The following is a 72,089-nucleotide window of genomic DNA, read 5'->3' as shown; positions in this document are numbered from 1 at the left end:
TTTTTTTTACGTAAGAAAGAAGGAACCAAAGGCCAGGGGCCACCAAACCGTTCCTTCCAAGAAAAAAACAAGAAAGCAATACAAAGAGAGGCATGAATTCAAGATTCGATTCATTTCGAGATGCCTGGACACACTGCGTTTGAAAGACTGGAGATCATAGGAAGTAGGAAATACAGACAAAGGGAGACAGTTCCAGAGCTGACCTGTTTGCATAAATGAAGGACTGGGAGTAATGCAGCAGTTTGCTCTTGTATTAGAGAGGTGGACAGAAAAGGGATGAGAGTTTGTTGCTAGACGGGTGCTACGCGCCCGTCGTGAGAGGTATGGAGGGATGCAGAGCAAACAGTTCAGAGGAGTAGTGACCATTGAATTAGCGATAGAAAAGGGATAAGGATGCAACAGTGCGTAAGCGATGAGAGAAAGAGGTTGAAGGAACCAGTAAGAGAAGAAGCATTGATGAGACGAAGAAGGCCTTTGACTCCACCCTACTGTGAAGAGCTGGCAATCCAAGCTTGGGAGACCTCCCTGCACATGAGAGTTGTACTCTAAACAGGGACGAATAAAACCTGTGTGCATAAAGTAAACAGCTGTGCAGGGATAAAGAAAGGTACAGGAGTTGGCTTAGCACACCTAATCTCTTGGATCACATTTTACAAGAGATGTAATATGAATCTTTCAAGATAAGTCCATAGTGAATGAAACCCCAAGCATGTTGAGAGGATGATGCCAGATTGAGCGAGATATTATTAAACATTAGTGGCTACTCTTAGTGGAAGACTGTGTCAGGTTGATGGAGGTTGTAAAGCTGAGTTTTTGATGCATTTAAAACAAGATTAATTTTTTACCCCAGTCGAGAGATACAGAGCAAAGTCAGACATTAGGTTTGCCATAGCCTCATCCCTTGATCTGATGAATTGCAACTGCTTGAGATGGACGTTGAGGGAACAGATGGAAAGGGTGAGAGTGTGGAATCCATCAAGCATACGAGTGGATAGGGTTAGATGTACAGCTTAGAAGGTCATTGATGAATAGAAGGAAGAGAGTCGGTGAGAGGACAGAGCCCTGAGGAACATCACTGTTGATAGATCTAGGAGAAGAACGATGTATCCGTCTACAACAGCGGCTATAGAACTGACCAGAAAGGAAGCTAGAGATGAAGGCACAGACAGATGGATAAGAAACCCAGAGAGGAGCAGTTTGGAAATGTAAGATTTATACCAGACTCGATCAGAAAGCCTTTGAGATGTCAAGATGCAATAGCAAAGCTTTCGCGAAAGTCCCGAAAGAGGAGGATATTGACTAGGAGTCCCGAAAGATAGGTGAGATGATCGACAGTGGAGCATCCCTGACGGAACCCATACTGACGATCAGAAAGAAGGCTGTGATAGGAAAAGATGCTTTAAAATTTTTCTGTTAAGAATTGACTCAAAAAACTTTTTGAGACACAGGATGTTAAAACAATTGGACAACAAGTTAGAGCGTTGGGAATGGTCAACCTTCTTTGGGACTGGCTGAATGAGAGCAAACTTCCAGCAAGACGGAAACATACAAGGTTGAAAGAAAAAGACGAAAGAGTTTACCTAGAGCAGGGTGTAAGCACTGGGCTTTGCAGTTCTTGAGGACAACAGGAGGAACTCCATCAGGCCCATATGCCGTTGTTAGTATTAAGGCCAAGCGAAAGCTTAGAAAATACACATCAGCTGAAGAAATTTTAATGTCAGTCATGAGGAAGTCAGAGGTGGGGAACTGATGAAGAGGGAACAGCTTTCTGGAATCGTCAAAGGTGGAATTAGAGGAGAAATTTTGACCAAAGAGATCTGCTTTATCAGTAGAGGGAAATAACTACAGAGCCGTCAGGAATTGAAAAGAGGAGGGAAGGATGATGAGGTAAAGGTGTTAGAAAGGTTTTTGGCAAGGTGCCAGAAGGAGAGAAGAAGAATTCGACTTGGAGAGTTGAGAGCATTTAGTACAGATGGAAATTATTTTTAGCAGAGCAAAGGCAGACTTAGCACGATTCCGGGCAGAAACATAAGCAAGATGTGGTGATTCAGGGGTGGGTTGGTTCTACTACCTTTTATAGGCCCTCTCCTTGTTGCGGACAGCATTAAGAACCAAAGCATGATTAAACCAAGGCTTTATTGCATTGGTCAAAAGATATGAGAAGGGAATGTATGCTTAGCCATTCCTGACAGAATAACCTCTGTAATGCACACTGCACACTCAGATGGCTCCCGGCCATGGAGAGCAATAATCATTCCAGGGAAAGAATCAAAGAAGTACCGCCTGAGGGGTCTCCAAATCCTTGCGGCTCCAAAGTGCCACAGTCGACGTTTCTTTGGAGGGTCTACAGGCCGTACCACAATGATAGGGACAGGTTAGAGGTACATTGGATTTGTGATCGGAGGAGCCCAGTGGGGAAGGAGAAGAATAAGTGTAAGCAGGAAGGATTAGTTGTAAGAAAGATGTAAAGTGTGTTGGGAGCTCTCTCCCACGACAGATCCAGATACAGATAGGGTGCTGTACAAGCTGCTTTAGGTCAATAAAGGATAGAAAAGATGTGAGGCTTGTTCACCAGGTGGATCAGTGAAAGGAGAGCAGAGCCAAAGGTGGTGGCGAACATTGAAATCTCCTAGAATGGAGATTTCAGAGAATGGAAGAAAATGGATAGAATGTGTTCCATCGTAGAAGTAAGGGAGTAGAAGAATTTTTCAAGTAGTCAGTAGAATTAGGAGATAAGTAAATAGTGCAGATATATTTTAGTCCAGAGAATGACAAGAAAGCCGAAGCCAGAGATTAGAGAATTCGGAAGAATCAAGTTCATGGTGCAGGAACACGATAGCAAAATAAGTCGTTGCAGTATATATTACGCAGCAGCCACCTTGGCTTTGAACAGATGAGAATAGAGAAAGGGTAGGAGAAGGAAACAGAAAAGGGTTTTCTGTCAGTTGCCTCAGACAGCTGAGTCTCAAACAGGAAGAGAAGGTGAGGTTTAGAGAGAGAAGAGAAAGTGATGTTCGACAGAGCAGAAAGTTAAGAGGAAAGGCCGTGAATGTTGCCAGAAATGAAGAAGAAGTGAGTCAGATAGTGTTCCAGGCATCTTTCTGAGTCGATCATCCTGGATGAAAGGGGCGGGTGGTGGGGGAATTTATGTCCCCCTCCCTGGGGACTCCGAGGCCAGATTTAATTGTGCCATTTTTCTTTATTTAATACTGAAAAGGAAGTGTAGTGTGTACTGTTGCATGTAGTTTGGTGTTGACAGTTAGAGACTAACCTGTATTGGAGAGCATGCTGGCCTACATCTCGAGATTTGTTATTGGGACGCTGAAAAAAGTTCAACAAAGCTAGGAATGTCCAAAACTAGTCCCGAGGGCTGATGAAACGGGAGCTCCAGCTCTCCACATGTCATCAGCTTTCCATCCACCTTGGGAGTACTGCTCTGCTCGACTGGTGCTACAGTCGTATGCACGTCTCTGACCCCGAATGTACTCTTTCACTCTCTACGGAGTATTTTGCATTCTTTACTGCTTTTCTCTCCACATCTTAGAAATCTTTATTCAGTTTTGGAGACATTCTCTAACTTTGGAAGAGGTTTGACTTACCTTTCTATAATTCCTTCAGTATGAGATGGCTTTGTTTATTGCACAAAAGAAAAAGTGAGAATAAAAATATAGTACGTCATCAAGCTGAAGAATTTAAAGCAAAATATCAATTTCTTTGCTTTTTGCTAATTACTTCGACAAGATCTCATTGGAATAATTGACCAAATATGTAAATTCCAGTCAATAATTCCCGCACTCTTAATAAATGGTTTCCTCGGCTTCTAGAGGTAATTTATCTCGTCACTGAGCGCATAGTCACCTGAAGGTAGCAATACATCACTGGATGGTGGACGACCACGCCTATTACTACTACTATTACTACTACTACTACTACTATTTTGGGTGTTGTTTTATCATTATTATTATTATTATTATTATTATTATTATTATTATTATTGTTATTATTATTATTATTATTATTATTATTATTATTATTCAAAACAGTGTGCCCTGCGAGACATGTGTTCCTCTGTATATAATAGTTTAGTGGATGCTGACTCTTATACTGAAAATTCCAATATACCTATGACAAAAAACACAGCGTGCCCTGCGAGAGGCGAGTTCCTTTGTACATAATACTTGATCTCATAGTCCTGTTACTAGGTATGTCGCCCCTTTGCGTAATAAATTGATTAAAACAAAATTCTTCTTCTTCTTCTTCTTATATTTACTTATTTATTTTCAGTAGAATCTTTGACTCCAGTATATTTCTGTAAGTCTACCAGCTGCACTGGAGTGCCTGCAATGCTTACAACTTCATGCGTGCACGGCGGTCGGATACAGTCTCCAGAAAAAAACAAGCCCATCTTATATAATGATCATAATAAAATCCCTTCGAATTACGCTTATAAGTCCAAACAGCCAAGCGCCGCCCACATCTTGAAAAATACGGGTGAAATACGATAGTGTCGGCCGTGACTATGTCAGAAGGGCGACTGTATTTATGCATATGAGAGGCGTTCAGTTGCCGGACTATGCAGATGAGGCGGGGTTAGCGAGAGTCTGAGTGGGCAGGCTACTGCCAGTGAGCTCCTCTTAATATATTCAATGACTCTTCTCTGATACCTTCAACTGATTTATTTTAATGGCCCTTCATATTATCTGCCTGACTCTTACATAGCCTGAGCAAATACCCCTTGGTGCTGTGGTGGGACGCCTTCACGTGGTGGCACCGAAACAGCCAGGCGGACCTACTGCCTGATTAGACAAAGGTTCCTCAGCTTTTCTATTCCGCTAAAGGGGGATGTTGAACTTCAGAAGAAGGGCAACTTAAGCCTGCAGTCCACCAGGTTCACATTTCACATGAGCCTGGGGCCACAGCAACAATGACGACGACAACAACGACGACGACGACAACAACGACGACGACGACAACAACGACGACGACGACAACAACAACGACAACAACAACAACGACAACAACAACAACAACAACAACAACAACGACAAATACAACAATAACAGCAACAAATAATCTAGACTTACATACTCACAATGAGATTTCAGTAGCACTTCATATCTGCTTGATTCTTTCATCTTCATCATCAGCAGCAGCATCTAGACCTCTTTCCCAATCTAAGGATTGTGTGAGGTGGAAGAAAAGCAAGGAAAAAACTGACAGAGGGAGAAACTAATCAAAAGTATGTCCGACTGAATGGGCCACACACTCATTCACTCGCCAGTCAAGCTTCCGGAATCCTGACTCCACCTTACACAACCTCAGAAATGATGGTAACTCTTAACGTGTGCAATGGCCTTTTTCTACTCCATCCACTTGTTCTTCCTTTTCCTCTTATCTCCTTTCGTTTCTCTCCTACTATTTTCTCTTCTTCGTTGTACTATCCCTCTTCTCTCTTATCAATCCTCAACCCCCTGCTTTTTCTGCTCGTCATGTGCCCTTCTTCCTCATATATTTATTACTCACCCCTTTTACGTCTCGTCTCTTACCTCCATCCTGCTTTAGTCTTGTCTGTGTTCTCTTCTTCTTATTTATCTTTCTTCCTTGATCCCTTTCCTCTGTCTGTTCCTACTCCTCCCGTTCCTCATAATTTTCTCTCTTCTCCTCTCTCTCTTCCTTCTTTTATTCATCTGTCTTTGTTTTCCTCCCACTTTTCTCTCTTCTCTGCTCCCTGCCCTGTGTCCGTTTCTCCTATTCTTCCTCTTTTTCCCGTCTACCTATCGTTTTCTTTATTCCCTACGTTTGCCCACTCTTTTTTCTTTCTGTCTGGTGTTCGTGAGGAGCTAAAAATTCTCAATGCAGACTAAAAATCCTTTAAACTCTTCGCGGTGCTCGAGTGGTACGCCTTCGTGTGGTGGCACCGTTATTACCGGGCAGTGAAGCACCCCGATTACACTCACGTCCCACAATCGTCTCCCTATCCACCAAAAGGAGGATGGTGGACTGTGGAGTAAGTTGCCACTTCAGCTGCACTCCACCGGGCTCACATGAGCCTGGGGTTGCAAGAGTTACCAATAACCTCGCTACCTAGGTGACCCCTTTCAGTCATTTTTACCACTTTCAGACGATCTTATTCTGCTTAGGAGTGAATTTTACCTCCGCCAGCGAAGTTGAAGGAGGTTATGTATTTACCTATGTTTGTATGTTTGTTTGTCCACATGATATCTCCAAAAGTTCTCAATGAATTTCAATGAAATTTTGTGGAAGGGTGGGCCATGGGTCCAGGAACAACTGATTAAATTTTGGGGTGGATACGGATCCTATGTATTCCACACAATATCACCACGGATCCGGATCCGGATCCTTTTTAATAGCAAATGCATTGGCGGATGTGGTAGGTGGGGACGCTCACCATCCACTCACACGATGTAGTGCTGCTCTCAGGTGGCTGCCCTTCCCTCTCTTTCTTCCTTCCTCCTATGTCCTTCTTTAGTTCTTTCTTTCTTCTTCTTCTTTCCAACTTTCCTTCCTTCTTTCTTTCCTCTTCCTTCTGTCTTCGGGTGACTACACTGAGTGACAAACCAAATGGATTCCTGTACACCAGGAAACCATTTACTACGCTAGTGGTAACCATACAACCAAATTATGGCGCCTGGTGGTTTAGTTGGTAATTAAGGCGTGCAATTGGACTGAGCCGGTGCAGGTTTATAGCGAAGGAGTGGTTGGGATTTACTGCTCACGTAATGCCTCTCAGATATGAGTGAGGCTGGTCACTCTCATCTTAAATGTCAGGACCAACTTGCCTAGCCTCAGGCTCCTACGCTTCTCATGAGGCAACATAGGATTGGGTGATGTATGACGATGATGCATTGGTGGAAGTAGGCGCTCTCTGAATGTTTTCTAGTTCGAACTGGGATGGTCAGACAGTACAAAGCGGGTTTTCTTGAATTAAAAACAAATCATCTAGAGGTAGTAAGAATTAGTCCGATCGGACCGAAAAATCCACGTTCTGTTATAATTTTTCATCTTCTGTTGCTATTGTCATCTCCTCCTCTTCCTCTTTTTTGATGCGGGAGTGTCTCTAGAGGCGGCCCAGTCGGTCATGTACGCCTAAGGATTTTCACACGTAAGGTGCTTCACTCAAACGAAACCATATGCTTCGTTTCAACTTCCATAGGATTTTCATACGCACGGTACTTCACTCAAGCGAAGCCCCTTAAGTGCCTCCCTTTAGCGAAGCCACACATAGTCCCGCATACGTCAAGAACTTCTGTACAGTACTTAAATCTACTTTACTCTCTCCTCTGCTTTCCAAGTCTGCTAATTCCTCCTCCTCCTCGTCCGACTTATTTCTACTACATGTTCGGCAGGAGCTAAATATCTTTAATGTTAACTGAAAAGGCGTTCTAAAAATTATTCTTTCTCATCTTCTTGCTCTTGACTGCTCTCCCCCCCCCCTCCTTTTTTCTCTCTCTCTTGTTTAAGCTACTTATTTCCGCTCTGCATTTAGTTTTCTCAGTCCTTAAGTCTATTTTTCATCTTAGCACTACTCTTGTCTCTTTTCCTTCCTGGTATTTGTCTTTCCTCTCCATCTGTCTTATTAATCTCCACTCCTCCTCACCCTATTCTTATTAATTCTGTGTTTCCTCTCCTCACTCAACCTAACCCCACTTATCTCTCTTCTTCCTGCTTTGACTGCTTCCTTCTCTCCCTCTTCCTCCTACTTCTTATCTCCCTCCCCTCCTTGTTTTTCTCTGCTCCTACTCCTTCTCCCTCATCTCCCTCCTGCTTTACTTGCTCCACCTCTCCCTATCCCTCCTTCTACTTATCTTCTTCTTCTTCGCTGCTCCTACTCATCTCACTCGTCTTCCTCATGCTTTATCTGTTCGTTCACTCTCCCTCTCCTCCTCCTGCTTGTCTCCCTCCTCCCTTCCCTCTTTTTCTCTTCTACTTCTTCTCCTTTTGTCTCTTTCCTCTCTTCCTGCTTCTCTCCTCCTACTTCTCCTATTTCCTCTCCCCCCTGTTTTTCTCTGCTCCTACTCCTCCTTCCTCCTGCCTGGCGTTCGGAAAGAGCCAAATATTTCCGCTGCTGACTGAAAGACGCTTTTAAATTCCGCCTCCATATTTTCCTCTCGATAACGCGTGAAATACAGGACGTTCCTTGGGTTTACTGGGAGTCTGACAGCGCCTCCTAGGGTTCGATGCGTTCCCCTGGGGTTCGTATGTGTTTCATAGGGTTCACTAGGAGTTTGATGACTTTTCCTGGGATTCGACATATCCCTCAGGGATTCACTTGGTTTCAGGAGTATTTCACGGGCTTTCCTGGGCCCGATGTGTTCCTCTGTGGTTTACCTGACCATCAAAAGGGTTCACTGGGAGTCAGACGGACTCTCCTGGGGTTCGATGTGTTCCTCTGGACTTCACCTGGACTTCAAAGAGTTCACTGTGAGTATAGCGGGCTGTCATGAGTTTGATGCGTTCCTCTGGGGCTTTCTTGAGTTTCAAAGGCTACACTATGACACTGAGTTCTCGTGGGATTCGACGTGCTCCTCCGGTGTTCACCTGCGTTTCAAAGGGCTTTACTGGGATGCGGCCGGTCCGACTGGAGCCCAGAGGTTCAGTGGCTTCATGCAAGGATCAATGAGTTTTCTGGGTTTGATGGACGCATGTGAGATGCTCTTAGGTTTTAAAGGAAAGAAATAAGATTATCCAAAGGTTCGAATGGTTTTGATGAAGTCTCCTAAGGACTCAAAGGGTTCCGATCGGGTTCTCCAGGGTTTCGACAGGTTCTGATTGGGTTCTCCAAGATTCGATAAGGTTCAAAGGTGTATAAAGGAAAGGTAACAGCAACAGACCTATTGGTTCTTACAGTGAAGACTATCACTGTGATGTCCATTTCTATTAGGTGAAGATAAGGATAGCAAAGGAAGACGGCTTTGTGTGTAGGGTCCATACATTCAGAGCAAGGATATCCTTATGTATTGAGGACACTGAAGGACTATTTTATTCATCTTAGGGAGTCCTTTCGTGCTAGAGTTTGAGGTTTAATCCCTTCAGTCCAATGACATTAGTATTATATTTTTGGTATCTCCAGGGACCTTTGTTCAGATCAAGAGAGATTCTTCCATCTTGAGAAGTTACATTTTGCCTTTATCATACCCCTAATTTTACGAGGTCTCGCTTAAAGCTGAACAGTTGGATGCAACAAGAAGAATTTTTAAAATACGCCACTTAACTGATGGAGTTAAGCTAATGTTTTTTATAATGAGCAAGGAGATGATTAAATAAGGTTGCTCTGAAGTGACAACTGAAATGATCCATTATATGTGATTAGAAATTCAAGGATAATTGATTAGAGACGTGTGGATATTGCTATTATGTTTGGCGGTCTCTTTAACAATATTAACTACTCTGTCATTTGCCTTGAGCTAATTTAAAAGGTCGATTTAGCAAAGGAAAGGAGTGTTACTTAATGTTGAATTTCAGTATAAAATGGGTCAGAGCACACACACACACACACACACACACACACACACACACACACACACACACACACAATAGCAAGATCACTGCTGAACAAAAGCCTCCCTCAACGTTCTCTACTAATTCCGTAACTAAGCCAATCTCTGTCAGGTTTCGCTTGCAAACTTCTCTGGCTCATCTCCTTAATTCCTGTCTGGCCTTTTTCTGCTATGCTTGCAATATCAAGGAGGGTCAGTTTCCCTTTCGCTCTATCGGTTATCCCTTACACTGGTTACATGACTTGCCCACCTTCAGTTTTGTTCTTTTATTATTTCAGTGTCATTGCCTTTGGTCTCCTCTCTCACGCAACTTAATCTCTTCCTGTCTGTCAAAGATATTCCCAACATCGCCCTTTCCATTGCTCTTTGAGAACGGATCACTTTGTTTTTCATTGTTCTTGTTATTTTCCAGGTCTCACAACCGTACGTCGTAGCTGGGATTATACATTAGTTATATGCTTTTCATTTCATACATATCATACTGTCAAGATACTTTTCATTATGTCTGTAGTTACAAAGAACTTTCCATCCAATTGTAATACGGCTTTTTATTTCGTTTTCTTGGTCATTCATTAGTTTTAGTATTTGCCCCAAGTAATTGTACAATACTCCAACTTCATGAAGAGTTTATTTATTTTAGACGGTTTTTGGTGTATTTGGATTAAACATTAGTTTTACTCCAATTCATCTTTAACCCTGTTTTGCGACTTTCTCTGCTTAAGTCATTTAACATTTCTTGTAATGTCTCTTCTGTTCTGAGATTAGGATATTGTCATCTGCAAGTCTTAAATGGTTGAAGTTTTCTCCATGTATGTATACCCTTTTCTTCTTCCATTCTAGCTTTCTGAACATTCTTTTCTAGACATGAATTTCGGTGATACTGTATCTCCCTGATGCACGCCTTTCCCATTCTTAAATTTGTCTCAGTCAATTTGTAAGTTAACTGCTCCATTTCACCCTTTGTATATGTTTTTCGAGTAGTTTTACAAAGTTCTCGTTTACTGTTCATCGCCTCAATGAATTTGCAATTGCTATTGGTTCACTGAGTCGAAAGCCTTATCATAATCAACAAAACCTAAGCACAGTCGTTTATAATTATTTGTAATTTTCCCCAGTCAGCTGATTCACTGTGTATAGATGATCAGTAGACGGATACCTGCTTCGGAATCCTACCTGCTCATGAGGTTGGTTTTCATGCAAATTTGTCTTTATTTCATTTTCATAAGGACTTTAGTGAAGTTTGTAAAAAAAAAAAAAAAAAAAAAAAAAACAGGAATAAGCTAATAAACCAATAATTACTAAAATTTTTGAGTCACCTTTGCAAAGCAAAAAACTATTGCATTAAACCATGTTTTATGAATTTTCTTCTTGTTTATACATTGAGTAAATAAGTGGGCGATTCAATTTTGAGCTTCTTCTCTTGCATCCGACAGCAGATCAGCTACTGTTCCATCCTCTCCTGAGGTTTTTACTATTTCCATACTTTTAAGAGAAAAGTTTACTTCATTTTGTGTCACCCCTGATGCTTCAGTTGTGTCTACTGAGAAGTTAGCTGTTGGAACTATTGACTGATGCAGGCAGTTCATTGTAAAATTCCTCAACTCTCATCATCATCTGTCATTTGTACTTGATGACTTCACCATTTCTGTTATTCAGCAATATAACTTGTTGCCTTCCAAGTGCCAGTTTGCTTCAGACCTGTTTCAGACTTCTTCCTTTTTTGGTGGGTTCTTTAATATGATTAAAGTTTCTCTTTCATTTTCTCGTCTCTGTCTCTTGTTGGCAGGCATATTTAAATCTCCTTTTTTCTGTTTCATTTCTTTGCATTGACTTTCATCTCCTTCCTTCTTTTCATGTGCTCGAGGGTAAGTTTTGAATACTTGTTGGCTTTGATTGTATTTGCCTTCCCTACTATTTCTGCTGATTCCCTTAACCCATTTGCGCCCAGAGTCCTCAGTATTGGACGGAACTGCGCATTTCCAAAATTTAATAAAGAAGGAAACCCCGAGGTAGGGACCTATGAGCTTCGAGACCATGAGCCAATAAGTGGAGGACGGTACGCTTAGTGCCCTTCCAGCAAAATCCTCTCACAGGATCTCTGGGAGCTAATGGGTTAATACTTTTGTTATTCAACCGCTCAATTCATCAATGTCACATTTGGTATAAGTTAGAGCCTGAAATCGTTTCTGTATTTGTAACTGAAAGGCAGCTTTTTTTTTATTGCTTTAATTTGGCATAGATTTTGTTTTTAAATAAGAGCCTTTTTTCACTTCTAAAATTGTATTTGGCTGTGCAACTCACCATTCTTTGATCACTTCCTATATATACTTTGTTGACAACTGTAACATTAGTGATCGTGTTGCTCTTATCTGCTATAACGTAGTCGATTTCATTCTTTGTTTCTTCATTGGGGTTTTATGTCCTTTTGTGGAAGAATGTGTCCATTGTCCTCATGTTATACATTTCAGCAAAATTTACCACCACTTAACCAGTGTCATTCCTTTCTCTTACTCCAAATTTTCCCATACATGTTTCTCCATTTTTTGCCAGCTTTTGCGCTGAAGTCCCCCTATAAGTATAGTACATCTGGTCTTTCCTTTCTTTCATAATCTGAGAGTTGTTGTCATAGAATGTTACTATTTCTTCATCTGTGCATGGAGAAGTGGGCACGTATATTGTATTACTTTCAATGTGCATCATTTGCATAGTCTAATTGCAATCAGTGCTTGTCTGGCAGAGACACTATTTAATTTAACAATGTTCTCTGCAACATTTATGTTTATAAAAATCATGTTTTACTGAATCTTTCATTTTATCTTCTTCTGTACTAAATAAAGTGGTTGCGTCTTGCAGCTGAATTAAATTTTCTTCTATACTGTGAATCAACCTCGGACCTATAATATCCTAACCAATGTTTTCTAATTTAGCCATTAAGGTATCAAGTTTATTATCTTCTGCGATGACCCATATATTGTATGTGTAGATTTTTTCATCTACTCCAATCTGTTTAATGTCTCAGTCTCTGCTTTGTCGGGACTCACTGTAAGTGACACACTGCCCGTAAGCACAGGAGGCAGTGCTATTGGACCTTTAGTTGATGATCCAACAGGAACGCCCATAATATAATTGCTTGTAGAATTCATATTTTGGCTGGGGGGATTGTGGCAAAAAATCTCCCTCTCTGCCACATAGTTTCTGGAAAGTGTTAATTGGGGTGGTCAGTGCAGGATCGTACATACCGCTATTTAATTTTTTTTTTCTAATTGCATGAGACGATTTTAATGTTTTAACTCCCAATATCTAGGTAAAAAGTCACTATTTTCATTTTTTTTTAGCTGAAGTGTCCTGTTTTTCAGTAACGCATTGTATGAATTTCTTTTTACCCAGGACCATGGAAAATCGTACGTGATTGTAGCGTCTGCCAAGACGCTCGACGCAGTCAGACACCACACAGCTAGGCAATAGTTACTTGGATACTGACACGATTTTCATCACTATGGGAGTTGCCTAGAGGACATGTCTCGAGACCCTCGGATGTTAGTGAAGTTCAGCTGATTTTTCATTGCAAAAACCGCTCATCGGGGACCGTGGCAGAATATACGTTTCACTACCGAGGACCTCAGTTTTTGGTGCAACCTTAATCAGTATACTTGGTGGAGCCCTATATATATCTATTAGGGGTTCCATGCCCCTCTCCATGTGAGTATGTTTTAGGTTATGGGTGTATGTGCGTGTTACACACACACACACACACACACACACACACACACACATATATATATATATATATATATATATATATATATAAAAGCATTCATTTTGGTGAGTAGTGTTAAAAAAAAAAAAAGGTTATGAGTATTCGTCATCAGGTCAGTTCTCCATAATGATATAATGGACAGGGACGTAATACATAGACAGACAGACAGACAAAGAGAGAGACAAACAGATGGATAGAAGGCAGATAGACATACATACATACATACATACATACATACATGCATACAGATAGATCGACAGATAAATAGATAGAAATATGTGGTAGGTGGGGGCACTCACCATCCACTCACTCGATGTTGTACTGCTCTAGGGTGTCTAACCTTTACTTTCCTCCATCCTTCTTTCCTTCCATCCTCTTCTGTCTTTCTTTCCTTCATTCTTTCCTCTTCCTTCTGCCTGTGGGTGATTCTACACTGAGTGACAAGCCAAATGGTTTCCTGTACACCAGGAAAACCTTTACTACGCTGGGTGGTAACCATACAACCAAATTTTGGCGCCTGGTGGTTTAGTGCGCAATTACCGCGCTCCAATCGGACTGAGCTGGTGAAGGTTCATATCCAAGGGATGGTTAGGGTTTATTGCTCATGTAATGCCACTCAGGGATGAGTGAGGCTGGTCACTCTCATCTTAAACGTCAGGACCAACTTGCCTAGCCCCGGGCTCCTACGCTCTTGGGGCAATGTAAGACTGGATGATGATGATGATGATGATGACAGATAAACAGTTGAGCAGCTAAACAGACTTAACTCACACTGCCTCCTAACTCGATCGCCACGAAGTCTTTCTCCTGCTGTTAAAAAAGGAAATTATTGGAAACTGCCCCTGACCTCTGCAGGATGCGAGATTATCTTGTACTTAATAAAATCGTGTGGTGGAAGCGGAACTATTGGCAAAGGCGACGTGATTTTCCTTTGATCAGCTGTAGTTTTTATTTTTTTCCGCAAAACATATAAGGAGCTACAAACACAGTATCCCACCATTGTCCTCATCATCATCGTATTCTTATCACCAGTAAAGTACACTTTGTGAGCGCGTGAAGAGTGAGCGAACGCCATGTTATCACAGTTTTCCTCCGATATATTATTTCTTCATGATGATAGCTGAGCATTGAAAAATATACTGGAAAGAAAGACCTTCTCTCACTCTCGCTCACACATACACACACACACACACACACACACACACACACACACACACACACACACACACACACACACACACACACACACACACACACACACTACCTGCCGTGTCGACGAACCTGAAACGATAAAGACTTGGTTACTGATGTGATGATTAAAGCCAGGAATGGAGTGTTTTCCCTTGGCGATTTCACTATCAAAACATAGAGAAACGTTGATATAAAATTATAGGCGGAATCTCCGATATTAAGTTGGTAGAGCTGATGGCAAAAAACACAGTGGTTCGACAGATAATCTCTTTTAATTTGATTTCGTGCCTGAGACGTTCACCGATTAGAGCCAAACACTCCCTGAGAAAACTCGAGATACCAAGGGTTCCTACACCTTAACTGGTGAGTATTTACTTAATAACAAAATTTATTGAATGAATGTATCACATGCAGAATTTCAAGTCTATTTCATATAAGAATCAAGTTATTAGCTTCTGACTAGCGTAACGGTCTAGTCGGGCCGGGCCGGGTCGCTCATTTCCAAAGTTAAGTGGAGTAAACATCGCTCGCTCGCTCGTAATCATCACCATCTCCGCCGCTGCCGCCGTCACCACCACCACCAGCATCAATATCATCATCGCCGCCACCATCCCCATTCTTATTATCAGTATCAACATCACCGCCATCATCATCATCATCAATACCTTTACCGTGGGCTTTTATGCATTGAAGAATAGCCTGTCGTATGTCAGAATTTAACAAATAATTGATATAACAAGAAAGAACGACGGGTACCATTAGGTAAAACAAGTATGAAGCTTCAAATGTCGAGCATCTCATCCCCCCCCCAAAAAAAAAAAATAATAATAATAATAATAATCCAGCCCTTGTCCACGATAGCTTTTAATCGAATGTGCTTACAGGAACTGGCCAATACTCTCAGTTACATGCTACATGTTATCTGTGAACCGTTTTCGTCAATCAGCACTTCCCTCTGCGTATCCTCCCCCAGTCTTTTAAACGAATTGTGTCCAAACATCTCGAACTGAATGTATCGTCAATATGTCTTCCATATATATATATATATATATATATATATATATATATATATATATATATATATATATATATATATTCATTTTTTTCTTGGAAAGAACAACTTTTCGAACATTTACTATTTGTTTCTCTCTTGAAAGGTCCGACTGAGAGCAGACGATATTATTCAGGACAGTGAAATTCCAAGCAGGCCGAAGCTAAACTTGGTAATTAAAATAAAGAAATGATAAATCTATAATAATAAAGGCGAGTGTGTGTATGTTTGTTACCTATAAACTCAGCTCCCTTAGGGTCTGCCCCCACATATGATACATATTCTGAATCAGCATGATCCAGGGAGTGTTTTGGTATATAATTTATTACGATTAATTGTATGTTGAAAAGTTACATTACGTATATTGGCCGAAGGCCCGATCAGCCCTCCGCAAGAGCTAGCCGAAAAAATCCGCCTGGAGGGCGGATCTTTTTGACTAGTAAATAAACAAACGAATAAAAGGTACTGTATTTCATCAGAATATATCAGCCTTGAAGGATCTGATGTCTCATCAAAACAGACAAAATTCTAGGTCAGAACACAGTAACTTTACTACCCATTCAAAACAATGATGTTATTAGTTTATTGTTGCCACGTCCACTCGAGTTTATTCAACATATGAACTATCGTGTTGAAAGGTTTAATGTGGAAATAATCATATTTTGATATTAAAGATAAAATAATTATGAGAGGTCATTACACTTCTTACTCCTGCCGTGACCCCAAGCTTATCTAATATGAACCCGATGTACTACAGGCTAAGGTGGTCTTTTCCTGCAGTCCATCATCCTATTTTAGGGGACAGGGAGGAGACGTACGCCTGTAGCCTTCAAAATGATGGCAGGGGTTACCCTTCCCACACCCCGCTCGAAGTGGAAGCTCATATCTTCAACGTAAGTGATAATCTTGAAAGCGTGAGAGCGCACTCCGTGTGGGTAAGAGCGGCAAACAATTGGTAGCCGTGATTACTTTTAGAATTTAAAATATTAAAATAGAAAAAACAATGATAGCTTCTAAGATTCACATACAATATAATCTCTTAATGCTTGAGTTCTTATTTCCTTTTTTTTTTTTTTTTTTTAAATTTAAAACTAGCATTTGTCCATGAATACTCTGTATAAGAGTATGCATACAGGCTTTAGAGAACCTGTACCGTAGGAAAAATGCTGTGTCAGACAGCTTCAAAGGGGTTCATGCAGTCAGTAATAATCCTACGAATACACCTTGGCTGGTCACACCATTTTGACTATATTTCTGCCAACTTTAGAGATGTTTGTGTAACCGAGCAGCTCCACCGGCCGGTTATATCGATACCATCATTTGCAGGAGTCCCTCTTCAGCACCAGTCATCACATTAGGAGTGAAGTAAGAGCCAAATAAAAATGGAGTGCTGTGGTGTGGTAAATCTATGGGAATGAAGCACTTCGTTTCCAAAAAAATCGTTGGTGAGAGAAAGACAGACAGGCAAGGCGGCTCCCAGAAATGTTCCCATCTGTAGAGACATTATTTATCTTTCGAAAAAAACAAAAGAGGTTCCAGAAATCCGGCATCACATCATGGCCGGAAAAAAATCTTTCCTGATCATCATAACTTTTAAATGACGTCCAATCCATTATTCATTCCAAGAAAAAAAGAATCTCAGGTGCGGCGGAGAGCGACTGGGCTTTCAGAGATCCGACGCCATAAAAGAGCCACCCACCCACAAAAGGAATAATTCGCTCCATTAATTGCATTAGGACAGACCAGGCTCGAAAATTTTGAGGCCAGCTGGTGAATTGATCGGGGGCAGTAGCTGTAGTGTAGGGTACAATTTAGGTATCATTCTGTTTGGGAAATATATTTTTTCTTTTTTCTCCTGGGTAGATGTTAAATCCTTACTGTTATTTCGATCGGAGAAAAATGGAAGACCTAGTGATGTGGGAGTGAATGTATGACTCGTTCACTGGCTTTTGATTATTTGATGATGATGATAATAATAATAATAATAATAATAATAATAATAATAATAATAATAATGATAATAATATTGATGATTATAATGATAAGGTGTCTGAGGAGTATGTGTGGAGTGACGCGTATGGATCGGGTGCGAAATGATGAAGTGCGAAGGAGAACTGGAGTTGTTCAGGAGATGGCTGGTAGAGTTGAGCAGAGGGTGTTGCGATGGTTTGGGCATATGGAGAGAATGGATAATGAGCGATTGGTGAAAAAGATAACTAGATCTGATGTGAGAGGTGTAAGGCTGAGAGGAAGACCACGAATAGGATGGATGGATAGTGTGAAGAGAGCGCTGGATGTGAGAGGGATGTCTGTCGAGCAAGGATGAGTGGCTGTGCGTGACAGAAATAAATGGAGAGAAATTGTGAATAAATAAGTGATGACGCAGCCCTGAGGGGATATTCTCCCGCATTTGGTCTGATCAGCTAGTCAGGTCAGGTGCGGGTAAGGGGATGGGTATGTTATGATGTGGCAGGGGTAAACCAGCTCTGCTGTCGGGCCCTGCTGCGGATGTCACTGATTGCATTGTGCAGTTGACCCTTGTGCGGTGTGGTGCGGTGAGGATCTGTCCGTTCTCCCCTTTGGGGCTAAGATGTGAATGAATGTGTTTAAATGGATGAGTAAATGGAGAGTGTGTCGTCCTGTCTCGGCTACCTCCCTTTCCTTGGGGGAAGCAGCCTAGGTATATAGATAGATAGATAGATAATGATAATGATGGTGGTAGTGTTGTAAGTTGATTGTGATGATCATGAAGCATTAATAAGAATTCCACTACATATAAATATTGCAAGGGTATATAATGGAAGTCACTAAAGAAGTGATTCTAACATATTTCTAAGCAAAAATATACGTCCAACATCAACTGCCTTAAATCGTTGAGGAATCAATTACCAGATGTCTATCAACGTACACTTGAGGGCAATATTGCTCCACTCTTAGAGTGACGTGCTGGAGAGGGACGCCTTCATGTGGTTGTATCAATGTGACCAGACAACTGCGCTGCTCGATTATACCCCTTAATTCCCTTTCTGTTCCACGAAAGGGAGTCGGTGGACTGCAGTTTACTGCGTTTAGGTCTAGATGAACCAAGTGCCACAACAACAACAACAACAAGGGGTGAACAGCAGCGTAATTCTCATTTAGTGTTCGGAAAATTTAGTTGGACTCCGTAGATCTCATCACTGGATTCGAAAGTCATTGTACACTACATCATGATACATTTGTCTGAAGGTGATGGATAATCGGTTTGTTTTCATCTTATGGCCAGTTCTAGTCAGACTGAAGGATTAGGTTGACCAATAACCAAGGATACCCATTCCTACCTCAGAACTACACTTCATCTGATATCATGCAACCACGATATATGTTCAAGTTGTGAGAGGATTCAAGTTCACTCAGACGAAAACAAACTGTCTTTGTTTTCCTCTTTAATACGAATATCAGTCAGAGCTCCGCCACTGCAAAATAGCGTTAGCTTGTGCTGTCGTTGTTTGTGAGCATGAAATGATCTCAATTCCAAGTGGAAAATGCTTTTATTGTACATCACAGTAACTGCCAAAAATGTTAGCGCAAATACGTATCGGACGTCCATCAAAGAACTGCTTCAAAGTCAAACTACTTCACAGTTCATGTACGAGGCACCTCATTACCGAACAGTGCACATTGATGCCACATAATTATGATCTGACTACACACATTTTTTTGACACACTTCAAATCTTTCCGAGGCAATGATGTGGAGAGAAGCAGGTGTGGTGATACGGGTCTGACCTTCTCCCTCGTCACTAATTTTTGTACCTTTTTATCTCATGAACACCTGTTACCCCTGTACTTCAAAAGGGAAAAGAGGGAAGAAATCAAGAGGAGGAAAAAAAAGACGGATGAAGGGGAACAGAAAGGAATACACACACACACACACACACACACACACACACACACACACACACAATCGGTAGAGGGGCGGCCTGCAGTCCTAAAGGACCCAGTTTCGAATCCCGGCTGGGGCAGGGAACTTCATAAAGAGCAGATTTTTCGGATCTACCAGATGATCCGCCGACATGTCATAAAATTACACCCGCTAATACCAGTTCACCAGTCCTGTATGAGACAGCTTTACCATGTATTCAGTATGGATGGTGGGTGTTAGTGCCGAAGTGGTAACTTGCGGAGATGTAGGAGGACTACTGGGCCCCAAGGAGGACTACTGGGACCCGGGGATAGGCGCTGAAGCCTTTTGTCCAGAGTCGGAAACGTAGTATATATATATATATATATATATTTCTATATATATATATATATATATATATATATATATATATATATATATTTCTATATGCATACACACGACCCTCGTTTTTTTCTCCTTCAGTCACGTCCAAACCAAGGGCCAGAGACCCTCAGACCCATATATTTTCTGAAATAGAGTGACCCAGGGATGGTTATAGGGGATCAAAATTCAGATCTGGGTTATTTGAGGTCACTTGTAGAGTGTTCACTATTATGGCCTGGTAAACGCCAGGTACCCCTGCAGCCCAATTTTTGGCCTGGAGACTCACATGTCCTCCAGTTCGGACACAGGCTGTGTGAAGTTGACCTCCGAGGTCATTTCAGGTCACCGGTCGGAAGTCATTTGAGGTCACCGGTAATACATGCTAGAATGACTGGACCTAGCAGCCCAGTATTTGGAATGGAGAGCCACATGACATCCAGTTCGGACATAGGCTATGCGAAAGCTGACATAAAACGTTCCTGGACCTCTTATAACCTCTTATACTCCCTCTCGAAAAGCATAAGAGGTACATGGTCTTTCTGGAGTAGAAAGAAAGACTGAACTAGAACATATTAAGTCCCACATTTGCGACTTATTACTAGCTGGTATGGATATATTCATACCAAGTCAACAGTTCACCAAAAAGATCTAACTCTCCAAAATGGTTTGATAGTAACTGGGCCAGAGCAACAGCCCAAAACTCATTAGCATATAACTCATACTTAAAATACATCAAATATCTGAATCACTCTCTCAATTTAAAATTGCTAAAAACCATGGAAAAGCTGTAATAAATCTTACTAAATAAAACTTTCTTCAAAATGAAACATCAGAACGACTTAACAACCCAAATGACAGTAGAAGTCATCATCAATTTCTCCAATAAAATCTTTAGTTGGTAACATTACAAATGACTGGCGTGGGAAAGCAGATATCTTTGCCAACACATTTGCCAGAAATTCCACCATAGAGGAAGTCAGCCAGAAAGTCCCAGTACTAGAACTTGACTCTCCCGAAATTGTTCCACTTAAAATACAGACTTGATACGTGAAATTCATCCTAGACAATTTACCATCCACCAAAGCTCCACGCCCAGATTGAATTCCTCCAATCGTTATGAAAAAGTGTTCCCCAGAACTTGCCTCTGTTCTAGTTAAATTGTTCAGACTATGCATAGGTACTTCTTCATTACCTAATTCATGGAAAGAATCCAATATCCACCCAGTTCGAAAGAAAGGAAGTTCCTCTGACCCGTCTGATTACAGACCGATAACTGTCACATCTTCTCTTGGTAAAGTATTTGAAACTGTAATTAATAAGCACATAGTCAAACATCTTGAATCCAACAACCTAACTAGTGATAGACAATATGGTTTTCGCTGCGAAAGATCCACCATTGACATACTCAAACTCCTAACTCATACCATCCATCAATCAACCGACCTACATAGAGAAACTCATATAGTAGCCCTTGATATTTCTAAAGCTTTCGACAGAGTATGGCACCGTTCCCTGCTGTCCAAACTCCCTTGCTATGGACTAACGTCTTTTGTTCCTTTGCTTTCCTCATATCTCAGCGACAGAAGAATAAATTAAAAGTAGATGATGTATATTCCAATTTCCACTCAGTTAATGCCAGCGTGCCACATGGATCAGTTATGGCGCCAACCCTGTTCCTGGTTCGTATTAATGCTCTATTATCTGTCACCCACAATCCCATCCACTCATATGCAGATGACTCAACATTTCACAGTTCATCCACACTTAGACACCCATTTACAAAGTCTAATATCGTTAACTCTCAACTCAGTACAGCCATCTCCATAAATCAAGACTTGTCTACGATCAGTGAACGGGGACAAAACAACCTTGTCTCATTTAATGCTAGTAAAACTAAATACATACAATTTACTAAAAGACAGGCATTGCCAGATTCGTATATTACCTTCAATGCTAAAAGTATTCCCATCTCCAAAAGTATTGAAATTCTCGGTGTCCCACTTAACAGTGCTCTCAACTGGACCTCTATGTCAGGTCACTTGCTACAACCGCCTCAAAAAACTTGGATTATTATACAGAGTCCGGAACTTCTTCGCTGACGAGCAGTTACCTATAATTTATAAGAGTCATGTGTGCTCTCAGCTGGAATATTGCTCACCCTTGTGGAATGGATGTCGAGAAGTTGCATTAAAACAACTAGACAAAATTCAAAACAAAGTTGTTGGAATTAGTAATTACCATGCTCTTTTAAATAAACTACCTCCCCTACAAGTAAGAAGGAATGTTGGCTCCCTTGCATTATTTTTAAGATGTTTTTATGGCAAATACTCAGACGACGTTGAGTCCATTGCGCCACCTCTCCATGCCATCCCTCGTGCTACACGGGCATCTGGTAGCGCTCATGACTGGAATGTCACTCAGCCTTACTGCAGAATTTCTGCCTATCAGAATTCTTTCATTCCCTGAACTGCATCTCTCTGGAACTCGCTTCCCCAGAGGTGTTTCCCTCCAAACTTCAACCCACAGCTGTTCAAGTCTAACTGTTACAGATATTTGATGAATGGAGGACACCAGGAATCTGGTGTATGGATTCTTTTTTTCATTTGTTAGAGTGTTTTTCATACGATTAGAGTGTCCCTGCCCGGCAACACAGGGTACCCTTGTTAGTATATATATATATATATATATATATATATATATATATATATATCATATCGGGCTGAAACATAGAATATGGGTGTAGCAGAGAGGAAAAGTTTGAATGTAATGGAGATAAGGTGTCTGAGGAGCATGTGTGGAGTGACGGATATAGATCGAGTGAAAAATGAAGAAGTGCGAAGGAGAACCGGAAGTGTGCAGGAGATGGCTGATCGAGTTGAGCAGAGGGTGTTGAGATAGTCTGGGCATATGGAGAGAATGGATGATGAGTGATTGGTGAAAAAGATAACTGGATTGGATGAGAAGTGTAAGGCTGAGAGGAAGACCACGAATAGGATGGATGGACAATGTGAGGAGAGCGTTGGATGCAAGAGGGATGTCTGTTGAGCAAGGAAGAGTGGCTGCGTGTCATAGAAATGATTCAAGAGAAATTTAGAAACTGTGAATGAATAAATGATGACGCAGTCCTGAGGGGACATTCTCCCGCATTTGGTCTGATCAGCTGATCAGGTCAGGTGTGAGTAAGGGGATGGGTCAATTATGATGTGGCAGGGGTAAACCAGGTCTGCTGTCGGGCCCTGCTGCGGATGTCATTGACTGCACTGCGCAGATGACCCTTGTGCAGTGTGATGCGGTGAGGATCTGTCCCTTCTTCCCCTGGGGCTAGGATACGGAAAAATGTGTGTGTGTGGATGAGTAAATTGGGAGTGTGTTGTCCTGTCTCGGCTACCTCCCTATCTTTGGGGGAAGCAGCCTAGGTATAAATATATATATACATATATATATAGATAGATAGATACATACATACATACACACATATATATATATTGATAGATAGATAGATAGATGCATAGATAGATAGATGTATATATATATATATACTGTATGTGTGTGTTTGTGTGTGTGTATGTGTGTGTCTGTGCGTGAGAGAGAGAGAGAGAGAGAGAGAGAGAGAGAGAGAGAGAGAGAGAGAGAGAGAGAGAGAGAGTGAGAGAGAGAGAAAGCAATCACTCATCCCTTTGATAGATAATGCAGTTGCTACGGGGGTTGCAGTTGAGTGTAGCTGGGGTAAGGGGAGGGGGAGAAAAAGATGGAACGGGAAAGGGAAGGGGGTCAGTAGAGGTCCAAAAGGGCCTAGTGAGGGTACAAGAGGGTTAGTGGGGGTACAAGGGGGTTAGTAGGGTACAAGAGGGTTAGTGAGGGTACAAGGGGGTTAGTGGGGTACAAGAGGGTTAGTGGGGTACAAGAGGGTTAGTAGGGTACAAGGGGGTTAGTGGGGTACAAGGGGGTTAGTGGGGTACAAGGGGGTTAGTGGGGTACAAGGGGGTTAGTGGGGGTAAAAGGGGGTAAGTGGGGTATAAGGGGGTTAGTGGGGGGTACAAGGGGGTTAGTGGGATATACAAGGGAGTTAGTGGGGTACAAGGGGGTTAGTGGGGTACAAGGGGGTTAGTGGGGTACAAGGGGGTTAGTGGGGTATAAGAGGGTTAAGGAGTTTGTAGGGGTACGAGGGGGAGATTGAAGTGAGCATAAAGGAGGTTTAGAGAGGTTTGGGAATTATAAGGGAAGAGCACACACACACACGCACACACACCTACACACACACACACACACACACACACACACACACACACACACACACACACACACACACACACACACACACACACACACACACATACACATACACACACACAATTTCTGTTTGTTGATGGATTTCTTCAAATGTTCATCATTATCACCTCCATCACTGTCATCAGTATCATTATCATCATTATCATCATCATAGTCGTCGTGGTCGTCTTTATTTTGATAAACAGGTGAAGAGGATATACATGTTAGTCATCATTATCATCAGTTTCATTATCATCATCCTATTCCCAATACTATAAATGGGTTGGGTTGGGTTTACCATGGAAAATGAGGGACAGAAAAGAATGAGAACTCTCCTTAATTCGTCCAGCCAAAACTGGGCTACACCTCCATTTATTCGTCATCCAAACCTTCATGATAAGTAGAGCTATTTTAATAACCTATATAAAGACTTGCATGAATAATAGAAATGGATTTTTGCCAGCGCTTTCTACAATGCACTGTAACTTAAGGTCATATACTTAAACCTTAAATTACAAAATGGAGTGTCAGAGTCTAATTTTTGATGGTCATTATTTGCTGAGTGCCTGTGGTTATAATGTGTGGTTAGCCTGGACCCCGTACTACAGAAGACAGTCAGCAATCATCGAAGACAAGATACATTCCATTTTCATCACATCAGTACTTCAATAATCATCGTCAAAGATTTGGGGTTTGCATCTCATTTTGTAATTCAAGTTCAAGCATGCGACCCTTAATTCGAAACCCAAATCATGGCAGACATTTGAAGTGGGTACTGGCCGCTGTGTGTTTTTTTTTTTTAACAGAACAGAGGAATGAAAAATAAATGAATGTAAGAAAATGATCCATACACAAGGCTATTGGAGCCCTCCATTCGCAAAAAAATTGAAACAGTTCGGTTTGAACAGCTGTAGGTTCAAGTTTGGGGGGAAACAACTCCGGGGGAAGCGAGTTCCAGAGAGATGTAGTTCAGTGAATAAAAGAAATCTGATAGGTAGAAGTTCTACAATATGGGTGTGTGATGTTCCAGTCATGAGCACTACCAAATGCCCGTGCAGCACGAGGGATGGCATGGAGAGGTGGCGCAATGGACGCAACTTCGTCTGAGCATTTGCGATAAAAGTATCTGTAAAATAATGCAAGGGAGGCAACATTCCTTCTTACTTGTAGGGGAGGTAGTTCATTTATAAGAGCAGAGTTATTACTAATTCCAACAGCTTTGTTCTGAATTTTGTCTTGTTTTAGTGCAACCTCTCCACATCCATTCCACAAAGGTGAGTAATATTCAAGCTGAGAGCGCACATGACTTATAAATTATAGCTAACTGCTCGTCAGCGAAGAAGTTACGGACTCTGTACAATAATCCAAGTTTCTTTGAGTCGGTTTTAGCAAGTGACCTGACATGAGAGATCCAGTTGTGGGCACTGTTACGTGAGACGCCGAGAATTTCAATACGTTTGGAGATGGGAATATTAGTAGCACTGAAGGTAATATACGAATCTGGCAATATCTACCTATTAGAAAACTGTACATATTTGGTTTTACTAGCGTTAAATGAGGCAAGGTTATTTTGTCCTCATTCATTGATCGTAGATAGGTCTTGATTTATGGAGATGGCTGTACTGAGTTGAGAGTTAGAGATATTAAACTTTTTTAATGAGTGTCTGAGTGTGAATGAACTGTGAAATGTTGAGTCATCTGCATATGAATGGATAGGATTGTGGGTGACAGATAAGAGATCATTAATATGAACTAGGAATAGGGTTGGTGCCAGAACTGATCCATGAGGCATGCCGGCATTAACTGAGTGGAAATTGGAATATACATCATCTACTTTTACTCTTATTCTTCTGCCACTGAGCTATGAGGAAAGCAGAGGAACAAAAGACGTTAGTCCACAACAAGGGAGTTTGGATAGCAGGAAACAGTGCCACACTCTGTCGAAAGCTTTAGAAGTATCAAGGGCTACTCCATGACTTTCTCCATGTTGGTCAATTGATGGATGGATGGTATGAGTCAGGAGCTTGAGTATATCAATGGTGGATCTTTCGTGGCAAAAACCATATTGTCTGTCACTATCTAAGTTGTTAGATTCAAGGTTTTTAACTATGTGCTTATTAATTACAATTTCAAATACTTTACCAAGAGAAGATGCGATAGCTATTGGTCTGTAATCAGAGAGGACAGAGGAACTTCCATTCTTTAGAACTGGGTAGACATTGGCGTCTTTCCATGAATTAGGGAATGAAGAAGTTCGCATGCATGGTCTGAATAATTTAGCCAGAACATAGGCAAGTTCTGGGGAACACTTTCTCAAAACAATTGGAGGAATTCCATCTGGGCGTGGAGTTTTGCTGGTTGGTAAATTGTCTAGGGTGGTGTCACGAATCAAATTCGCGACATTTCCCTTTTGTGAGAAGCCACGAACTATTAGTGGAAAACTCACTGTGTATCGTTCAGTTAACCGCTCATTCGGACGGAAGCTTTGTCAAATCAATTTTTCATTGTCATACGTGATCGTCTTTGTGTGAGACATTAGTGCTTCCGCTGAGCGATCTGTTTTGGGTGCGTTTCGCTCACTCGACCGTTAAAAAATGCGGCCTATCGCTCCCATTTCTTTCTCACGAGTTTACTCAGTCCAGTGTTTGTTGTGACGGAGAGAGGTCCTGTGCTCCAGAAGTGTGAGAGGAGAGGTCAGCTAGCACCCAAGCTCCACTAGTACAGTTCCCCAGTGCTCCCATCCTTGTTTGGGTGATACACTGCATTCATTGACTAGTATTTCTTTTCGTTTTTCTAGACTTAAGAGTTTAGTTAAGGTGTTTTCCCTAGGCGTAAGGATTTAGCTCTTGTGTGAGTGAGTGAGTGCGATCTCTTTATTTGATTTTGGAATGTAACGTTAAATTTATTTTTGTAATCAATAAATTTAACAGTTCTTTTTTTGAGCTTAATGTAATGTAAACTCTTGTTTCATTTCTCCACAATTAAGCTTATTTTCCATATAGCTCCTAGCTTGCATAAACGTTTTGCTATTCATAACTGGTACTTAGGCCAGTCTTGTGTATTAAGCTTAAAATCCGTTGTGCCTCCTAGGAGTTAAGCACCAGCAAGAGCCTGATATTATTATTAGTATTAGTTATTTATTGTCAGGGGTGAAGTAACTTTCTCCAGAGGCTAACAGTACTAAGAAACAGCAATTGAGTAATTAGTCTCTGCTGTGTACTGTTTAGAAAGTTTATAAATTCTCGTTCTTAGAGAATCGTGCGAAGCAGGCCAGCGTAAAATAATCGTTGCTTGATTTAGTAAGACAATCATTGTCCCTGCTTTTCAATATTATTGAATATTATTATCATTTTAAATAATATTTAGCATTTATTTTAAAAACACTGTGATATTTTAAAAACCCCGTGACAAATGGTGACCTCATTCCAGGATATTAACTCCTAGCTCTAAAGCTATTCACGAGATAGTACTCACTCGTTCATATTTAGATATTTATCATTAAAGTTTATAGGCACAAGTTTACTGGTGGTTACCGTTAATTTAGCAAGTCAATTATTGCTTTATTAATCCACAGAGTACTTAACACTATTTAGTACTTTATTCTTGGTAACGCCAGACGATTTTATTCGTTCCTGGGTAGCCGCCGTACCCATTGTGTTAATTATTGAGTCTTCTCAGTTATTTGCATTTTTGCTTCATTCCTTTCCAGTTAACTAGATAAGACTGGTCACCACTAGCTTGTGTCTGTATTCTTTACTTGTGTCATTAGCATTCGTTTGCGAAGCAGTCAGTACTCAGTTTCGTTTGCTTAATAACTTAGCGCCATGGCTACCACCGTATTTTTACAGGAAGCCAAAGATATGGGTCTCACAGACCCAGAGAAAATACAGAGTTAAGTTCTCTCACGGTTTAATTACGAGCAAGAACGTGAGAAAGATACTCGTGAAGAGTGTAGAATTCAACGCGAACACGAGCGAGAACAGCGCGAATACGAGCGAGAACAGCAAGAACACGAACAGAAACTGCGCGAACACGAGCAGAGACAGCTCGAACTCGACTTAGAACATGAGCGAGAACAGCGTGAGGAACGAGAGAGAGAACGTCAATACGAGTTACAACAACGCGAGAGAGAACGAGAGCACGAACGTGCCGAACGTGAGGCACGAGAAAAACATGAACTTGAAGTGCTGAAGCTCAAGCGAGATTCCTTGGCTTCAAACACATCTGGTGCAGTTGGTCAAAGCTCCACGAGCGTTCTCCCTGCACATATCCTGGCGACCCCACGCATCAAGCTTCCTTCATACAAGGAAAGCGAGCGAATCGAGCCGTACATAGCTCGTTTTGAGGACATGGCAGCCATGTATCAACTGGATGAGGCAGGTAAGCGGATCCAATTTCTTAGTTTATTTGAGGGCCCTGCCCTCGATATTCTCCACAGAATTCGTGGAGACAATCTCACATATGAGATGATGAAAGCTGCACTCATGAAGGCGTATGGTCTCACAGTAGACGACGCCAAAGTTCAATTCATGCGAGCTCGTCTCCAAGACAAGAAGACAGCTGTTCAGTTCCTCGACCGTCTCACAGCTTACTTAAATGAGTGGATGGAGAAAGATGAAACTCCTTCCACGCGTGAGGGGATAATTGACCTTATGCTGCGTACACAGCTGGAGAGGTCGTGGCCTGCTGAGCTCATAGCACAGCTTAAGATCTGCCAGGTGAAAGATGCCAGCCAAATGGCAGAAAAAGCTGAAGCATTCTTTACCGCATACGGGTATCAAACTCGTAAGCAAAACACCTGGAACAGAAAACCTGATAAATCTGGGAAATCGTCTCAGACTGAATCCCAGCACCAAGGCCGTTCTCAGAGTAATGGCCAAGGACCAAAACCGCAGTGGAAGGACCAGGGGCAAAACACTCAGAAACCTGAGTGGAAGAGGTACAACAAGTACCCTAACCAGCAGCAGTATCAGCCACGCAACCGACTGTCGGGACAAACTTTTTCACCACCAGCTCAAAAGAGGCAGGAAGCGAACGCAGCCTTCATTCCTCAGCAGCAGCACGGTGGTCACGTCCCTACCAGTATGGGTACTTCCCCACAGTTCACTAGTCCCACAGTGACAATGAACCCCTCTCCACAGATGGCCAATGTTCCATCTTCCCAATATAATTCTCAAGGCACAATGTTTGCCGCATCAATTCAGCAGCCTCATGAGTGGCTAGCTGCTTCCTCCACAGGCCCTCCCACAGGCGACAGTACCTTCCTTGTTCAGCCAGGGTTTGTGGGAGGCATTCCTGTGAAGGTCCTGAGAGATAATGGTTCCTCAGGTTGCTCTGTCAAGCAGAGTCTAGTTCGGCCTGAGCAGTATACAGGTCGACAGATCCATGCAAACCTTATTGATGGATCAGTGAGATTGTTCCCTGAGGCATGTATCCAGGTGGCATCTCCCTTTTATACTGGTACGACACTTGCAGTTGTCATGCCAGAACCTTTATTTCACCTAATTGTAGGCAACATTCACGGAGTCAAGGATAGTTGCTCCGATGATGACGCTACTCAGACTTCGGCTGCTTCGGTAACACGAGCCATGGCTGAGGCTCCAGACTGTGTCACCCCAGTGATCATTGAATCGCCGCAAGATCTGATGTGTAGTCAACTTGTTGTACAAGAACAACATTCTGACCCGACACTTGCTGCCGTGTGGAACAAACAAAAGGGTCGAGTGATTAAGTATTCATGGGGAGGTCGAGCCAAGTTCCTTCGTAAACAAGGACGGCTCTACCGTGAGTCACGAACACCCGAGAGCGAGGTTCGACTGCAGAGTGTCGTTCCCGCCAAGTACCGCCTAGCAGTGTTACAATGGGGTCATTGTTCAGCCTCAGGAGGTCACATGGGCAAAAGGAAGACCCAGGGCTGTATCCGAGCTGACTTTTTCTGGCCAGGGATGGGACAAGACATAGATAGTTTTGTCCGTTCCTGCAGTGTGTGTCAAAGTAACATCACTAATCAGGGACATGCCTTTCCTGTGCCATTCGTAACCACACCTGTAATCTCTTGAGTCAGTTGAGAGACAAGGTAGTGGTGAAGTGGGTGCAGACCTGACGTTTCATCCATTGGCCCCACAGGACACATTATGTCCAGGGCCTGTGCATACATATTATGTACCGTAAGTTAAGGGGGAAGTTCGAGAGAGAACTCCGCAGAGGCGACTCGAGGCTATGGAAGACCCGAGTTTGCACAAGGATTCTCAGCTCCCCGATACTAATATAAGTACTGTAGGTTAAGGGGGAAGTGAGAACTCCGCAGAGGCGACTTGAGGCTATGGAAGACCCGAGTTTGCACAAGGATTGTCAGCTCCCCGATACTAATATAAGCACTGTAGGTTAAGGGGGAAGTTCGAGAGAGAACTCCGCAGAGGCGACTCGAGGCTATGGAAGACCCGAGTTTGCACAAGGATTCTCAGCTCCCCGATATTAATATAAGTACTGTAGGTTAAGGCACAGGTTGAGGACCTGTGTGCAGTTCGAGGCTATGGAAGACCCAAGTTTGCACAAGGATTCTCAACTTGCCGACACTAATTGTGTGCTATAATTAATGGCGACCTCGAATGTACGAAGCTTAGGCTGTCACTCGTACTTTTCAGCCAGAGCGTACTTTTTGTAGCATGTACTGATTGCTAGGCAGAGAGAGTAATTGTAACGTAATAAGAATTTTGTCTCATTGACACTTTTGATGCTCCACCTTAATTGGTTTTGCAGGTACAGCAATGGGTGTAGCAGTTTTGTTGTGCGGGCCAGCTGATCATCTGCCGCACGCTGCCGCCTCTTCTCCTCTGCCTTCATCGTCGCCATATTATTATTTACTGTGTCATTTTACACGTAGGTACAGTTACACTACAACTGTCACACGTACACCGTGTATTACATACACCACGCTACACAACAATTAATTGTCAGTGTAAATGTAGCGACTTTTCACTCAGTTTGACCTGAGTACAGGATTTTCACCGTCGTCACGGAGTTTTTCCCTCAAGCTTGCTTCTATTAACGTAAATACGAGGTTTTTTCGCTCACTGGCGACTGCGACTTTCTCCTGTAGCAGGATAGCACACACCACAGTGTGAATCTTGTGTGACTGAATTAGGATGTGTACATATATATATATATCCACAAATTTTTTCCCATAAGGAAAAAATTTTATTTTGTAGGGGCGTAATGTCACGAATCAAATTCGCGACATTTCCCTTTTGTGAGAAGCCACGAACTATTAGTGGAAAACTCACTGTGTATCGTTCAGTTAACCGCTCATTCGGACAGAAGCTTTGTCAAATCAATTTTTCATTGTCATACGTGATCGTCTTTGTGTGAGACATTAGCGCTTCCGCTGAGTGATTTGTTTTGGGTGCGTTTCGCTCACTCGACAGTTTAAAAATGCGGCCTATCGCTCCCATTTCTTTCTCACAAGTTTACTCAGTCCAGTGTTTGTTGTGACGGAGAGAGGTCCTGTGCTCCAGAAGTGTGAGAGGAGAGGTCAGCTAGCACCCAAGCTCCACTAGTACAGTTCCCCAGTGCTCCCACCCTTGTTTGGGTGATACACCGCATTCATTGACTAGTATTTCTTTTCGTTTTCCTAGACTTAAGAGTTTAGTTAAGGTGTTTTCCCTAGGCGTAAGGATTTAGCTCTTGTGTGAGTGAGTGAGTGCGATCTCTTTATTTGATTTTGAAATGTAACGTTAAATTTATTTTTGTAATCAATAAATTTAACAGTTCTTTTTTTGAGCTTAATGTAATGTAAACTCTTGTTTCATTTCTCCACAATTAAGCTTATTTTCCATATAGCTCCTAGCTTGCATAAACGTTTTGCTATTCATAACTGGTACTTAGGCCAGTCTTGTGTATTAAGCTTAAAATCCGTTGTGCCTCCTAGGAGTTAAGCACCAGCAAGAGCCTGATATTATTATTAGTATTAGTTATTTATTGTCAGGGGTGAAGTAACTTTCTCCAGAGGCTAACAGTACTAAGAAACAGCAATTGAGTAATTAGTCTCTGCTGTGTACTGTTTAGAAAGTTTATAAATTCTCGTTCTTAGAGAATCGTGCGAAGCAGGCCAGCGTAAAGTAATCGTTGCTTGATATAGTAAGACAATCATTGTCCCTGCTCTTCAATATTATTGAATATTATTATCATTTTAAATAATATTTAGCATTTATTTTAAAAACCCCGTGATATTTTAAAAACCCCGTGACAGGTGGATTTTACGTATCTATTCTGTATTTTAAGTGGAATAGTACTGGAACATTCTGGCTGAATTTCTGGCAAATGTACTGGCAATGATATTCGCTTTACCACGCGGGTCATTTGTAATATTGCCATCAGAAGATTTTAGTGGGGGAATGGGTGATGACTTGTTAAAGTTATTATTGAAAGAGTTGAGCGTTGACCAGAAAATTATGATGTCATTAGGACTATTCAGTAATTTTGATGTTTGATTTTGAAGAAAGTTGTATTTAGAAAGATTCATTACAGCTTTTGCTTGGTTTCTAGCAATTTTAAATTGACAGAGTGACTCAGATGTTTTTTTATTTTAAGTGTTATATGCTGATGACTTTTCGGCCGTTGCTCTGGCCCATTTGCTATCAAACCATTTTGGTGAGTTCGATATTTTAATGAACTGTTGAGCTGGCATGACAACTCCATACCAGCTTGTATTAAGCCATTAATGTGGGACTGGGTAGAACTGACATCACTGGAGAAGAAAGACTGCCATGGAATGTCAGCAAGATAATTCCTGAATCCACCCCAGTCTGTCCTGTCAAAGTGCCATCGAGTCACCCTGACAGGTTCAGAACAGGGAGGTTTGGGGGAGTCGACTAATGAGGCCTTGATGAGATTGTGGTCAGAGGATCCAAGTGGTGACAGCACTTGTATCCTGTATTGATCTGGATTATTTATCAGGAATAGATCCAAGAGATGGGCATTATGGTCAGGATTATCTGGTATTCTGGTTGGTTGCTTTACCAACTGTGTGAGATTAAACAATTCTGCAAACATCTCACACTCTAGAATAGTATCGTCAGTCCTGGCAGAATGCAATAACCATTCAATATTATATATGTTAAAATCACCCAAAATGGTAATTTCGGTGCTAAAGGTAAAGTTAAGGTTACTTAGCTGTGTGAATATGGAGTCAAATACAGTGGGTTCTGAAGAAGCATTGGGAGAGCGATAGACTGCACAGATTTTGAGGGGAATATTTAGATAATTTAATTTATACAATGAGTAATCAAAATTGACTGAAGAGAAGTTCAAAACAATGTCAACTGCAAATTTAGATTTGATATAACAACAGGTGCCACCCTTGTTACGGACGTTTGTGAGGAGATGGTAACCAGGAAAACAAAATGGGGATGTTTCAGTAGAGGGAGAGATTTGTGATTCTGTGAGGACATAAGCATCCATACGTTCTCTTTTCACTTTAAGGAATTGTTGAACATACAGGATGGAAGTAATGCGAGTATAAGTGTCTGGGGAATGGCTGGGAGAAGGAGGGAGGTGAGAAGACAGGAAGAAATCAATAGGATAGAAGTTGTGGAAGCAATGAAGAAAGTTACATTGCGGAAAGCCCCAGGAATTGATGGAGTGTGTGGTGAAATGCTAAAGCATGGGGGAGAGATTGTAGTAGAATGGATATGGAAGATGTGTAGATTGGCCTGGGAGGAAGGTAGAGTCCCGGAGGATTGGAAGTCAGGTATAATTATTCCCTTGTACAAAGGGAAAGGGGAAAAGAAGTGTGTATTAATCATAGGGGCATTTGTCTTCTTAGTATAATAGGAAAAGTGTATGGTAGGATACTTATTGACAAAGTTAGAGAAAGAACAGAGGAATTAGTTGGAGAAGAATAGGGAGGATTTAGGAAGGGAAGAGGTTGTGTAGATCAGATATTCATTCTTAGATCTTTAGTGGAAACGTTTCTAGAGAAGGGAAAGAAGTTGTATGCGGCTTTTGTGGATTTGGAGAAAGCATATGACAGAGTGGATAGACAAGGATTGTGGAAAGTATTAAGAATATATGGAGTAGATGGGAAGTTGTTGAATGCTGTGAAGAGTATGTATGATGGTGCTAAGGCTGCAGTGCGTGTGGATGGTGAACTAAGTGAATTTTTCTCTTTGAAGGTTGGGTTCAAACAGGGATGTGTCATGTCTCCATGGTTGTTCAATCTGTACATGGATGGGGTAATAAAAGAGGTACAAGGTAGGGTAGTGGATGTTGGAGTGGCCCTGGTGAGAGAGGATAGTGTTTGGAAACTCCCTGTACTGTTGTTTGCAGATGATACTGTGTTGTTGAGTGAAGACGAAGGGGAGCTGCAAGGCTTGGTGGATGAGTTTGGGAGAGTGTGTAAGAAACGGAATCTAAAGGTGAATGTAGGGAAGAGTAAAGTGATGGACTTTGAGGGAGGTGAAGTCAGTGAATGTACAGCGAGGTTGGATGGTGAGGAATTGGAAAATGTGAGTATGTTTAAGTACTTGGGTAGTGTGATGAGTAACGATGGAGGTCTGGAAGGTGAAGTGCTTGAAAGGGTACAGCAGGGAAGAAAGGTTGCTGGTTCTTTGAAAGCAGTGATAAGAAACAGGGAAGTGAGCGTGGAAGTGAAAAAGTTACTACATGACAGTATTGTGATACCAACTCTAACGTATGGAAGTGAAGCTTGGACGTTGTTGAAAAGACACAAGTCAAGAGTGAGAGCAGTGGAAATGAGTTATTTAAGAGGAGCCTGTGGTGTCACATGGAGAGACAGGCTGGCGAATGAGGATATAAAGGAGCTTTGTGGTGTGGATGTGGATGTGATAGGATGCGTTATGAGGAACACACTGAGGTGGTTTGGCCATGTGGAGAGGATGGAGGGTGAAAGACTGAAGAAGAGAGTGTGAGTGAGGTGGAGGGGGGAAGAGGGAGGGGGAGGCCGAGGATGAGATGGAGGGATGGGGTGGAGAGGTATATGAGAGAGGGGTGTGTGAGTTGGGAGCAGGGCAGTGAAATGGCGGGGGACAGGGCGACGTGGAGGCGATTTGTTTGTCGCCACCCCAAACGGGATTGAGGCGTCTGGCAATAGATAGATAGATAGACGTTCTCTTTCGGTCGGTTCATATCAGTGGCATCTACCGACTCTGACACACACACACACACACACACACACACACACACACACACACAAAATACATTCATTACAATACTTCGACATCCACAGGTATCTCCCACTTATTCATAGTTCATCAACATGGGAAGATTTAATCTGGCCATCATTCTCCCTCTCAGGAGAAGGACGTACAATGGAGTAAAGCAAGTATATTGCTTACTAATGAGTGAGCTATGAATGCGACACACACATATACACTCACTCCTCAATTAAGTCTTCTACTGTAGATACGAATACATTAAAATGCCTGGGATTGTTATTCTTGTTTTGGTCACAGGCTCATCTGAACGTGAACCCAGTGGATTGCATGCTGAAACTGCCTTTCTACAGTTCACCAACCTCCATTCGTGCCACTGTGAAGGAGACCAAGAACGTCTGTGTAATCAAGGGAGTTACATTAATGCCACCACATGAAGTTGTCCGTCTCCAGTGCCTATCTAAAGATTGATGTACATATTCGGGATATATATTCATATCGGTAGCTTATATGTATTTTCAAGCTGTAAATACAAGAGTTGCTCTTTCCCGCTGTTAGAGCCACACTAACAACTAAAAAAAAAAAAAATCAATTTATATGCATTGTTTGTCCACAACAATAACAAATGCAAATGAGCGTTGCATCATATCCAGTCATATCGACCCTTAAAACACATTCAAACACCCATATACAATGATGCGCCTAAATGGAAACTTGATCAATAAAAAATTACATTAACTTTAACCAAACACGACCAACTACAAACAAACCAAAAATTTCACCCAAGTAAAATAAATGCCATCATCACCATCATCATTATCATCATCATCATCATCTTATCCCTGCTTTTTCACCCGAGCCAGAGCGCAAAAAGGGGCGTTATGATTTGAATGGCTTACTGTGTGTGTGTGTGTGTGTGTGTGTGTGTGTGTGTGTGTGTGTGTGTGTGTGTGTGTGTGTGTGTGTGTGTGCAGAGTTTTGAGGCAATCAACAAAAACAGAAAAAGGAAAAGAGGAAAAAACTTCAAACAACAAAAAGAACAGAACAACAGAATTTATGAAGAATGTCACAGACATGATAGGCTTATCAGAGAATAAATTATTAAGATACTTCAAAAAAACAATACCACAACTGAGAAAAAAAGAAGTGGGTGAATTATTCATGCTAGTGCAAAACACAAGATTAAACAATGGGGATGGAAGCTCTAAATTTTCAAGAATATTAGAGATAATAGAAGATCTTGGGAACTACAATATCATGAAAAGAAAACATAATGAAGACATGGAAAAGAAATTCACAAGAACAGAATGTAAAATTCAAGTTTGCAACAAAGGCATAGAAAAATTGGAATTGAATAAACTTTTCAAATCTTCATATATCAGAGGGCATTCCTACTGGACTGAAAAATAAAGAAGCACCAATGATCGTATATCAGTATGATCCAACTATACAAGGAAGATTATTAAACTACAGAAACACTATTGAATAATTAGATGTTAAAGAATGGCTAGCGCAAAATCATGAGTGTAAGTGTTACGATTCAGAGTTCATTGATATTCATCATCAGCCTGTAATAACAGGTAACCTAGACATAATACAAAATACTGGACTACGAAAACTAATGAAAAAAGGATTGAATTATCGGGAGCCTAGAGGAATCGGTTGGAAGCAAGTGAGAGAAAATGTTAACATCGCAGTCAAAAAATATGCTGCAGAATAGTGTAAACTAGAAGAATTTAATGAGTGTTTTATGATGGAATGGAGAGTAAAAGTCATGCAAAAAGTTGATGAAAAGATCTGCAAACTCAAGAAGTACTTTTCTAGATGGAGAATGCCAAAACCAGTACTCAAAGATAAGGAAGCATTGAAGACTTGCACAAGTCGTATGTTTTGGTCCCAGTAGACAAAGCACATAATAATATAGTAATCATCTGCAAAGTATAATACATAAAAACACTTTTACAAGAACTGGGCATGATAGATCAAGTCTTCGAAAGTTGACAACAGTTAGTAGTAAAGAGAATGCGATAGTTGAAAAGCAGTCATCATCCTCTTCTAGTCATGGAATGGAGGTAGATGATGATAATAAACAATTACCATACATATATAGTACAGTTAAAATGCATAAAGACTCTGTAAAATTCAGATTCATAATTTCCTCCAGAGTATGTGCAACAAAATCACTGGCAAAGAAACTATCACACATTTATAAATTGATTTACAAGCAGCACAAAAGCTATTGTTATAAACTATATTTATGTACAGGAATCAACCGTATGTGGATATGTGATAACTCAGAAATGTGCAGAAAGAATATTGCTTCCATCAATCACAACGGAAATGCAAGAAACTTAGCAACATATGATTTTTCAACGTTATATTCGATGATCGAACACGAGGATATAAATAAGAAGTTGGAATGGACAGTGCAAGTTAGTTTTAAAGGATTGAATAAGAATTTGATTGCAGCAGGTGAACACGAAGGATACTGGGTAAATAAAAGAGATGGCAAAAACTCGACGTTCTCAGAGGATCAGATAATAGATATGACAAATTACCAGGTCGAAAACTTTTTTTTTGCTTCTGGAAATATGGTTTTCAAACAGTGCATAGGAATACCCAAGGGAACAGACCCAGCCCCATTCATGGCAAATCTATACTTATATAGTTATGAATTCAAGTGGATGGAACGAATGTCAAAAGTTCAATATTCAGTAGCGAAGAAATTTAACAAAACTAGACGATTCATTGATGATCTAATATCCTTAAACAATGATGGAGAAATTAATGAAAGGATGAAATAAATATATCTGGAAGCACTAGTACTAAATAAAGAAAACATCGACCATTGCCAAGCAAGCTTTTTGGAAATTAATATCAAAATAAAAAAAGTTTTATCAACAAAACTATATGATAAAAAGAGATGATTATAATATTGAAATTGTATAATACCCATATTTGTCGGGAAACATATCTAGAGTTCCCACTTACGGTGTATACATGTCTCAATTGCTACAGGTCGCAAAGGCAAGTACAAATTTGGAAAACTTTATTACAAGAATCCAACAGATCACAAGAAAATTCCTCAGTCAAGGATTTTTCAAAACAGAATTACGGAAGACATTCAAGAAAACGTATCATCGTCACTATAACTCCTTCAAACGCCTGAAACGAGAAATAAATAGCCTTACAAAAGAAATATTTGATTCTGCTGTGGATGCAATAGTATCCCAGGGCCGTCGACGGGCAGAGAATGCTCACGGGATCCACCCCTGGCTCTGTAGCAGATTAAGGCCGACTACAACAAAGAACAGTTATACTGTACCTACCAATTTGGACTCAAATGGTTGCTACTCAATTGACCATAACAACAACAAACTATTCCTCTCATTTACAACGACCAGTTACACCTACCAATTGAGACTCAACTGGATGCGACTTAATCAATGATGACAACAACAAACCATTCCTACCAAACTCCAACTATCAACACCAAACTACATGCACAGTACACACCACACTTCCTTTTCAAAATTTAAAAAAAAAATGGCGTTGATTAACATAGCCTCAGAGTCCCCTGGAGGGGGACCATAAATGTCCCCACCTTCAGCCTCTCTCCCGGCGACAACTCAAGGTGCCTGGAACCACTGTCTGACTCTCTTCTTCTTCATTTCTGCAACATTCGTGGCCTTTCCTCTAACTTTTGCTCTGTTGAACACCACTTCTCCTCCTCTAAACCTCACCTTCTTTTCCTAACTGAGGCTCAGCTGTCTGAGGCAACTGACAGCAAACCCTTTTCTGTATCCTCCTACTTTCTCTATACTCATTTAAAAGCCAAAGGTGGCTGTTGTGTATATATACGCAACAACTTATCTTGCTCTCGTGTTCCTGAACTCGATTCTTCTGAATTCTCTACACTCTGGCTTCGGCTTTCCTGTCATTCTCTGACTAAATATATTCTCTGACTATATATCTGTGCTGTTTACTTATCTCCTAATTCTACGGACTATCAAAAATTCTTTGACTATCTTACTTCTACGATGGAACACATTCTATCCATTTCTCCTTTCTCTGAAATCTCCATTCTTGGAGATTTCAATGTTCACCACCACCTTTGGCTCTCCTCTCCTTTCACTGATCCACCTGGTGAATAAGCCTACACCTTTTCTATCCTTAATGACCTAGAGCAGCTTGTACAGCACCCTACCCATATCCCTGACTGCCTTGGAGAGAGCTCCAACATACTTCATCTCTTCCTTACAACTAATCCTTCTGCTTACACTGTTAATCTTTTCTCTCCGTTGGGCTCCTCCGATCACAACCTTATCAACTTAACCTGTCCTATTGCTCCGGTACGGCCTGCGGACCCTCCAAAAAAACGTCGTCTCTGGCACTTTCGAGTTGTGGATTGGGAGGTCCTCAGGCAGTACTTCTTTGATTTTCCCTGGAATGATTTTTGTTTCCATGACAGGGAGCCATCTGGATGTGCCTTGCACATTACGGAGGTTATTCTCTCGGGCATGGAAGCATACATTCTATTCTCATATCCTTTGACTAATGCACGAAAGCCTTGGTTTAATCACGCTTGTTCTAATGCTGTCCGCAACAAGGAGAGGGCCTATAAAAGGTACCGGAGCCAACCCACCCCTGAATAACATCTTTTATACATTTCTGCCCGGAATCATGCTAAGTCTGTTCTTCGATCTACTAAAAATAATTTCATCCGTACAAAATGCTCTCAACTCTCTAACTCGAACTCTTCCTGCTCCTTCTGGCACCTTGCCAAAAACCTTTCTAACAACTTTACCTCATCATCCTTCCCTCCTCTTTTCTACTCTGATGGCTCTGTAGCTATTTCTTCTACTGATAAAGCAGATCTCTTCATTCAGACTTTCTCCTCCAACTCCACCTTAGACGATTCCGGTGCTGTTCCTCCCTCTCTTCCCCCCTCTGACTTCCTCATGGCTAACATTAAAATTTCTTCAGCTGATGTATTTTCTGCCATTGCTGGCCTTAATAATAATAAGGCATATGGGCCTGATGGAGTCCCTCCTGTTGTTCTCAAGAACTGTGCTTCTGTGCTTACTCCCTGCCTAGGCAAACTCTTTCGCCTTTGTCTGTCAACTTGTACCTTTCCTTCTTGCTGGAAGTTTGCTCTCATTCAGCCAGTCCCAAAGAAGGGTGACCATTCCCAACCCTCTAACTATCGTCCAATTGCTTTAACATCCTGTATCTCAAAAGTTTTCGAGTCAATTCTTAATAGAAAAATTTTAAAGCATCTTTCCTATCACAACCTTCTTTCTGATCGTCAGTACGGGTTCCGTCAGGGATGCTCCACAGGCGATCTTCCAACCTACCTTTCAGACTCCTGGTCATCCTCCTTTCGGGACTTTGGCGAAAGCTTTGCCATTGCACTTGACATCTCAAAGGCTTTCGACCGAGTCTGGCATAAATCTTTAATTTCCAAACTGCCCTCCTACGGTTTCTCTCCTTCTATCTGTGCCTTCATCTCTAGCTTCCTTTCTGGTCGTTCTATAGCCGCTGTTGTAGACGGCCATCGTTCTTCTCCTAGATCTATCAACAGTGGTGTTCCTCAGGGCTCTGTCCTATCACCAACTCTCTTCCTTTTATTCATCAATGACCTTCTAAGCTGTACATCTAACCGTATCCACTCATACGCTGATGACTCCACCCTTCACCTTTCCATTCGATTCCCACAACGTCCATCTCAGCAGTTACTTCAACAGGCAAGGGATGAGGCTATGGCACACCTAATGTCTGACTTGGCTCGTATCTCTGACTGGGGTAAAAATAATCTGGATGTTTTTAATGCATCAAAGACTCAATTTTTGCACCTATCAACTCGACAAAATCTTCCACAGGTATACCCACTTATGTTTAATAATACTCAACTTAATCCTGCATCATCATTGAACATGCTTGGGGTCTCATTTGCTCGGGACTTGTCTTGGAAAGATCATATTACATCTCTTGTAAAATCTGCTTCCAAGAGATTGGGTGTGCTAAGCCGACTCCGTTCCTTCTTTACCCCTGCACAATTGTTGACTCTATACAGGGGTTTAATCCGCCCCTGTGTGGAGTACAACTCTCATGTATGGGAGGGCTCCCCACATACAGCTCTTCTCAATAGGATGGAGTCAAAGGCTTTTCGTCTCATTAACTCTCCCCCTCTTACTGACTCCCTTCAACCTCTGTCTCTTCGCCGCAGTGTTGCATCTTTATCTCTTTTCTATCGCTACTTCAATGGTTACTGCTCCTCTGAACTGTCTGCATGCATTCCTCCACTTCTACGAGGGGCGTAGCACCCGTCTAGCAGCAGACACTCACCCCTTTTCTGTCTATCTCTCTAATGCAAGAGTCAACCGTTACTCCCAGTCCTTCATTTATGCAACAGGTCAGCTCTGGAACTGTCTCCCTCTGTCTGTATTTCCTGCTTCCTATGATCTCCAGTCTTTCAAACGCAGTGTGTCCAGGCATCTCGAAATGAATGGATCTTGAATTTGGCTCTCTATTGTATTTTGTTTTTCTCTTGGAGGGAACAGTATTGCGGGCTCATTGCCTTTGGTTCCTTCTTCCTCACATAAAAAAAAAAAAACTCCACTGGAAATGGCATATTTGTCCTATCTTTATATATATATATATATATATATATGTGTGTGTGTGTGTGTGTGTGTGTGTGTGTGTGTGTGTGTGTGTGTGTGTGTGCGTTGTGTGTGTTTCGACAAAATAACTCAAACAGTTGTTATCCGATGGAAGTATTGAGGGAGAGACAAAGAATAAACAAATTGTTTATTAGAAAGGTAGGTTAAAGGTCAAGGTCACCGAACTAAGTCCAAATGTACTCTGCCAAAATAAAATTAAAAGTTTTGAACCAGCGAAGACCAATCCTGGGTCATGGGTTGAGGGTGAGCAAGGAATGAAGTAATTCAGGTTTGAGAACAATCAGAGATCAGAGTCACAAGGCACGGCCAAAGTTCACCCCGTGTGTGTGTGTGTGTGTTTGACAATATAAGCAGTTTTGATCTGACTTTAATAAAACTTAGTCGAAGAGGTGAAGGTCAGCCACGGTACTGATCTCTTATTTTTTAGAATGGTAAGTTAAAGTACAAAGTCACAAGCAATGAGTTTTAACCGCTTTAGACCAAACTTTGCGGAGGTGTTAAGGATAAGACAAGAATATAAAGATTCAGTTATGAGAAAAATCAGTAGAAGTCCAAGGTTACAGGGAAACATCAAAGGCCAAGGACATGAGGCGAGTTCAGCTCAAACAGTTTTGATCTGAAATGAACCACACTTGGATGAAGGGTTAAGGGTCAGGCAACAACCAAGGAATTTAATTTTGAGAACAATAAGTCAATGGTCTAGGTTACAGGGCAAGGGCAAAGTTTGACCCATGTGTCTGTGTTTGAACATAATAGCAGGCAAGTTTGATTTGATTTGATTCAAGTTTTGTGGATGACTTTAGGATAACCTAAGTGGTTGTCCTTTTTATTTATTTATTTTTTAACAAACTGTCACAACGTCACATGTGGAGGTCAACTTAAGCGGTTTTTATCCCATGTCGACTGAACCCTCTGGTAGGCTTCAGGATAAAACAAGGATAAAGAAATTCGAATACAAAAACAATCAGTCAAAGGTGAAGGTCATAAGAAACTGACAGAAGTCAAGGCCATACGACAATGTGAACCCATTTTAATGCAATTTTCACATAAGCTGGTGAAAGAGTTATGGGTTAAGCAAAAATTAAGTAATTTTTTAGTGCAATCTGTAGAAGGTCAAGGTTACAGGGCAAAGACAAATAACTGGCGTGGGCGATTCACTTCCTGACTGCTCCTTGTTCAGTAAGAAATACTTTTTTTTTTTTTATCACTCAGGCTCGTATGACTCACTCATTACTGAACAAAATGTTCTGGCATTAGCTAAAATAGAAAACTAGAGTTAGCCCGACAACGAAAAGGTTAATGGTGGATAAAGTTCCCTTAATTCATTCTCGTTGAATAAAATTATACGTTATTCCTTGGAATGGAATGCTAGAGTTAACTCAGACATGAGAAGGTAAATGATGTCTGTTAACACTGTCATATTCTTATGACTCGCTTTCAGTGAAGAAAATAGTTGGACTTTAGGTGAAGACAGTGGTAGATTTATTTTGACAATTATAGATTTAATGGTGCCTGTATGTAAATACTCTGCTGCATCAAATGTTCTGGCGTTTGCTGGAATACAGTAATAGATGTGCCCCGGCCATGAGGATTAGTGGTGACTCAGCACTCCTAGCCCCTGTCTCTCACTCTTGGCTGAATAAAATCATGTTCAGTTAGATGGAATAGATTACTAGGTCGGCATTCTCGACGATAAAGGATGCTCCCTAATACCTCTTCTTTAGTGATTAAATTTTTGGATATGCCTTGTTAGTATCCTTTTGTACGTTATTTAAGCGGAGTATGATGGAATTAGATGGATTTAAGTAAAACAAGGGAGAATAGGAAGGTTTACCAAGCAAAACAGATCACTTAAGAAGAGGTGCTAGGGAGCTTCCTTAAGCGACAAGAATACACCCAGGGCATTTTTTTATTACACACTCAGATAACAAAATCAAATTAGAAGAGTTGTCCCCACCATCAGAGGGTTTGTACTAACTGTATTTACACTAGGTTTCGGCTAAGTCACTCTCAAATAAAAACATCCTCCTTTCTGTTTTTCTTTATATTTTCCCTTTGCCCATGTTCACTCAACGGTACAGTTAGAGGCCTGAACTTAAAACTAAATATTGCGGGTCATATTTGAGGGGATAGTTTGGACTTAGAAAAAGTATTGCCTGCTTCAACCCCATAAATCTGCTGACAACTTTTTTCTCTACTAATTTCAGATGATTTTATTGAACTTTCGAAAGGTTAATCGTAGTGAAGGGGTTGATGATGACTATACGTAGCTCCCACAGTTAGATAAATCTCTCGTACTTTAAATGAAGCCGTAGGATGTTAGGAGAGATTAAAAAAATAAATAAGTAAATTCTCGTAGTTAAGGAGATACCGACTCATACCGTCGACAGGCTCTCCTTCTCCTTCTTCATCTACTTCTTCTTCTTCATCGTTTTCTTCTTCTGTGATGTGATGTGATGACTGGTTTGAGTATATGCCTTTACATCGGCTAACTCCTTTTCTTGATGTTCTATTATTCCAGTTTTTGTTGGTTTCTTGGTTTTGCGTGGTTTCCAGTTTGCTTGCAATTCTCTTTTTTCTCCCTTCTTCTCCACATACTATATAAGACTTCCTTCTTCTCTCCCAAGTTCTCTTCACTGAACAAAAAATTTTCCTATTACTGCTGTCTCTTCTCCGTTGATATATTGATGTAGTTCACTAGCTCTTCTTCTTTCATTATCAATATTAGGGCATAGTAGCATTAAGTGCTTTAGGTCTTCATTTCCATATCCACACAACTGTCAGGCTACTCCTCCGTTTGTATGTCTTTTCATATTGTTTAGTGGTAGAGTCCCACTTCTAGCTTTGTACAGTATATTTGATGATGGGCGAGTGTCAAATGTGTTCTCTTCTTTAATATTTACCTTCCATCTCTTACATATTTCCAAACTGGACTTACTATTAACTTCTTCTCTCCAAGTATCTGTATCCCATTTCCTTGTCTTTTCCCTAAGTTCCTCTTTGTTTAGTCTGAGGATGTCCATATTTCTCAAGTCTAACTTACACATGTATGCTTTTGTTATTTTCATCCAACTATTCTAATCATCCTCATACATTATATTTGATATTTCGTTTAATAAGTCATTCTTACCATCTTCTAGTGCTTTCATATACTGTAATCTTCCATTCATAATTCATGTTTTCATTAATGAAGCCCCTGTTTCGCCTCTAAGTGTGCATATTGGTGCTTTCTTTGATGCTCCAAGTATCTGTCTATAAACTCCATTCTCTGCTCTCTGTAAGGCATTTATATCTGTTTCTGTCATATTAATTATTTTACTTCCGTATAACATTGATGGTAGCGCTACACTCTCCCAGTACGTCTTGCCAATCATTACTTTGTTGCAGCTCTTAACTATAACTGAATAAGCAGTATTAGCTAATCTACGAGCCTTGTTCATCATTTCGCTCTTCTGCAGTTTGAAAAGGTTTCTTGTATTTTCTAGATAAAGTCCCAGATATTTTATCCTATCGGTCACCTTTGTTCCTTCTATCTCTTCACGTTGTTGTTTCATGTTCCATATTATGATGTTACTTTTTCCTTTGGTGATTTCCAAACCACATCTCCCACCAGTATCTATTAATATTTTTCTATTCCTTTTAGCGTCATCTATATTTTCAGCCAACATTAATCCATCATCAGCACAAAAGAGCGCCCTCAAGTTAAACGTATCGTTTTTTAATCCGTTTCCTTTTTCTTCAATCTCATTGATTATTACATAAGTTATAAGTTTAAAAAGTGTTGTTGATCCAGTGCACCCTTGCCGTATTCCACGTGTTACCTCAATGTCTTCCTCAGTATCTTCACTAACTGTAGTTGTATGGTTGTCTTATCTCCATCATAAATATTTACCACAGTGTCTATTGTCTTTGGATGAACACTAAAATCTTTCATGGTACTGATTAATTTGTCTCTTTTAACAGAGTCTTACTCCTTATCAAAGTTGATGGATGCCACTATTAGTGTTTTTTTTTCTCTCTCTCTCTCTCTTAAAACCATCTTCAATGCAATATTGTAGGATGAATATATTATCTTCTACTCTTCCTGCTTCCATAAATCCCGCTTGCGTTTCTCAAATTACATCATTTCTCCACAGGTGATTCTCTATTTCTGCTTTCATTAGACTCATAAATAATTTATAAGAAATGTTTGATAATGCAATAGGTCTCAAATTCTTAGTTTTTTTTTTTTTTTTTTTTTTTTTTGGTATCATCTGCGTCATTGAGACTTTCCATTCTACTGGCTTATCCTCTTCATCTAACACTATCCTAAAGCATCCAGTTATCTTTTCAGCACAGAGATCGCTCTGTGCCATTGCTTTATACAGCTCATGTTTTATTTTATCAGGGTCAGCTGCTTTACCATTCTTTAATTTTTTCATACATTCTTTGACCAGTTCTGATTTTATTATTGGATATTCCATAGACTTAATCTTTCTTTCAGCGAACATTAGCATGTCAAAATGTCCTTGTACCGGTACTTGAAATCGGAGTTCTTCACATTCTACTAAATTATCATTTGTGATTTTGTTTATTATATAAGCTTCCTTTTCATTAGCATTCCAGACTTCATTAATGGCATTTGGATGCCTCTGATAAATCTTTCCCCAAAGTAAACCAGTTCTCTTCTGGACTCGTTTTCATTTAATACCTTTCCTTCATTATCATACAGTCTAACTGATTCAGTTTTCTTTCTCTCTCTTTCTCTCAACTTGTCTATATTTTCCCGATGGTGTTTGCTTTTATTTTTGCTACCTCTAATTTCCATACTTATTTTAGCTTCATGTTTTAGCATTTCCTGTGTTATCATAGCTTGAACTTTTTCTTTTTGTTCCCTGTAGCATACATTCAGCCTTTCTCTTACTAATTTTTCTCATTCCTTTTCTTTCTGTCAAAGCCTTTCCTTTCCTTTATTTCCTTTCTAATTTCATCATTCATCCACGAGGGTTCCTTCTGTTTATTTCCTATTTTAATTACTTTTCTTTTGTATTTCCTTTTTAATTATAACTCTGCAATCTTACTTAATACCTTGTTTAATTCTTCTGTAGTTCCCACCTTTTCTGTTCTTAAAATCTCCATCCTTTCTACAAACATCATTAATGATTCCTGATCTGTTGCATAATATACGATATATTTTCTTCCCATTCTCCTTTTTCAAAATTTGTTTTTTTCTATCTTTATCTTCAATGACGCTTATATTAAATTATGGTAAGACAGGTCAAATATTTCTTTGTCTTTGTCTATCCTCATTTCTTGAAATAAGTCATACATTTTGTTATTTGCAAGTACATAGTCCATTACGCTTTCTTGTTTTCCTCTACTCCAAGTCGTCATTCCTTTACACTTTTCATCACAGTTTAATATCTTTAGTCTACAGTATATTCGCTCACCCAGTCTAGTATCATTCTACCATTCGTATTAATTTCTTGTTGTCCGAGAATACCTGTATGTCCATTAAAGTCACCCAGTATAATCAATGCTTCATCTTCAATTGCGTTTTCTAACTTAGTTTCATTTTCTCTCATCTCTATATTTTTTATCTTCTCTTCAGCTGTGCTTTCTACAGAAAAATATACCAGAATTATCAATATTTTTATTACTCCTATGTTACCTCCCATATCCAAAACATCACTACAATTTGATCTAACGTTATTTAGTTCTATTTGGCTATATTCGGTAATAACGAACCAAGTACGACAAACTACGCCTTACTAGTTTATACAACCGCTACAACGGTAAACTATGATATCTACCTCACTACGTTCGCTGAGAGTGGTGGCGAGCTGTAAATGAAGCCGATTAACGTCTCAGTCAAAGCAATCTGTGACTCCTCTACAAGCAACAATCAGCAGTTAAACAAACAAGACTCTCTCCAAACCATCTGAACCGCAACTCCACGATCTACGAGAAACAGTAACAGTGACAAAGTACGTCTATCAACAACTCTACAGGCCTAGAAGTTAAGCACAACAGGTAAACAAAATCAAACGTAGAAGAAGAAGAAACAACGAAAGTGAGTGAAGTGTCACCTGAGTAAAGCCCAACACAACTTGATTTACCCCACCACGACCCCTACCACTATTTCCCACCACCATCATCTCCACCACCAGGAAGAAGAGAGGGAGTGTCTTAACCCTGCAGTGATGACACGAAGTGCTGACACAGTCATACCAGGACCCTGATCTACCACAATCAAACCCTACCAACACCCTTCAGCCATGATCACTATTATCAGCAGCAGCGCCCTAGCCAGTATTCCCACCACAGTTAATATCAGGGAGTTGAACATTTACTCTTTTAGTCTAACAGTGCTACTTCATTTACATACAACCTTACGTATATACACAGTGGTAGACAAGGTCCTAACATCAACATATAATACATACATATGAAAATCTAGTAAAACCAGAGAATCAAAATATAAGTACACATGTATCCTTCATATTACAGTGACAAGGAAAATCAAGTGAAAATGACTAACACAAATGGAGCTGGCAACACTGTGCTATACTCAACCACACACATTAGTACTTGCAACCCATACCTAAAGATGAATTTAAAAATGAACAAATATATCAAGATGACTTCACAACCTTTGGGGAACTATAGTATCAAGTGATGTGTGGTACAAACGAAACTAAGTTAATATTGTACATATTGTAAATACTGTATATATAATTCTATATAACAAAATATGGGTTACGTTTAATGTCATCTTAATTCAAACTGTGCAACATAATTAAGCTAATATACCTATGGTGTCTCACATAACTAAGCTAATATGTAGAACTACATATTATATAGATAGATAAATAAATAGATAGATAGAAGCAGGGAGTCAGATGATGAGAGGTGTTGTGTCTGCGAGAATCGAGCAGTGCTAAACATGCTTACACACTCTGACGTGAGGAATGCTTGATAGGCACACGACAGCGTCTAGTGGCCATATACACACATACACACATGCTGACACACAGGCTGCGGGAACTTTCCATCCACCCCTGCTACACCAGAATTTAGGAAAGAAAGCTCAGACGGAGATTAGCCACAGAAGAGGCAAGAGAGAAGTAGACAGGCCTCAGAGGAGACAGGTGACAGGAGAAGGGCTCGGCAATTTGAAAGAGAGAGACAGATAGCGAGACAGGGAGGTAGCTACCCGGGACTTATACTCGTCCGTGTGAGAGACTTGTTAATATTTCCAAGACAAATAAAAATAGTCCCATACTATTCTTTACCTCTCCTGTCACTACATGACATTTGGTAGCAGCGAACGTATACGAACCTCGTCTACGAATCAACATTAAATTCCTACAAAATATCAATATTGAAAACAAGAATATCTCTCTCTCAACCAAACAACACAACCAGCTCCTGACGCTTCTCTCCATCCAGCCCCCTCCGTCTCCCAGATCATCATGCTGATGCAGAGGTCAAGAGATCACACGACGCCTCGCAAGTAGTTTAACAAAATATTGATATAATATTGCAATTTCTACAACGAATCAGCGAACTACAACCATCTACAATCAACTACAATTAACAACTCTACGTCGTCTGTATAATCTTCTACATGCACCTACAAGAAGCGGCAGTCTTCATCCTACAACGAGTAAATCACAAGAAAAAAGGACCAAGAATACATCAAGAAAGAAAGAAAACAAACAAACAAAGAAACAAACGAAGAGTGAGAGACGACTCACAACTCATAACCACCAGACCTCACCCTCCTCTCTCTGCTACATCCACCCAACCCCCACCGCTTACGCAGGTGTGAAGAGGTCAAGACACGCAGCAAAACACCAAGTCCATATTCACAACTCATCTTACTCACCCGTCTTCACTCAAGTTACTCATCGCTACTCATTCACTCACCACAGCTACCAGTGTGGGAAGCCGACGTCACCATGTGCTGAGACGACAGCACGCCAATCAACCCGCGAAGGACAACGCTATCACCACGTGCAACACCACTCACACCATTTTCCACCACGGTAAAAATTAGTGAGTTACATAGTTACTTCATTTATACAATACACAGTGATAGACAGTAAGCTTCTGCACAAACATATAAAACGTGCTGTATAGTTACAACTTAAATACACATACTTACTTCAATTATCTTCATAATTCAATCATTAAATACTTGCACCAACAATAAATATTCTACACAGTATATAATCATTCATTTATTATAACATTTATTTACTACCAACGAGTGTTACCATTTATACCTACATAAAATACGTGTTTCATATATACAACTATACATTAGTACATCTACAAGTGATAAAGAAAATATACCACCACGGTTACTCAGTGAGTGATTAAAAGAACTGTATTAAACATTTATTATATTAAAGCTACCTAGTGGAAACATATAAATTAAGTTACAAGGTAAACTAGAGAGAAAAAAAAAATGGCCAACACAAATGCCGTTAGCAAGAGTGAACATCTTCAACACAATCGTGAAGACAATGATTTCCACACAGTGCTGACACACATATTACTCACGATAGGTACAGGTGAACAACAAGTCAGTGTGTATAGTTAATACTGTAAATAGTGTATATATTTTTTTTATATAAAATAACAAAATATGGGACTATATAATATTATTTTATAATCTCTGTGCAATATAAACTAAACTTTAAAAAAGTATCCCAAGGAAATTAGCCAGCAATTATGCAACCATGAACAACATGGAAAAAGCGTACACAAGCAAAGAGAAACAAACTATAGAAAATCAATACATACAACAACAAAAAAGAAAGAAAAGAAAGAAAGAAAGAAAAAGTAAGAAAGAAATAAGAGAAATAGAGTAAGATCACATAACAAACAAATGAAAATAAGTGTAAGTGTTACTACATATGCCAAAATACCACATAAACTACAAACAAGAAAGCAAATTGTTGTCTCCACAAACAAGTGGCATGACACATCATCACTATCATCGACCGCAGCATATGTTAGGACTGCAATTATTACAATTATGTTACACTTATTACAATTATGTACCTACAAACGATATGTAACAATTATGTAACGACAAACGATTGCATTATGTTACACTAACTACAATTATGTATCTACAAACGATATGTAACAATTATGTAACGACAAACGATTGCATTATGTTACACTTTGCCAATTATGTAGTAGTTGCATTAACAAGATGTAACTTTTATGTAACTTTAACTACAATTATGTACCTACAAATGATATGTAACAATTATGTAACGACAAAACAGTTGCATTAACAAGATGTAACTTTTATGTAACTTTAACTATAATTATAAGGCCAAGACACTTATGTAATAGTTGCATTAACAAAATGTAACTACAGTTATAAGGCCAACACAATTATGCATTAACACAATATTTTGTAACAATTCATAAAATGTTACAATTATGTAGTACCACAATGTTAGTACAATATTATAAGTCATACAATTATAGCACAATTCTGTATTACCAGTATCATCATACAAGTTAGGTGAAATGTTAGACATTACTAAAGTGATAACTCAAATATGTAATGTATAACCTAGCAGTATTACCATTGCACAATTATATGCGTACGTCTGTTGTACATGCACGTCTTACAAAGTGTTATACAACAACCATTGCATTTATTCAAATATGTATACAACTTGTTTAAATGTATTATTACTGAATAATCACTATTTACTATGAATAATATATGTATACAATATTCATAAAATTATGTTACTTTTACAATATTATGTATTTCACTTAATTAGCTTATAAGTTCATTATAATATGTATTAATATGTTATGACTATTAAATGTCGATGGTACGCCATTTTTGCGCGGCCGAGCAGTATGTAGAACTACATATTATATAGATAGATAAATAAATAGATAGATAGAAGCAGGGAGTCAGATGATGAGAGGTGTTGTGTCTGCGAGAATCGAGCAGTGCTAAACATGCTTACACACTCTGACGCGAGGAATGCTTGATAGGCACACGACAGCGTCTAGTGGCCATATACACACATACACACATGCTGACACACAGGCTGCGGGAACTTTCCATCCATGAGGAACACACGTGACACACCCCTGCTACACCAGAATTTAGGAAAGAGAGCTCAGATGGAGATTAGCCACAGAAGAGGCAAGAGAGAAGTAGACAGGCCTCAGAGGAGACAGGTGATGGGAGAAGGGCTCGGCAATTTGAGAGAGAGAGACAGATAGCGAGACAGGGAGGTAGCTACCCGGGACTTATACTCGTCCGTGTGAGAGACTTGTTAATATTTCCAAGACAAATAAAAATAGTCCCATACTATTCTTTACCTCTCCTGTCACTACATGACAAATACACCTGTGGTGTTTCACATAACTAAGCCAATATACCTGTGGTGTCTCAAATGAACAACTACATCAAATATGGATGATTCATGATATGATTGCATCGCTAATATTGTATTAGTTATGTATCAGTTATATAGCTACAGTTACCACACCTGTGATTCCTGCAGTTATGTTATAATTGCTACAATTATGTAGCTACAAGGGCTTGCATTACCTTACATTACTGCAGTTATGTTACAATTACTACAAATATGTAACTACAAACGATAGCATCACTGCAGTTATGTTACAGTTGCCTCATTTATGTAAGTACAATTTGTGACAACCACATTGTGTAACAGTTGCATTAACAAGATGTAACTTAAATTTTATGGCCAACACAATTATGTAACACTTGCATTAAGAAGATGTAACTAAAATTTTATGGCCAACACAAAATGTAACAGTTGCATTAGCAATATGTAACTAAAGTTTTATGGCCAACACAATTATGTAACAGTTGCATTAACACAATGTTATGTTAGTCACACTTGCTTGACAGTTGCATAAAAATGATGTAACTACAATAGCATTAACACGATGTGACTGCAATTATACAATATTCATACAATTATGTTATTTTTACAGTATTATGTATTTCACTTACAAATTGATTGTAATGTGTATATATTATGCATTAATATGTTATTACAATATTTGCTGTCGATGGTACGCCAGTTTCGCGTGACCGAGCGATATGTGGACATTATAGAGGCATTAGTATATATCTCATAAACACAATGTACAGGATGTAGTGTCTGCTGGAAACATACACAGCTTCTCACTAGGAATGTCAATTCACATAATGTCCATCCACAATGTTGTTGTCCCAGACCATCAAGAATCCTTAACCATAAGATGTATTTCAAACATCCTCGTAGTCCAGACGACCAAGAATTTCATGACGTATTCGAACACGGAGTAACCAGCCCTAGTTGGTCAGTCCACGTGAATGGATATCTACCAGATATTACAATACACACACACATCCTCTCCAAGCTGTATATAATGTCGGAGAGCTTCCCTTCAGATCAGAAGGGGTCGGAGAGTAGGCCAGATAATACGAGGATCAGAAAAGGGAGAGAAGGGCTAGAGAGAAGGTCCGACATTATGGTCACGCTCTGTTACACTGTAACTCACCATTAATATAACTGTGCAATAAACTTCGTAACCCAAGAGTACTGTAACTCACTTCGTTGACACTACGTCTCACTACTTTATTCTGGCTAAGCTTAATGATCCATAATCAACTTCCCCATCTCCCTACAAGTGCTTACGACCACGCCATCGAGACTTTCTCCTTTTCCTCCTTCACGTACCCCTTTTCCCCTCTCTCACTCCTTCACTTCCCCCTCCTTCTTTCACTTTCCCGTTCCTCTCCACCTACGTCCCTCACCCACTCCCTCCTTCATGTCCCATCCCCTTAATCACCTCCTCCTTCCCTCCTTCACCCTTTCCCTCATTCTTCACCTCCCCTTTCCTTCCCTCACCTCCACCGTCCCTCCCCTTCACTTTTTTCTGCTTCTCTCATTTCCCATTATCTCCTCTCACTTTCCAGTCTTATTTCCAATTTATATTATTTTTCAGAAATCCATATCAGGGAAGACACTGGCTCAGAATATCTTTCGCGATGCTCTTAATACTAATCCGATGTTTGCTCTATCTTACACATAAAATAGTGTTAAATGTATTTTGGTTCATCAGTTCATAAGAATTTTTTTTTATAGCAAGTCTACAGTGAACAGTGATCCTCTTCTCGTTTTCCTACCATCTTCGCCTGGAGTGATATGTGGGTGGAAGGTATTCTTCTTCTTTTGTTAATCTCATCTTAAAGTCATAAGACTGATAAACATCGTCACAACCTATCATATAACAAATTCTAGTCCCTCTACCCTTCCAACCCTTAATCCCCCTTCCCTCAATACCTCAGCACATAATCCGACACATCTTATTGAATCCCATCTTCTCAATCTCATCTCCAGTATCATAATACATCATCCATATTACCTGCATCTTCCACGGCCCCTCTTAACTCCCTCTCCATATATTACCTTCCTCCATAATACTAATAATAAAGTGTGACGCTCGTGAAATATGTATATTGAAATTCCCGCCTCCCTGCTAAATCCAATCACCTGCCTTACGCATATTTTAGTGGACACTGTTTTTAGCCCTAACACGAAGAGAGGCTACCCCAGAGCTTAATACTGTCATTTGGCGCTGCTAGATTGAACGCGTTTGGTAGTAGCACAAAATTACTCAGTTTTCCGGCGTCATCAGTGATTTAATATATTTTTAAATTTTTAGAAACTTCATAGCTTGTCGAAGAAATGTATGTCATTTTTACATCTAATGTATAAGCTAAAGAGAGAATTAAAATTGAAGAGGAATTCTTGATTTCTAACATACTGTTAGTTACTACACACACACACACAAACACAATATATATATATATATATATATATATATATATATATATATATATATATATATATATATATATATATAGTGTGTGTGTGTGTGTGTGTGTGTGTAGCAACGTACAAAATGACACTAAGAAGGGATATATATATATATATATATATATATATATATATATATATATATATATATATATATATATATATATATATATATATATATATATATATATTATTCCTCATGTTCAATATGTACATGGATGGGGTAATAAAAGAGGTACAAGGTAGGGTAGTGGATGTTGGAGTGGACCTGGTGAGAGAGGGTAGTGTTTGGAAACTCTCTGTACTGTTGTTTGCAGATGATACTGTGTTGTTGAGTGAAGACGAAGGAGAGCTGCAAGGCTTGGTGGATGAGTTTGGGAGAGTGTGTAAGAAACGGTATCTAATGGTGAATGTAGGGAAGAGTAAAGTGATGGTCTTTGAGAGAGGTGAATTCAGTGAATGTGCAGCGAGGTTGGATTGTGAGGAATTGAAAAATGTGAGTATGTTTAAGTACTTGGGTAGTGTGATGAGTAAGGATGGAGGTTTAGAGGGTGAAGTGCTTGAAAGGGTACAGCAGGGAAGAAAGGTTGCTGGTTCCTTGAAAGCAGTGATACGAAGCAGGGAAGTGAGCATGGAAGTGAAAAAGTTACTACATGACAGTATTGTGATACCAATCTAACGTATGGAAGTGAAGCTTGGACGTTACTGGAAGGACACAAGTCAAGAGTGAGAGCAGTGGAAATGAGTTATTTAACCCATACCCCGCGGGCTTGTTTACCAATGTTTTGCGTGTCCCGCGGGGTTATTCGGGCTCTGACAGACTCTCAAAAAATATTTGCCAAAAATCAGTTATTAGTCCTAGAATAATAAAATTATATATGCTTATGGCACATACCTTCAGCTTTCTCCTGGAATGTTTGTTGAGCCTTCATCTGTTACCGTAGGACTTGTGGAGACCTCTGAAGTAGGGTAACGAAGTCTCCACTTTACACTTCCCGACAACCCGTAATATGATTACCACAGCCAGATACAAACACTATAAACACTATTCTATAATTTTCACGTAGTTTGGGATCCATGCTGCAAAAAACAAAAAAAACGCTGTGAAAGCAATGGAAATTACGAGCGCGTCTGATCGTCGGACTTGCGCTAGTTCGCTCTTGGTACTCTGTCATTTATTATTCATAAAACCCCTCACACTTTATATTTCTATTACTATATCACACTTATATATATCTGGAGTCTTTCTCCATAAGTTTCCTTCAGTCGTATTAGTTTATTGTCACTGAAGTCACTCAAGTTTTCATTCAGTAAAATACGTAGAGAGCCACAGGTTCACTTTCACTGTTATAACATAAAATACTTGTACTCATATTCTTATATTACTAATTACTTACATTACTATTTACATTTTCTATTCTATTTTCAATATTTACCCTTCTATTTTACTTACACTATGTTATTCACTGTCACTTTCAGTAAGATAAAACTATAATACACTGTTCAATCATATGTACTGAACATCCATTGCTTTCACCTGCTATTTACACATTATTTACACATTATTTACACATTATTTCCAAATCATTCTGCTTCCACACATGCACTGTTAGAACTGCTTCTGGCTGTGGTAATCGAAGAAGCAGGTAACACAGAGGGGAACCTGGCACTCAGCGCACTGCCAAGAGGTGCATTTGTGCTCAGGTGTGCGGCGGGTGGTATGTGCACATACCTGAGACCTGCAAATTGCAGCCTTCCTTTTCCCTGTGGCAGGCATAAGCTCAAGTCTGTGCCGATCCATATACACCCTCTGCTTAAGTCGGCCGGGAAGTGTTACTGGATGGCGCCTTGGAGTTGCTGCTGTCACCCTACCATATCTTTCCAGCAGCTGCTGGACACAAGTCCTGGCGAACAACCTCAGGGAGAAGGACTTGGGTGACTTGACCTTCATCTTGTACAGGATGAAGGCGTTCAGCATCGTCATATCTATCAGATGCAGAAAAACTTTCCTGTACCACCTAGTATTCTTCCTGAGGCAGTCGATCTTACCAATCAACTTGTCGGACTTGTCCACCAGCTGCATGTTGATATTATAGTCCAACACAGCATCAGGTTTCATCACAGGTTCGCCTGTCCTACGGTCGACCTTCCCACTGTCTCTCATCTCCCCCTTATGTACGGTGGTGAGCATGTGCACGACCCTCTTGTCATGCCACCGTATTGCCAGCATCTTCTCACACTTGCGTAGGTGCACGTCTCCTCGCTGTGAGGTTCCCGCCTCTGGGAATTTGGGGAAGTGGGCACAATTACTTTTCACAGTGCCGCAGGAGCCAATGCCGTGCTCAGAAAGGTATTTGGCAAGTTTCGGTGCTGTATAGTAGTTGTCTGTATACAGCACATGATTCCCACCAAAATAATTTTCTAGGAGCACTTTCACTACACAGCCTGAGAAGCCAAGGGGGTGTATTTTATCCAGATCGACAATGCTGGCTGAATATATGACGAAGTCAAGGATGTACCCCGTCTTACAGTCGCACAGTACAAAGAACTTAATTCCAAAGCGATGGTGTTTGCTTGGAATGTACTGAACAAACTGAAGACGTCCTCTGAACAAAACCAAGGATTCGTCAATGACAACCTTCTGAAAGGGGTGGAAGAATGACATAAACTTATCCTTCATTCTGCTCAGAATCTCCCGGATCTTCCAGAGTGGGTCGGTTTGGGAAGGTACATCGTTGTCGGCAAAGTGCAGGTTTCCCATGATGTTCTGGAAGCAATCTCTGGCCATGTACTTATTGAAGGTGGGTGAGGGTAGTAAGGGGTCCATGGACCAGTATTCTTCCAACTCATGCTTCTTGGAGTGTAGCATGAGAAGCATGAGGGCAAAGAACACATACAGCTCCTGCACTCCCAGCATGGACCACTGTTGCATCTTGGCTGCACCTGTACCACTTGCAGCACGTTGTGATTCATACCTGTTGGTCTCGTCGCGTATGTGCTGCATGACTACGTCATCTAGGAAGGCCAAAAGGTAGTCGACACACTCAGCATTTTCGCCCATAGTGAAGGCAGGCTGAACTCCTGAGGAGCTTTCATCAAAAACTAAATTTTCTGGCACAAAATCTGACCCTTCCGTCCACGCAAAGGCGTCCAGGATTCCCTGTCGTGGTGGTGTAGGGCGGGTGGTGGTGGTGGTGATGGAGGTTGGCTGTGAGGCAGATTTATCTCGGTCAAGGTCACTCGCACTGACCCCAGGTTGCCGTACAGCACTAGCAGCCCTTACCCTACTATAGTCGTTCTATTTTATCAAGGCAGTTTGGGTCGGGCTCTCTGGGACCTCACACTGTTTGCTCTGTTGTCACATCGCCGCCGACACACGTGTAATTATTTGTGTTCACCTCTCTCTCTCTCTCTCTCTCTCTCTCTCTCTCTCTCTCTCACTCTCCTATTATAAGCTAGTAACTACTTATAAATGAATTTTAAACACTCTGTATAGATGTAATTCAATAAAAAAGCTGTAGTATAGTATACAGTACATCTCATAAGACTTGTCAGCGATGCTTTTGAGACGTTGTCAGGTGGTGACACGAGGGACAGCCCTGTGTGAGTGGGTCATGTTCGGTCAGTCTCCCGCCATGGAAGCTGTTTAAAAAAAAAAAAAGAAAAAAAACGCACCTATAGACTTTTACCTCAGGGGTGATGTGGAAAAAAAGTCGAAAACAAGAGAAAAAATTAAGAAAATACAATTAGTAGTAGTTAATATATAATATGAGAGAGAGAGAGAGAGAGAGAGAGAGAGAGAGCGCACACGTGTGTGGCGACGATGTGGCAACAGAGCTAACAGAGTGAGGTCCCAAAGAGCCCGACCCAAACTGCCTTGATAAAATAGAACGACTGTAGCTACACTACTTTTCACTCTCCTTGATTTACCTCTACCTCTATGGCCTGCCTTCACTGTTGATGCTGGTGGTGACTCCGACGACGAAGACTCCGGAGATAACTCAGCCGACGATGATGAAGAAATGAGTGAAGTGGGGCTTGGGGAACGGGGAGGTGAATGCACTCGTGACTCATGGCAAGCTGGGTCACGTGGGGGCATTGTTCTGGGGCTAACACGCCGCCTTTTCACTCCCTTCCCAAATTCCTGTCCTTGCTGCACTAAAGGCTCCTTTCCCTTGGAGCTAGACACTGATTCACACACTGTAGCACTCGTTGTTGCTTTTCTGGCACGATAACATCACCCGGCTCATCACAAGATTCACCCGAATCGTCATAGTCACTGTCCATCATAATCATGGACAATTCTGCCAGTTCACGTGCCACTGCAGAGTCACTAAGGCCTTTCCTGCTTGCCTCACTACTTTTCTTAGGAGTAGAGGTCACGGGGCCCTTTGCAATGGGCGCAGAAGCGGCAGGAATGGCGGGGCGCGAGCGCGACATCGTTTCTCTACAGCGGAGGACAAGGAACTAAATGCCGCGGCTTATCTGAGAAGGGAAGGGTTGACAATGACACTTTAGGCTGACTGCTGCTAACTTACATGCCAATTTTTTATAGGTAGAAAATCTCGGCAATACATAAAGAAATAGGTAGTTCCAGGTGAATGTAAATGTCAATTAGGATTCTCCCTTCCTTTCTGATATATATTTTTATTACAAACATCGATTACAAGGCATAATTCAAAGGGGAAATTACCGTGGAAATGTAGCGAATGAATGCACGTGAGGTTTTGTCAGGTGATAATTAGCCAATTTCTGGTGTATAACACTATCACTTACCTGGGTTTTTTTTTGGTATATATTATTTTGTATAAGTATAGTGCATAGGGCTTATTTCAATGGATGAAATCTGTGGAAAAATCCGGGGGAAATTTGCGTAGCGCAGTGCGGCGTGGGAGGTGAGAGGACAGGGTAATGGAGGGCAGGTAGGGAGGGGAGTCACAAAGGGGGTAAAATCTCTAAATTGTCAACAATGGATGGGAGTACAGATGAGATTTGGAGTGCTGACTAGTGTTGCACATTGGCAGTACTGATAGATGATACAAGCCACCACTTGAGAGCCCGGGATAATTCAAAATAACACAAAATCACAAAAGTGACACCCCGCAGTATGATCCATTGTGGCCAAGCGTCACGAAAGTGACGCCCCGCTGTTAAGGAGTTAAGAGGAGCCTGTAGAGTCACATGGAGACACAGGCTGACAAATGAGGATATAAAGGAGCGTTGTGGTGTGGATGTGGATGTGATAGGAAGCTTTAGGAGGAATGCACTGAGGTGGTTTGGCCATGTGGAGAGTATGGTGGGTGAAAGACTGACGAAGAGAGTGTATGTGAGTGAGGTGGTGTGGGGAAGAGGGAGGGGGAGGCCGAGGATGAGATGAAGGGATGGGGTGGAGAGGTATATGAGAGACGGGGGTGTGAGTTGGAAGCGGGGCAGTGAAATGGCGGGGAACAGGGTGACGTGGAGGCGATTTGTTTGTGGCCACCCCGAACGGGATTAAGGCGTCTGGCAATAGATAGATAGATAGATTTTGCCAAATTTTACCTTGATACTTTGTACAATACAGGTATATAAACTAAACATGATCTTATATTGTAACGACCCCCATACAGTCAATGGGCATAAATCTAGCCTATGCACCATCACTGAAACGACCTGCCTGTGGTCGATAAGTATAAGCATAACCACTATTCCTTGTTGTCACCATAACAACCCATCTGCAGTTAACATGCATAAATTTACATTATTACTAGCAAATGGCGTCGGTTCTTGTGTATGTATTTATTCTTGAGACGTTATTATGATAAAATAGTCGCAAGACAAGAAAAAAAAGTACCGGTACTGTTTGGTTTATGACTGATTATTGGTAAAAGAATGGGGACATTTCATGTAAAAGCTTATAAAGATATCTACCCATTTCGTCCAATACACACGGTTTGCTCGTTGCTCCTTGATTAAGGTACCACCAAAACTGCACATTCGAGCTGTTTGTAACATATTTGGAAGTAATATTTTTCGCTCAATTACGTTTTAAGCTACATAAATACTGATGTTCTCATTACGGCGCTCATTAAAAGGATATTGGCAAAGCATTACAAACGTATACCTACAATAGCTACGTCAAGGGAAAAAGCTTTCCATAAGTTGCCAGAAGTTCAAGAATATGTAGCAAATTGACATATAAGATATAAAAAAAAAAAGATTGATGCTATACGTTTACACATACGGAAACATAAATATAAATGCTGAAGATAAAACATTACCTCACAGGTGGGCCAGTTTCGCCTGTCTTCTTTCTGTACATTCTCACGTACTTATTTACAAAGTGCAATACAGATAACTGCTTGTTGATTTTATACCACAGCACGCGTATGAAACACGCAATTTTTACATATTTTAGCGTTTTTAAGGAAGCTGTCTGGACGGTCCTGGCAGCTTGTTTACTGATAGTCTCGTCAACCAAACCTAACTTAACTGGTGGGCTTCATCTCCCGGTCCCCTGTGATTTTAACCACCTAGAATTGCCACTAAACCTAACGTTGGAAGCCCTCAGTTCCTATCAGACCAAAATTTCTAATGCAACATGTCTTAAACAACCTGTGAAATAGCCACCTGAAACCGACGTTTGTAAGATCTTCACCCGTCTAGTAAAATGTTGACCACACACACACACACACACACACACACACACACACACACACACACACACACACACTGAAGCACACAAAATTACCCCCTCCCGCACACAAACACTGCCTCTCTAGACATATGCGTCTGAGTTTGTGTGCATATGTGTCCTGAATTTCAGTGTGCATATGTGTTTCATATGTGCATATGTGTGATGAAGACATTCCTAGACAAACACCAGGTGAGCAGCGAGACAGCTTAAGCTAAAAAAGCTCAAATCCCGCCTACGACCACTGCCTTCAAGAATGTGAGAGAGAGAGAGAGAGAGAGAGAGAGAGAGAGAGAGAGAGAGAGAGAGAGAGAGATTTAATTAATTTTTTCTTCAATGTATATGAGTAATATCAGCTTTAGCCAGTGTATATGAGTAATGACTTCAGCTTTATCAAATACTAGCTGGCATCAAACGATATCTTTCAGCTTTGATTGATATATTACGAACCGAAACGGAATAGGTATATATAATTATGCTTTGCAACATTACGAATAATTTTCCTAGACGGAGTGACATGACATGATGTTCGTAAGGGCACAGAAGTCATCTCCAGCATGGAGGGAGTAATTATCTTCCATTATTAATTTGCTGGCCTTCCTCCTCATTTAAGGAATGGGGTTAAAAGGTCATCCAAGAAAGGGAAAGAGATAGCTTGAAATACGAAAACCTATCAAAAATGTGCCAAGTGAAGTTGGTTTAACACGATTACATACGTCATTCAAGCCCTGGGAATCCATCTTACAAGACTTTAAATCTTCATCTTTCTGTGTACCTATACAGTAATAAAACAGAGTTAAGCATTTCTCGCCTGCCTATAAACGAGTATATATATATATATATATATATATTTACACATATATATATTTATACATATATATATATATATATATATATATATATATATATATATATATATATATATATATATATATATATATATATATATATATATATATATATATATATATATATATATATATATATATATATATATATATATATATATATATATATATATATATATATATATATATATATATATATTTATATATATTTAATTCGCATGTCTTAAGGTACCAATGCACAATTTAAAAATAAAAAAAAAGCCAGATGTCGTCTCTTTGGGATATGATTTATGGCGTTTTTTTGCTGATGGCGCAACTTGCCCTTAAGACGTGCGACAGGGGTTGCGTGTCTTACGGGCAGAACATGCCATACACAAAAAACACCAGAAATCATCTCCCTGAGAGGCAATTTCTGGCATTTTCTGTCTCTTTTTTTTTAATGGCGCGTTTGGACTTTAAGAAGCCTGACCCCTCATTATCCCTGAAACAGTACACCTAGTTGCGCCTATACACCATTAGGACACCTGGGTCTCACAGACCCACCAAATAGAAAAAATAAAAAAATACTTGTGTTTTATTTACTGAATCTTTGACCAATCTACAGCCTTTTTGGTTCAATTTACTATGCAATAATGAATATACAATTAAAATTAACATATTCAAAGCATTTTAGGCAAATTTTTGAAAAAAATCTGTACCGCTTCTGTTTACATGGACCCCATAAGAAAAGAAACGACACAATGATGCTCACACTGCTGTCAAAGCTAGTGGCATGAAGGGTCTTTGTGGTGTGGAGAGGGCAATTCACAGGGTGAAAAAATTTGCATCACACAACAGTAAATTTCAGCCCTCCTTATCCAGGACACCTGGGTCTCACAGACCCAACCACGATTTTAGTGTGTTATACACCAAAACAGAAGGAGACCTGGAAAACCAGGGCATCCAAACTTAGGAAGCTATTGGGAAGGACAGGGGTCCCTGGCATATATTTCGTAGTAGTTGCTGAACCAGTAAGTGGCAAAAAGTGGCCGGGTCTCACAGACCCAGGTGCACTGTTTAAGGGATATATATATATATATATATATATATATATATATATATATATATATATATATATATATATATATATAATAAATAGCTTCTAAGAAAATATATATACAGGCTAAATCACAGCACAGCCTGACTGTGGGAGGAGCAAGCCGAGGGAGCAACAAAATAACTGGCCACTTCAGAGATGAGAACGGAACATAATAGTAGCAGCGTTTTTGTCCTGGTGAAAATATGATGGTTGGGGGGCTGTTGGGTTGCTCGGGGGAGATAGAGATGGAGATAGATACAGAAATAGATACAGATATTTAGAAATAAATATGGGAGCACAGAAAGACATACGTTATAAATATATATATATATATATATATATATATATATATATATATATATATATATATATATATATATATATATACACACACATACAGGGTGGTACTCCAGAGGGGAATGGGAATGCTGGTGATTGAGAGAGCTGGAGCTCCTGTTTCACTAGCTATCTAACCATCCCCCTTTGCTGACCTTTTCATTGTGACAGTAACATGGAGAGTAGACCAGCATACTCTGCCAAACATTGCCTCTAACTGTCTATGCATTACACCACATGCACTTTACATTTCAGACAACGTATCCCAGTACGTTACAGGGGTTGGAGCCAGCAAGGGCATGCGGCCAGAAAACTTTGCCCTCGCTGCCTAGTGGCGGACATCTGGGGGGGGGGGGGCGTGACGGGGGTTCCGCCGGCATAGATCGTGGGTCCAGGGCGAGATGGGGCTCGGGCCTGTGCTAGAGGGTACAGGGCATTGCGGTTCCCAGGCTGCTGCTTCTGCCAAACAGAGAGGGCCCCGAACCAGGGAGCAGCGCCCCAGGAGGTTGCCCTATCAATGGGTGTATAATGGCGGGATAGTTGCAGTGCCAAGGTGCGCTTGGAGGGTGTCCTTGCAGCTGTCCTGTCAGGGTGCCCCGAGGCCACTACCACACCCAATAGTAAGCTGGTGGGCTAGGGGTCCAAGATCCATTGCCTGGACCTGGGACTGTGCAGTGAGTGGGGCCTGTGGTATGTCTATCCCCCTTTATTAATCCTGACTATGACAGAACACAAGAATAAGTTTCAAAGCAACCCTGAGGACAGTAAATCACCCAGGGGGATGAGGGTGGGTTCATGGAATGTGGGACGTTTGAGGGGAAGAGCGGGGGAAGTCGTTGAGGCATTCAGTAGAAGGTGGGTGGATGTGGCGTGTTTGCAGGAAGTCCGGTACAGGGGTGGATCAGCCAGAAAGATTGTTGGATGGGACTGTTACTATAAGTTGTTTTGGCAGGGGGGGGACAGACGGATATGGGGGTGTTGGTGTGATGGTTGCGGAGAAATGGGTGGAATATGTTATGAATGTTATAAGAGTAAGCGATAGGATATTGGTAGGGAAAATTCTTTTTGGTAGAAAGATTGCTGCAGTTATATCCACTTATGCTCCACAGGCAGGATTGGATGAAGCAGAGAAAGATAGATTTTGGGATGATTTAATACGTGTAGTAGGTGGTATGCGAGATGATGAGATAGTGGTTTTGGGAGGGGACTTAAATGGTTATGTAGGTGAAGCAGCACAAGTTTATGAAGGATTACATGGGGAGTGTGCATATGGTATAAGGAATGATAAAAGGGGAAAGGATACTCGAGTTTGAGGAGGCAACGGACATGATTGTGTGCAACACATATTTTAGGAAAAGAGAGAGTAGGTTAATTACGTATGAGTCTGGGGGAAATAGCAGTCAGATAGATTATTTTCTGCTTAGGAGGACTGATAGGAGGTTAGTGAGGAAAGTTAAAGTTATAGGAAGTGAGAAGTGTGTGCAGCAGTACAAACTATTGATTTGTGATATGGTGCTTAAAGAACGAGTGATGAAAAAGAGGACTTATGTACCTAGGAGGAAAATATGGAAGCTGAAAAACCAAGTAGTAAGAGATACCTTCTATAGCGAGATGAGGAGAGTGGTGGCTGAACAGGGAGCCATAGACAGAGGCGTTAATGAACAGCATAGAGCCCTCTTGAGAGTTACTGATGTAACATGCGGTTGGACAAAAGGACCACCAAGACATAAAGTAACTTGGTGGTGGGATGAGGGTGTAGAAGCTGCAATTAGGGAGAAAAGAAGGCTTTTCTGGGAATGGAAGAAGGGTGGTAGCGAGGAGGAATACTTGGCTGCCAAGCATAGGGCTAGAAGAGAGGTATACAGGGCGAAGTCTGAGTCACAGAGACTTTTACTTGATAACCTGAATCATGGGGAAAGGAAAAATATGATATTTAAGGTGGCCAATTAGATGAATAGGGATAATTGGGATATTATAGGTTAGCAGTGTGTGAAGAATGATGAAGAAAGGGTAGTGGTGAACAGTGAGGATATTAAAGATGCACGGAGAGACTATTATAGCCGGTTGTTGAATGAGGAGTTTGGCTGAGACAGGGCAGGTTTGGAGCCAGCAGATCCAGTGTTTGGCCCTTGGCCTTTGATTGCTGCTGCTACTGTGAGAGAGGTAATAGGCAGGATGAAGGTGGGGAAGGCAGCAGGTGTGGCTGGGTTGACTGCCGAATGTTGAAGGCCTCAGGAGATATAGGGGTGAGGTTAGTCACTGACCTGATAAATATGATTATTTATGAGTGTGTTGTCCCGGATGATTGGCTGAAGAGTGTAATTGTAAATGTGTATAAAGGGAAGGGTGATGTCCTGGAAAGAGGAAATTATAGAGGTATAAAGCTTTTAGATCAGAAAATGAAGGTAATGGAGAGAGTTTTAGAAGGTATGATTAGAGAAAGAGTGAATATTGATGAGATGCAGTTTGGGTTTATGCCAGGTAGGGGGGACCACTGATGCCATATTCATTGTCCGACAGCTTCAGGAAAAATATATTAGTAGGAGAAGGGATCTGTATTTTGTTTTTGTTGATTTGGAAAAGGCCTTTGACAGAGTCCCTAGAGAGGTGGTGAAGTGGGCAATGAGAAAGCTTGGCTTGGAGGAGTGGCTGGTTAGGGTGGTTATGGCTATGTATGTGGGTGTTTGCAGCCAGGTTAGAGTGAATGGAGATTTGAGTGATGAGTTTTCTGTGAACGTTGGTGTGCATCAGGGGTCAGTTTTGAGTCCCATGTTGTTTATCATGGTACAGGTACTTGAAGCCCTCTCACGTGACTTTAGAAACGGACTCCCGTGGGAGATGTTGTATGCTGATGATTTGTTGTTGATTGCAGAGAACGAAAGGGAGGCGGAGGAAAGGTTTAGGAAGTGGAGAGATGGTATGGGACACAAGTGCTTAAGGGTAAATGCAGATAAAACAAAAGTGATGATATCTAGGGTTGGTGGCGGTACTGTTAAAGACGAGGGAGAGTGGCCATGTGCAGTTTGCCACAAGGGCGTGGGAAGTAAATCTATCTTGTGCGGTGTTTGTGATAAATGGGTGCACAAGAGATGTAGTGGTATCAGAGGTAGACTGCGAGATAATGCTGATTTTATGTGAAAGGTGTGTCGAGGAGAGCAGGTGGAGATTGTCAGACGTGAAAGGATTGAACTTGCTTGTGAATCTCTTGAGTGTGTGGAAGAGATTTGTTATTTGGGAGACATGTTGTGTGCCGGAGGTGGGGCTGGAGCTAGCTCTGTGGCTAGGGTGAGAAGTGGTTGGAAGAAGTTCAGGGAGCTCTTGCCTCTTCTGACACTGAGAGGGCTTTCCCTACGTGCTAAGGGGTCTTTGTATGCAGCATGAGTTAGGAGTTTAATGCTGTGTGGTAGTGAGACCGAGGCAGTAAAGGAGGAGGATATTCGCCGGCTCAGACGTACAGAAATGACAATGATTAGGTGAATGTGTAGTGCGTCCCTGCGTGCAAGGTCCGGGGGGGCTGGGTTTACGATGGAAGAGTTGAGAGGTAGGATGGGACTGGAGTGTATTGGTGTTGTGATGAAGAGAGGTAGACTGAGATGGTTTGGGCATGTGGAGAGGATGGGAGATGATAATTGGGTGAGGAAGGTGAGAAGTGTTAATACTGGGGGTGGGGTTATGAGGGGTAGACCGAGAAAGACATGGGACGAGGTCATTAAGTGTGACCTCAGGGTTAAGGGACTGGACATGGAGACTGCAATGGATCGTGCAGCGTGGAAAGCCGCCATTAGGTGACCAAGGCCGACTCATGCAAGCATGTTGGAGCCTTTAAAAATGAAACGAAACGAAACGAATATATATGAGACAGACAGGCAGACAGTCAGACAGAGGGAGAGAAAGGCAGAAGGTGAGGGATGAGGAGAGGACAAAGATAAAACATAGCATAAAGAGATGAGACTGGTTATTTAGAATGAGAGTGAAAGATGAGACGCGGATGGGGAGAAGAGATGGAAGGAAAGAGAGAAAAGAATGAAAGAGATTGTCTGATGGAGGGAGAAGAGGGCTTAGGACTATCGCCTATTGACTGTGCAGTGATCTAAGCAGCCGGTCAGTCTTTCATTAGCCACAATCTTCATTTATAATACAACCTGAAGCAGTCGATGTAGCAATCAGGTTCCAATTGATACTGCTAGAAGTGGAAGAATCAAACTTTGTCCAAGAGTCTGACCGGCCGGACAATCGAGCTATTGTTCTTTCAGGATCGTGCAGGACGTGTTAACCAATGTACTGCCGGCTTCCCCAGGAGACAGGATAAGAGGATACTGGGAGAGGAGCAAATGGTATAGGACAGGGGAAGGACGAAGGACAGAGGGGAAAGGAGTAGGTAAAATATGATGTGGGATAGTTATTAATTATCAGGAGGGAAGAGAGAGAGAGAGAGAGAGAGAGAGAGAGAGAGAGAGAGAGAGAGAGAGAGAGAGAGAGAGAGATTCTTTCTTAAAAGAAAAAAAAACACAATAAGGGCCATGGAACGAAAGCAATAGGATAGGATTTTTCTACCAGGTGGTGATTACACATTTTTTTTTTTTTTAAGGGGAAAGGAACAAGGTGGCAGTTAGCTTGGGTATCGCCGTGGTTACAGTCATCATCTCTGGGCTTGTTATAGAACGTCGCCTGTTATCATTATCTTCGTCGTCGGACTTCTTTAGTTTGCTATTTTGTACTTATCGTTAACTGCCGTTTTCATCATCGACATCATCACCATCACCATCACCATCACCATCTTCATTGTTGTTAAAACTATCATTTTTTCCTCATCGTCAACACCGTCATTCTCATCATCAACAAAACCATGTACTATATATATATATATATATATATATATATATATATGTATGTGTGTGTGTGTGTGTGTGTGAGAGAGAGAGAGAGAGAGAGAGAGAGAGAGAGAGAGAGAGAGAGGATGTTAAATATTAAAAGATAGACGTGGCCATGTCTGAATACCTGAATTTATGCATTCCCTTCTTCCAGTTTCATTCCTCCCATCGATACGAGTATTTCCCTCAGTTTCACTCCCCTCAGCCTCACCCTAATAACCTCACTCCCTCAGCCTCACTCTAATAACCTCACTCCCCTCAACCTCACTCTAATAACCTCACTCCCTCAGCCTCACTCTAATAACCTCACTCCCCTCAACCTCACTCTAATAACCTCACTCCCTCAGCCTCACTCTAATAACCTCACTCCCCTCAGCCTCACCCTAATAACCTCACTCCCTCAGCCTCACTCTAATAACCTCACTCCCCTCAGCCTCACTCTAATAACCTCACTCCCCTCAGCCTCACTCTAATAACCTCACTCCAATCAGCCTCACTCTAATAACCTCACTCCCCTCAGCCTCATTCTCTTAATAACACTTCATTCTCCCACCTTCAGACTGTCACCTTTATCCCTCACCCTCACCTGCCTTCATCTTTATCCTCTCACCTTCACTCCCTGATTCTCACTCTCTCATCTTCACCCCCTCACCTTTACCCATTCACCTTCACTTTTTCACGTTCACTTCACCTCTGCTCCCACTATTCAACTTCACTCCCACCCCTTCCTTTCGCTATCCCTACCTTCCCTCACCTTCACTCCCTTTTCTTCACACTCACGCCATCTTCTCATTTTCATCCTGTCCGCTAATGTTCATATTCTCTCCTCTCACATTCGCCCACTTTTTACTGTGTCCACGCCACAGTATGACTATCTTTTTCTCTCACAGACACATCCACCACCACACCAACGCACTCAGATTAGAAAGTGTTCTACTTTGTTCTGCATTTTCTATTTTCGAATTCCTTCAATATCATACCATCCCTGTTGTATTTGCTCAGTTACATCATTATATACCACCTTAGTCTCGTTTCATAACAGCTCCATTCTGTTCTCCCAGACTGTCCCTATTTTCTTTTCATGTGCACCATTATAATCCCTGTCTCAGTCATTCAGTCACATTATTACACTCATACTAAGTCTTTCTTACTAGTTACAGTCTTTTCTCCCATACTCCCTCTGTCCTCGTTTTACACACCACGTTATTATTGGTTCATTTTCTCAGTTACTTCATTACACGTACTATTGACCACAAGTATTCTTACACACCTCAGATTTGCCTCTCCCAGATTTCATCTGGTAACACTAACTCCATGTCCAGATGTACGATGTCCTATGTTCCCCGTCTCATTATCCCTTCACATATACTTCTAGCTGTTTACTTACCTTGTAACGATATTCTGTGAATATTTTTATTAATCCATCCAGTCAGCCAAATGTTTATTTACTCTTATTTTACTTTTGTGTGTGAAGGATACTGGTCTCTCCTCCCCCTCCCACTCCTTCCCTCCCTTTCTCTCTCTCATACTCCCTGCCTCCCATTCCTCATTGTCTCTCTCCTTATCCTCTCCTCCCTTCTCTCATTCTCCTTTCCTTGTTCCCCTTGTATTCCCTTTCTTCCATTCCCCCTCCCCCTCACCCTCTCTCTCTCTCTCTCTCTCTCTCTCTCTCTCTTGCTTCCAGATATTTACCTCTCTTGAGACGATATTTCTCTCGTCTATTATGCCATTATCGATAAGTAGTTTTTGTTAGTCCCTCCATCCAACCAATAATTTATCTTAGGTATTTGCTCTCATATTCTGATATTAGTTAGTTGGATTCGTGTCCAAATGGTCACGAGATCAAGCCTCATGCCGGTCACCAGGATTTGTGGGATGGACTCCACATTTACTCCTAGTCCATATCCATTCCCTCACCCCAGTCTAGCCTTAGCGAAGCCAGTTTGGGCTTCGACTTTCCGAGGAACCTGTTCAGCCTTGGTCAGTTGTGAAATATTAACCCGCGGCGTCCCGGGGACGTACTTCCACGTCCTCACGTTTTGTCACAGCTAATCCCGGGGACGTACTTCAACGTCCTGCAATTGCAAGGTTCATAATTTCCACAATTTTCAATTTTCCCGAGTCATTTTTGGTACGTATACACGTGACACCTTCCTCAACAAGATGCCAGGCAGAGACAATGCCTTACCCAGCATGACCTCCTCCCCCCCCCTGCATGCCATTGTCTCAGCAATTCACCTGTTATCAGTGACCTGGCCAATATAGCCATGTCATGCCACGGTACGAAATTCAGGGCCAGAGTGATTCCCCAATCAATGACAATGTGGAGGACAAACTTTACATAGCATTAGAGGAAGAAACAGTTAGAAATGATGATCAGGTAATGTGGCAAAAAAAGGTCAGGTAATAGTGAGTGAAACAATGCTTATAATGCCTATATTACTGCTTGGAAACCAATATACTCTTGTACTACATATAAATTCGTAACAGTAAATAAATAAATACCGTTTATGAGTGGTGTGAAATAGTTATCCTCCCATAGAACTTGTTTTCTTTGGTGCCAGCCTGATAGAAAACCCAGTAAGGTAAGGAGGCTCTCCTACCTGTAATGAGTATTTTAAACCTCAGGTGAGCAATTTCTCTATGAATTTTCGATGTTTCTCACCAAAAGCGAAAGTTTTAGCAAAAAAAAAAAGGGTCGAAAAATGGTCGGGATTGGGGGGTACCAGTGGTCAAAAAGTGGTCGGGACGGGGCGGGTTAATAATATTAAAAAAATCAACAACTGGTGTCTCCTCATATCCCTCTCTCTCCCCACCCCTCCCTACCACTTCTCCAAGTGTTTTTAAATAGCGACCTCACTAGGATGAACGCCTCGCTGCAGGCCACGGACCTGTGGTCCGTGGCCTGCAAGCGACTCTACCTTCCTAGTAGTACGGCTCATGGAAGTGTTAACATAAAATTGTGTATAACCCCTGATTCAGCTAGCGAGTGATAAATGTTAAAAATAATCCCCTTCACAATAATAGTTATACGTATTAGACTGCGTGTATCAAAACTGACGATCTATCCTTATTGGCGACCTGGTTAAATTATAACTGTATTTGGGAAACTTGAATATAGTGTTAGGCACTGCCAAGGACTGTTTGGTATGCGTGTCTTCATCTTATTGGTATATGATCGTTACCTTACAATGTTTTTGGTAGTCTAACATTATGATTCCACCGCCGCCGGGTGATGTTAGTTTAGATGAGTTTAATTGTCCATGCAAAACGAAGTCAGGAACGGTACCCAGCACTTCATTACATTTATAATTTATAATTTTAACAAATTAATGTGGCTAATACTAAAGTTAGTGATAAGAACGGCAGTTATATTTAATTAATACAAAAAATTCTTACCTACAGGGTATTCACACACACACACACACACACACTATATATATATATATATATATATATATATATATATATATATATATATATATATTCTTAAGCCAATGCC

Source organism: Coenobita brevimanus, chromosome 7 (assembly GCF_032717465.1).
Source record: "Coenobita brevimanus isolate Jiangsu-jjx chromosome 7, ASM3271746v2, whole genome shotgun sequence".
NCBI lineage: Eukaryota > Metazoa > Arthropoda > Malacostraca > Decapoda > Coenobitidae > Coenobita > Coenobita brevimanus.
Note: the sequence above shows the minus strand (reverse complement) of the source record.